The sequence below is a fragment of the Onychomys torridus genome, chromosome 16 (assembly GCF_903995425.1).
Source record: "Onychomys torridus chromosome 16, mOncTor1.1, whole genome shotgun sequence".
NCBI lineage: Eukaryota > Metazoa > Chordata > Mammalia > Rodentia > Cricetidae > Onychomys > Onychomys torridus.
The window spans coordinates 43104397-43160545 of NC_050458.1; the positions used below are offsets into that span (position 1 = coordinate 43104397).

Consider the following 56149-nt stretch of genomic DNA (forward strand, 5'->3'; position numbering starts at 1 on the left):
AGATTATTCTGTCAACAGCCTTGTGAGCTTGGAGGAAGATTCTCCTCCCTAGGTGAGCCCCAGTTGAGACTGCAGCCCAGTCAGTACGGCCAGCATTGTGCTTACTGCCTTGTGAGGTCCCGCGGTGCAGGAGGGCTCCTGGCTGAGCTGTCTGTGCTCACAAAACGTCCCGACCCTCAGAAACGGGGAGACAGCAAATGTCTGTTGTTTTAAGCTACTCAGGCTGTGATCAACTATTCTGCAGCAGCTGGCCACAGATCCATCATCCCATCCTCCTTAAAGATGTGGGTCCATCATCCCATCCTCCTTAAAGATATGGATCCATTATCCCATCCATGGCCACAGGTCCATTATCCCACCTGCCTTAAAGCCATAGATTCATCATCCCATCCTCTTTAAACAGCCTCTTCCCAATTTAACTACCTGGATGCCTCCTCTTCTTTGGTGGAGTAGGCATGCTGCCCTTGGCTTTCCCAGAATTCCTTTCTTTTTCTTCTTACATACCCCATTTCCAAGTGGGAAACCAGTCCCCCTGTTCCACTTTGGTACATTTCATCCCTGTGAAGCTGCCTTTGCTCTGGGAAATCCAGGGCTTGTCACGTGACCCTGGAGTCCATCAGTCAGCCCTCTCCATTCTTTTGGCTATGATAGAGCGGCTCAAGGCTGAGCAGGTGGCCCAAGCTGTGCTCTCAGAGTTAACTCTGGACTTTCTCCCACAGTTGCTATACAGATAGACTATAGTACCATATCTTCAGGTCATTTGTGCTACTGTGGAGTGGGGATGCACCTTAGCCTGGGCCCCATAGAAGGGAAAGTGAATGGAGACATGAATGGAGACAAAGGTCTCATGATATTGCTCACCGGAGCACCTGGATGCCATCATGCCTTGAAAGTAGAGATCTACCCCAGGATGTTGCCCTGATGTGAAGCAATGCATCCCATTGTTTCTTTGAGCTCATTGAGTCTAGTCGCTGTCAGGCAGACAAAAAGGGAAAGTCCACATTGGTGCACTTATCTCTCTAAATATAAAATCCTGTATTAGTCAGGTTTCTATTGCTGTGGTAAAAACCATAACCATAACCATAACCATAACCATAACCATAACCATAACCATAACCAACAGCTTACAACTCTCAGGTCACACTCCTGATTGAAGCCTCAGCACAAGAACTCAAGGCAGGAGTATGAAGCCAGGAACTAAAGCAGATGCATAGTGCTGCTTACTGCCTTCTGTGGCTGCCTCAGCCTGCTTTCTTATATAACCCAGGTCTACTAGCCAGAGCTGGCACCACCCACAGTGGGCTGGGTCCTCCTGTATCAATCACTGATGAACAAAATGCCCCACGAGTCTTGCCTACAGGTAATCTGAGGAAGGTAACCCTTTCAATTAAGATTTCTGCTTTTAGCCTTTAATCCCAGCACTCGGGAGGCAGAGCCAGGCAGATCTTTGTGAGTTCGAGGCCAGCCTGGGCTACAGAGTGAGATTCCTCTTTCCAGATGACTCTAGCTGTGTCTTACCAGCAGGCCCTCCTCAGGGTCACCTTCATTGGCCCACAGTGGCTCTTCCCTATGTCTGTCCCTTCCATTCAGCATCCGCTTCTCCCACCTCTCCTGGTCTTTAGCATTTCAAACCTGAGTTGTTCAACTCAAGCAAGGTTTGAAGCACTCTTTGAAAGCCAATTACAGGCATTTCATCATGGATGATCAAGCAGGATGATCAGCAGTTCAAGACCTGCCAGGGCTACCTACGTAAGACCTGTCTCAAAAAAAAAAAAAAAAAAGGGGGGGGGGGTCTGGAGAGATGGATCCTCAAAGGTTCAATGGTTAAGAGCACTGACTGCTCTTTTAGGGAGGATGTGATTCAATTCCCCACACACACATGATGGCTCACAATTGTAAATCCAGTTCCAAGGGATTCAATGCCTTCTTCTGAACTGCCCAGGCACCAGATGCTCACGTGGTACACACACATACATGCGTACATATATATGCATATACATACATGCAGGCAAAATACTCATACACATGAAATATTCATACACGTAAAGTAAAACAAATAAATCTTGAGGCAGGAGAGATGGCTTGACAGTTAAGAACACTCATTGCTCTTGTGGAGGACCCAAGGCCAATTCCCACCACCCACAACCATTCACAGCTCTGGTTTGAGGGTATTCAATGCCCTCTTCTGACCTCCACAGGCACCAAACACACACGTGGTATGCATATGCAGGCAAAGCAGTCATAAAGTAAGATAAATAAATCTAATTTAAATATTTTAAGAGAAATCCTAAACACACACACACACACACACACACACACACACACACACACCCCAGCATGATGGCTCAACAGATAATGGTGCTCACCGTTCACCATGCAGGCCTGACAGCTTGACTTTAGCTTCGAATCTTAATCTGACCCCATCATACCTGTGAGTGCTCATTTAAAATAAACAAACAAACAAACAAACAAATAAATAAATAAAAACCTTTATTTTTGTGTTTGGTATGTACCCAAACCGGACCAAACCAAAATGACCTTTTTAATCAAACTGCATAAAGAGATGGCTCAAAGCAAGGGAGTTCACCGGAGAACACTGAACACCAGCGTGTGTGGGACCTTATCAAACACTGCGCCATTCACCGGCAATCCCCACCCTGCCTCTGCAAAGGCTAGGAGGCAATTGAGGCCGCATTTTTCAGTTAGGGGACTCAGGTACAAAGGGAAGAGAGAGAGAGAGAGAGGAGAGAATATACTAGAACAATGTTTCTCAAAATCTAGGGACCACTCACTTCTCCTGGGTGGCTTGTTTTGTTTGGCGGCATCGAAGGCGGAACTCAGGGCCTTGTGCATGTGAGGCCGGTAGCCTAGCACTGAGCTGCACCCAGGCCTGTGCTTTATTGTTCAAACTGTTTAGATTGCTCTCCTCCCCTACCCTCTCCCTGGTTTTTGTTTGGTTAGTTTTGTTGTTTGTCTTGAGAACAAACCCCCTACATAACTGAGGATCTCCTTGAAGTGTTGAATCTCCTGCCTCCACATCTGGGTGCTGGGATTGCAGATGTGTACCACCACACCAGGTTTATGGGGTGCTGTTGACCGAACTCGAGGCTCTGTCCCCAGCCTCTGATTCGGCCAGTAGATACTCTGGTGTGAGAAGTTCCTGTGCTGCGGGCCTAGCACGTGTGAGGTTCTGGTTCAATCCCTAGCGTTGAAGGAGAGACCACAAAAGTTCTTGCGTTTAAACTTGAATTCAAGTGGCGGTGTTGAGGGGCGGAGCCTAGTTGGAGGTGTTAAGGGCGGAGCCTAGTTAGAGGTGTTGAGGGGCGGAGCCTAGTTGGAGGGGTTAGGGCCAAGGTCTATCAGAAAGGGTTGTTCTCTAGTAAGACGCCCCTCCTCCCGCCCTCTTCTCCCGCCCCACCCCCACCCATTGGTCTCACTCCCACATGCTGGCCTAGCTGCTTTCTAAGTGAGTTGAAGCAGTGTCACAGGCAGGCAGATGCCGGTGCCTGCTCCTGGACATCCTGGTCTGCAGAGTCATAGTCTGAAACAAACCTCTCTCCTCTATCGTTAATCCCAGGAACAGTGTCGCAGCAACAGGAGGTAGCCGGCCAGTTCATGGGGGCGGTGGGGAGGGAGACACACAAGTGTCCCCGGCTCTAATGTGTTCTTTGTATTGCTAACAGTATTCAAATTGCGGGTCTCTGGATCACACTTTCAGAACCGCTGGAGAAATGGTATTAAGGAAATTATAGAGTCAGCAAGGGACAACCCCGAGGCACACTCCCGCTAGCCCAGGGGAAGAGCCACCAAGCTGCTGCTGGGTGTATGGCCAGAGGAGCCCTAACACTAGACACAAGCTAACTCACCACTGTGGCTCCTGAAGGCTTCAGCCCCTGCACGGGTACCTAATTCTGCTGAATAGTCTCCTGAATGGCATAGCCTGCTCTGTCCCTGCGAAGGCGACGGGAATCAATGTGAGAGGTCCCTGCCCACCATAGGAAGGGCATCCAAATAGGTCAGGCAGCCACAGGCAGGGAGAAGAACATCGATTTAGTATGCCCATTTGACATGTGACAGGAAAGATGGTTTGTGGTGAGGAAACATGTTATTTACAGCCCTTCACTCCCGACTAAGATGGTAGATCCCAGGAGGGAGTTGACGACCTAGAGGATAGAGATGTAGACCCTTTTAACCTTCCTCCCAGCATTTCCTTCTGCTGGGCTGACCCAGCCCGGTGCCTCTGCCCTCCATTTTACTGTTACTCTCTCTTCTCTTAGGGTCTCCTTGTATCTCTTTCGAGCCCTCTGTCTGTGCCTCCCTCCCCTTACTCATCCTTCCTCCTCTCTCCACACCCTCTTTCTCCTCTCCTCTGCCCCTCTCTGTGGCCTCCTTCTTCAGGGGTCCCAGGCCCCTGGGAGCCGCAGCTCCTCAGGGTGCCTCACACCCGCCCATCCTCTGAATTACACAGGGCAGGGAAAAGTGTGCTTTCCCAGGAAGGGATGAGGGGAGGGCCGAGACAGGGGAGGAGAGCCCCATTTTCACAGAGCGCTGGGCTCTGAGGACACTTCTAAGACAGAAGGATAAATGGGGGCTAAGGACCAGGGTGGAGGCAGTAAGAAGTGGGCTTGGTGGGAAAGCTGAGATCACCACTGACAGACCAGTGAGCCTGAGAACCCGCCCCAGGCACACAGGACTCTTGGATATTTTTGTCGCTTAGAGGAGACACCATGGAGAAAAGTATTAGGAAGTACCTGCACACAGAGGTCTAGCCTGCCATCACATGACCTCTAGCCTGCCATCTCATGACCTCTAGTCAGTGTAGGATCAAGGACCTACCCAGGCTGTTTCTTCATATGTAGAACAGAAGCAAAGGGCTGGGGGTGGAGTTCAGTGTGGGAGCCTTTGCTTAGCCCTGGGTTCGAGTCCCAGCAACAAAACTTGGTGTCAATCACAAGGTAAAACCTGCACAACAGAGTGGATGGGGTTAAAAGAACCAGTGGTAAGGGAGGAACCAGCATGTATGGATCCATTACTGCTGTGACAAATGGCCATGATGTGGATGGCTGAAGACAACGCAGATGTATCTCTTGAAGCTCTGGAGGGCAGAAGCCCAGGGTGTTGGAAGGACTGGGCTCTTCTGGAAGTCCTAGAGAGAACCAGTTTCTTCACCCTCTTGAGATACCCGCCCCCATCTTCAAAGCCAGAGGCAGCCTTGCACCCATCTGACCCATCCTCTGTGATCACACCTCCCTGGCTTTCCTCTCCCTCCCTCTTAAAATTTTAAGGGTTCTTGTTGTCTGTTTTGAAGTAGGGTCTCACCATGTATCCTGGGCTGACTTTGGACTCACGATCCTCCTGCCTCAGCCTCCCCAGCATATGCCACCATGACCATCTTAAGAACTTCTATGGCCAGGCAGTGGTGGCACACGCCTTTAATCCCAGCACTTGGGAGGCAGAAGTAGGTGGGTCTCTGAGTTTGAGGCCAGGCTGGTCTACAGAGCGAGTTCCAGGACAACCAGGGCTACACAGAGAAATCTTGTCTCAAAAAAAAAAAAAAAAAAGAAAAGAAAGAAAAAAGAAAAGAAAAAAAAAAAAAAGAAAAAGAAAAGAAAAGAAAAGAAAAAGAAAAACTGTGATTACACTGGACCCGCCCAGAAAAAACAGGAAATTCCCCTATTTTAACGAAGTCATGTGATTAGCAGCCTCAATTCACCGGCAGCCTTGATGCCCTCTTTGCATGTTTATCTGACCTGCTTTTCCTTTGATGGCCCACAGGTCCCAGACACTAGGACATGGCCATCTTTGGGGGCCATATAGCCTCCTCAGAAAGCTTTCAAAGGCTGGGGCCCTGGGTCGTTTTGATCTTCCCAACATACGTGTCTGGGGAAGTGTGTGTAGTGGCACTTAGTGTTGTTAACCTATTTTACAGATGAGGAGATCAAGGTCACCTTCGGCAATCACCCTTACCTTAAGAAGCTGGTCTTCGAGTCCCCAGTCTGACCTCACTTTTTTCACAATCCTCCCGCAACTCCCAGGACATTGTATAAAAACAAAATGGTATTTAATTCCCTTTATGAGTTTGTGGAGCCCTCCCTATTCACAGCACAACATGCTGAGGGCTGTGGGAGGGTCCACAGGCATCAGAGTGAGTACTGTATGGCTAGGATTTGTGGGAGGACTGGGGTGAGGGAGACACTGAGAAAGGTCTCTGGGGTACTTTAGGCTCCTGGTGCGAGAACGCCAGTTTCCCTGGCGTGTGTTCTGAAATGAGACTCTCCGTTCTCATGTGTAGAAGGAGACTGACATCACCCGCTTCGGGGATAGACTTGCCACGTAGAGTCAGTCAGATAGCATGGGAAAGCTTGAAGCATGTACCACCGGGAGTAAGAGCTCCCAAGGCAGTTAGATCTTTCATAATTATTATTTTTATTTATTTATTTATTGGGCTTCCCAAGACAGGGTTTCTCTGTGTAGCCCTGGCTGTCCTGGAACTCACTCTGTAGACCAGGCTGGCCTCGAACTCACAGGAACTGCCTCTGCCTCCTGGGTGCTGGGACTAAAGGTGTGTGTCACCACTGCCTTGCTATAATTATTATAATTATCTTTTTAGAAGTGTTGGGGATTGAACCCAAGACCTTGCACATATGGGGAAAGCTACAGCCCCTTTCCCTTTTTTAAACCAGGGTTGTGCTGTTTGAATTCAGTATGTAGCCCAGGCTGGCCTCAAACTTGAGAACTTTGGGCTAAAGAGAGGACTCTACCAGAAGACCTGGGTTTGACTCCCAGTGCCCACATTATGGCTCACTATTGTCTGTAACTCTATCCTAGGGGATCGGGGATGCATCTGGAGCATCTAGGATCTAAACTCCAGATTCTAAAGCATCCTAGGGGATGTTCTCTTCTGGATTCTGTCGGCACCAGGCACATGCATACGGCATAGACATCCATGCAAGTGAAACACTCATGCACATAAAATAATAATGATAATGATAATCATAATAAAACACTTGAAGCTGGATGGTGGTGGTGCACGCCTTTAATCCCAGCACTCGGGAGGCAGAGGCAGGCAGATCTCTGTGAGTTCGAGGCCAGCCTGGGCTACCAAGTGAGTTCCAGGAAAGGCACAAAGCTACAGAGAAACCCTGTCTCGAAAAACCAACCAACCAACCAAACAAACAAACAAAAACCACTTGAGGTCTTCCTGATTTAGCCTCTCAAGTGCTGGGAATACAGGCTGTACCACTGTGTCTGTTTATAATTATTTTTATCTTTTTTTTTCTTGATTTTTCAAGATAGGGTTTCTCTGTGTAGCTTTGGAGCCTGTCCTGGACTAGCTCTGTAGACCAGGCTGGCCTCGAACTCATAGAGATCCACCTGCCTCTGCCTCCCGAGTATTGGGATTATAGGCATGCGCCACCACCGCCCGGCTATATCTTTTCTTGTTATTTGCGTTCCAACCAGAATTCTGGGCCACAGAGCAAGCTGAATGGTGCCGACTGACACTGGAAAACAGACCCTTGGTGTGAGAGGTAGAAGAGCCTGGCAGGGAGCCAAAAATTTGAACGTGGGAGCCTTGTTGCTCCCTGGTTGACTGGTGAATCCTGAGTAAGTGGCTTCTCCACTCTGAACCTCGGTTTCTTCATCTTTTCAAGTAGGCGACGAACCATGCGTGCCCTCCTGGCTTCTGGGTTTGTGTAAGGATCAAATAGCATTAGCTGTGTGATTGTGTTCTGCAGATGGTAAAGAGCCCCGGAACAGACCCAAAGGGCGTGGCTCTGAGTCACTGGGCTGAGTCGGCGATTGTGGGGTCAGGTTGATCTGCGTCTCGCTGTAGACCGGAGTGCCTGGTTAGGGGGCCATCCGGAAGCCTTATAGAAGGGCTTTAGAAGATGGCTGATCTTTTCAGTCAGCCTGTCGTTAGTAAACGGCCTCTCCGTAGTGTAGAAGCTCAGCAAACCAGACACGAGAAAGGGGTACTCGTTGCTGTGTCCTCTGGAGCCCACCTGGCCCGGCCCTGCACGCCTGCCTGGTCTTTCTGTGGCCTCCCCTCACCTCGGGCCTTAGGTCTCTCTTATGTATCTTGCTCCTGCTCTAACCCACCCACACTTACACTTTTCCTCCCCTCTCTCTTGAGGTGAAGAATGTCTTGCTTAAAGTGGGGGGAGGGGGGCGTTCTAGAGTCCACATACAGCTTCTGCACTTACCTGCTGTGTGCCCTTGAGTAAGTTACTTACCTTCTCTAGCTTCAGCCCTTTTACCTGTGCCATGTGCAGCCACGAGGCTGTGTGAAGAGTAAATGGGGTGTGGCTGGCCTAGGCAGTGCCCCCGCCCTGTGCTTGAATTCTAATCTCCCTCTGCTGAGGTCACAACATCGAGGTGACCCTCTATCCCATTCCCTGATGGGGCCCTCACTCAGCCCCTCTGTAAGGATGGAATGTCTCCTTAATGCTAGGCAAGGCTGGGCATCTGGGGGAGAAAAACAGGCCAGGCCCGCTTTTTGGATGACCCCTCCTCCTCAGCAATCCCGCAGCTCCCGACTCTCAGGGCTGGGTGGGGTCAGACCTCTTCTGACCTGCCCCAGGTTGCCCTGTGTGGTTCTGAGGGGCCTGTCTGACCAATGGTAGGGGTGGGAGTTGAGAGCCTGGGAGGGGTGTCAAGTTCCCACTTCATGTGGCTCCTCTGGGTCTTTCTGGTGCTGACCAAAAAGAAAAGCCCAGCCCTCTTCACCCGGAATGCTAAGAATGTCTTAACACCGCTAAGAAGGAAGGGGGCCAAAGCCTCCTCTCCCAGGCTCCAGAAGGAGCCAACTTGTTTACTGAAACCGCAGAGAGGTCCCATGGCACCGAGGGGGTCTGGGGAACTGGGCAGGTTTCCTGGGTCTCACTAGTGGTGGGGGAGGAATCAAGGAAGTTATGGGGTGGGGGTGGGGGCGGATGGATACTTTGAAGGGATAGGAGGGATGGCAGGACCTCCGGGCTATGGGCTGGTCTGGGTGCGTGCAGACTGCTGGGACTCTGCCTTTCCCAAGATGCTTCTCACTCTTCCAGCTTCTCTTGCCTCAGGCTTCACTAGTCACATGCCTCTTTTCACAGGCTCTGTTGGCAACTGAGGCCCCGGGACTCATCATCACTCCTTAAGTGTGTCAGGGGCTGTGCTTATCCTGGTGTGTGTGTGTGTGTGTGTGTGTGTGTGTGTGTGTGTGTGTGTAGGGGGGAAGGTGTGCTTCATGAGGGCAGGGTCCTCTGCAGGGTCCCTAGAGCCCAGCGGAGCCTCAGGGCTCATCAGGTGACTTGCTTTTCCAGCAACTTTGGACCCACTCTCTTCCCCAGAGACTACCCTGAGTCCCAAGGTCCAGGCTTTGTCCCTGCCTTTCTGTGTGTCTGGTCCATATGTCCCGTGCCTGTCACCCCCCCACCACCACCACCACCACCAAGTCCTGTGCCTGCCCACTCAGCTGCTGTTCCAGTATAGACTCCTGTGTTTGCTCAGCTGCCTGGGGCAAGGAGGAGGTGGGGAGCCTGCTCTCTACTGCCTCTGACCAACAGCCAAGGTCAGCAGGGCTAGCCTCCTCTCCCTGGAGGGATTCTTGCAACACAGGTCCTAACCCAAGGGCCCAGGCCTTCTGGATTATTCTCAGACTGCCTTCCCTTTACCCACCATGGCCATGTTCTACGTAGTCTCCCAAATACAGACCCCAGAGGTCAGTTTCCCGGGACTCATGCATCCATCAAGGGTCAAGCAGGGGCTAGAACCAGTAGGTAGGTCTGTCACACAAAGGCGGAGATGGGGGATCAGGGATTGGGGTAGAGGAACAGAGATAGAGAATGTGAAGAACTGAAGCATGTGATGTAAGACTGGACGGGGTGGGGACAGACAAGAGGAACTCCCAGAATTTCTTCCCATCCCAGGGGTCCTTCACTTACTCTCATCTGCAAAGCCTCTTTACCACACATAACATAACAACACAGCCATAGGTTTCAGGGATAGGACTCGTGCAGGATTGTATCCACTACAGTCCCCAGAACTCCCAGATTTCACCATTCATCTGTCCGGGTATGGTCTGTGCTGAGGGCTGGGAAACAGAGGGCACAATGGCGGCCCTATCCCTGACCAAGACTGGATTGGGGCAGGGGCAGCCACAGAAGCAGGCCATTGTGATAGGGACAGAATGGTGACCTAGTGGCAAGGCGGGGTAAGAGCTGAGATTGGCTGTGCGCAGGGAGGAGAGGCTGAGCAGCTCACACAGGTCTGGGATCCTGAACCTCTGTCCTCTGTTCCCTGCATTGGCAGTGAGGAGGGAACAGACACAGACCTAGGAGGGCACAGACTGAAAAGGCACAAAGTGTCTCATGAAGGCATCGTCCTCCAGGGGCCCCCAGTGCAGCTCCCAGACCGCTCATTCCCACCCACCACCTCTTCCCTTCCCAGGTGGGCTTGAGAAGACCTGGAGGGTCAGGAGACTGTCAGCTCTAGCACCTTTCTCCCAGTCCATGGGCACTCCTCAGGCTGGAGTGGGTTGGGGAAGGCCCATAAAAGGCTGATTCTTCACCTGTGGGTCAGTAGTCCTGCCCTCTGTAAGTCCCCCAACCCTGCTTTGTGAGACAAGGTCTCATTTGGTAGGTCAGACTGTCCTAGAACTTACTATGTATCCCAAGATGGCCTCCTGGGTGCTGGGATGCTGGCTCCTTTGCCTGCTTATCTATTTTACATACTAAGTACGGAACCTAAAGTCTCATCCATGCTAACCAACCATTCCCCCCACCCCCAATTTCCTCTTTTTTTGGGTGGAGGTGTTTTAAGACAAGGTTTCTCCCGGTAGCCCTGGCTGTCCTGGAACTCACTCTGTAGACCAGGCTGGCCTTGAACTCACAGAGAGCCACCTGCCTCTACCTTCTGGGATTAAAGGTATGTGCCACCAACTCTCAACCACGCCCCCTTTTTTGAGATAGGGTCTCAAGTAGCCCAGGTTGACCTTGAACTTGATATGTAGCCAGGGATGACCTTGAACTTTTGATCTTTCCACCTCTACTTCCTGAGTGTTGGGTTGGAGGCCTGTACCACCACAGTGCTGGGGATCTTAACCTAGGGCTTTGTGCATGCTAGACAAAGACTCTACCAACTGAGCTACAACCCCTGCTCCCCCACAGACACAACTTCTTTCTAATCCTGCTTTATTCTACACCCCAGTCTGTGTCTTTAATCTGTGACAGGCCAGGTTCTGTTAGCACCGGGGACCTGAAAATGCAAACCCTGGGTTCGAATCCTGATTCCACCTGGAACAGTGTAACCACCTGGAGCAGACTCCTTTCTAGTGTCAGATCTGGATAATCTCCTGCCTCACCGCTTTTCTGGCCCTCGTCTCCTGTCCGCAGCCACAGAGCTTTGGTTACCCAACCTTCAGTGCAGTTAGCCACCCACGTGTTCTGGAACTCTCTCTGTAGATCAGGCTGGCCTGCCTGCCTCTGTGTCCTGAGTGCTGGGATTGAAGTTGTGCGCCACCACGACCTGGCTCTATCCTAAATCTTAAATGAGACAGATTAATAAAACAAACAAACAAACAAACAAACAAACAAACAAAAACCAAAAAAAAACCAAATTACTTACCAGAAATTCATATAATTCAGATGCAACTGGGCATCCGGTATCCTCATTCATTTACCCCTTCATTTCTCAGTGCTGAGGAAGAAACCCAGGCCCTTGGCAACACTATGAAGCACTCTGCCACTGACCCAAGCCCCTGCCGCCATCCTGCATTCTGTCTGGCAGCCATGAATACAGTGAATGAAAGCATGCTCTCCCTGCTGCCATGACATGCTCTCTGCCCATCTGTTTAGGCTGCTGTAGTGAAATACTTTAGACCAGGTCATTCATAAAGCAGTCAGTCGCCATACTGCAAGTGGGGAGTCAGAGATGCAGGCAGCAGCAGGTTTTGTATCTGATAACGGCCCCTTCAGCGCTCACAGTGCCTCTCCCAGGTTCTACCACACTCAGCAGAAGGGGTCAGGGGCTCCCCCCCCCCCCCACTCAAGCTCTTATAGAAGGCATTAAACTCAATGGTCTCTTACTGGGGAGTAAGTTTCATATATCAATTTAGGGTCCAGGGACATTCAACACCAGCATTTGCAAATACGTTTTTGTTTGTTTGTTTGTGTCTCTGTGTAACAGCCTGGGCTATCTTGGAACTTGCTTTGTAGACCAGGCTGGCCTCAAACTCACAGAGATCTGTTGTAGAATATTATTTTAAGGTGTGTTGTTTTTGTTCATGTTGCATTTGTTTAACTCTGTGAAGCTGTGTTACTGCGCCTGTCTAAAACATCTGATGGTCTAATAAAGAGCTGAATGGTCACTTGAATGCATTGGCACAGGAGAACACTTCCTAAATATAACACCAGCAGCATAGACACTGAGAGCAACAATTAATAAATGGGACCTCTTGAAACTGAGAAGCTTTTGCAGGACAAAAAACACAGTCAATAAGACAAAAGGACAGCCTACAGAATAGGAAAAGACCTTTACCAACCCCACATCTGATAGAGGACTCATCTCCAAAGTATATAAAGAACTCAAGAAACTAGACATCAAAATACTGAACAATCCAATTAAAAAATGGGCTAAAGAGCTAAACAGAGAATTCTCAAAAGAAGAATCACAAATGGCTGAAAGACATTTAAAGAAATGCTCAACATCCTTAATCATCAGAGAACTGAAAATCAAAATGACTCTGAGCTACCACCTTACACCTGTCAGAATGTCTATGATCAAAAACACTAATGACAGTCTGTGTTGGAGAGGATGCGGAGCAAAGGGAACACTACTTCACTGTTGGTCAGAGTGCAAACTTGTACAACCACTGTGGAAATCAATATGACTGTTTCTCAGCAAATTGGGAATCAATCTACCTCAAGACCCAGCCATACCACTCTTAGACATATATCCAAGGAATGCTCAATTATACCACAAAGATACCTGCTCAACTAAGTTCATAGCAGCACTATTTGTAATAGCCAGAACCTGGAAACAACCTAGATGCCTGTCAACTGAAGAATGGATTAAGAAAAGGTGGTACATATACACAATGGAGTACTACTCAGCAGAGAAAAACAATGACAGCATGAAATTTGCAGGCAAATGGATGGAACTAGAAAATAACATCCTGAGTGAGGTACCCCAAACCCAGAAGGACAAACATGGTATGTACTCACTCATTCTAGATATAAAGCAAAGAACGATCAGATTACAATTCACAGAACCAAGGAGGCTATATAGCAGGGGGGACCCTAGGATGACTGTGGCTTATAATAAGTTTTGGGCCGGGCGGTGGTGGTGCACGCCTTTAATCCCAGCACTTGGGAGGCAGAGCCAGGGAGTTCGAGGCCAGCCTGGGCTACCAAGTGAGTTCCAGGAAAGGCACAAAGCTACACAGGGAAACCCTGTCTCGAAAAACCAAAAAAAAAAAAAAAAAAAAAAAACCAAACAAACAAACAAACAAAAAAAACCCCAAAAAAACAAAGGTATATTAAGGAGGGAAATACGTAAGTGAAAAATGGTGTGAACGACAGGCTTACCTATGTTGGAAAGGAGAGAAAAAGGCCCGGGCAGGTTGTGTCTGGAGAGGGAACCTAGGCTGAGAGGTACAGGGACAGATGGAGGATGCCCCACCCATGACCTCCCATTTGCACCTTCTGAATTGTGAATTCTATGAATGTGAATATTTCATCCAATCAAAAAATAAATAATACAACCGAGCAGTTTTGTCCTGACCCAGCTCCCCGCCCCCTAACCTCTGCATTCTAGAAATACCCCAGTGTTTGTGTCTTATCCTTATCAGAATTCCTGGAGGCCTCTGACTCCTGACTCAGCCATTCTGTAGCTGCCTGGTGGTCTGTAGGGGTGGGGTGAGTCACGGCCACCCCAACCTTCAGCTGTCTGTCATGTGCAGGCCTTCCCTTTCCTGCTGGCCTTGGATTGATTATCAGTCAAGAGGATCCCATGCCCATTTATTGGATGTGCCAGGCCCTGGACTGGGAGCAATGAAAACAGCACCCTGGTTATCTGAAAGGAAAGCTCCCTAAACCAAGGAGAGAAGCCCCCCCACCAACCCTGATTGGCAGGAGGAGGGTGGGGGAAGGGTTTCCTGTCGAGGGCAGTGTGTAGGCTGAGCCAGGAACAGAACTCCAGGCAGAGATCATCATGAGCAAAGGCCAAGCTAAGGAGAGATGAGAGGAAAAGGGCTGGAGGATGTGGAGTGTGGTCCTTCCTGGTCCTGGAGAGAGAGGGCTGAACACAAGTACATTCTCGCAAGCTCTTCTTGAAGCATCTCTTGCTGGCTCTGTAGCGGCTGGACCTTGAAGAATGGTGTCCACCTGCTGGAAAGTGGAGGAAAAAAAAATGCTCTCCTGAACTAAGCAGAATTCCCAGGCACTGTCTGTACAGTGATGTGTGGAGCTCAGGGTTGTAGACAGAACAGGGGGTACTTAACAATCATGTGGAGGTGAAAAATAGCCCCGCATTAGGGTGTGACTCCTGAGGCTATACCTCAGGGCTGTGTCTGAGAGACAGGCAAGGCTGTAGGGAACAAACTGGGACACAGCCTCACTTTTTATTTTTATTTTTTAATTTTTATTTATTTATTTATTTATTTTGGTTTTTTCGAGACAGGGTTTCTCTGTGTAGCTTCGTGCCCATTCTGGAACTCGCTTTGTAGACTAGGCTGGCCTCAAACTCACAGGGATCCGCCTGCCTCTGCCTCTTGAGTGCTGGGATTAAAGGCGTGCGCCACCACCGCCTGGCTATTTTTTTAATTTTTATTTTTATTTTGAGACTGTGTCTCTCTATATAGTCCAGGCTGTTCTGGAACTTGCTATGTAGACCAGGCTAGCCTTGAACTCACAGAGCTCCTGACTCTGCCTCCCAAGTGCTGGGACTAAAGGTCTGTGCTGCTGTGCCCAGCACACCTTCACATCTCACCCTGATTTTCTAGGTAAGGCTTCAGGCCCAGAGAGGAGCAGAGACCTGTGAAAGATTCGGTGGCAGCCAAGGAGAGGCAAAGCCAAGGCTAGCTCTGGGCTCTACACAGCCCCCACTGCCTCCTATAGGGCTGGTAGCTCAGACGCCGCATCACAAAGAGCTTCCAGAAGATGAGGCTAGCCATCTCTATGATCCCACTTTGCCAAACACTTGAGAAGTCCAAGGCATTCACATGTTTTCTCAGAACAGCCTTGACAAGATGCTGAAATCCTACCACCAGCCCCCTTCTTTCCTATTTCCCAGGAATATGTCCTAAAAAGGAACAGGAACCCCTCACAACACCCCCAGTTATTATCAGTCGTTTATATTTGAGTGTGAATTAGTTGCTAGACTCCGAAAGACTGACGGCTGCATTCAGGGTCCTGTCCAAGATGACACAGGATGGGTGAGGAGGGAGTGATCCCGGGGTTTGCAGCAGCTGGCCCTGGGCCCTGTGTCCAGGGAGCAGTGAAATGGGAGGGGCCCAGGTGGATACAGGGTGATGCTGGAAGAGCACAGGTTCTGCCTGGGTTGCTGCTCATGTCCCGGCTCCCTACTTGTGGAGCCTGGGGTCAGCCTCTCTTCTAGGTCTCACAAAATTCTAACAAGCTGATCCATGTCTCAGATACTGCTGGCCCCGAGTCAACTCCTGAGTGTAAGGAGGTACCTCGGAAAACCAGGAGGTGTGGGTGTCGCAGAGCCTGGGACACTGAGCACAAACCTCACCTTGTAAAGAAATTGCACACACACAGCACAACTCTTCTTATCACTACAGTCAGACAAGGGTACCCCCCCCCCAATCACCACAACCAGATAGAGGGTGCCCAAAGGAAGAGAAAAGTGACATGAAGGGCCCAGGGACTCCCAGGCTCTCTCTGGTATCCATGCCCACGAGCACCAAAGTCTCCCATGAAACTTAGCATCCAGGGACTTGGGATCTATAGCTCAGTTGGTAGGGTGCTGGCCTGGCACTGGCAGGAATCTGGGTCTGATTCACAGCACTGCATGGCACACACTTGGGAGGCAGAGGCAGGAGGATCAAGAATTCAAGGTCATCTTTGGTGATATAGCAAGTTTGAGGCCAGTCGGGGCTACAGGTGTTTATGTCTGTTCCTCACTCTGAGTCATACTTCTTGGGCAGGAGCTGAAAGCCTGAGTCTTCAATGTCTGTATTAGGACAGGGGTTCTGAAACTAAGTGTGGTAGCATATACCTTGATTCCAGCACTCAAGGGACAGGGAAGGTGGATTGTGGTTTTGAGGCCAGCATTGAAGGCCAACATTAAAAAAAAAAAGATCTGGAGGTGTCCTGGGTTCAGGACACCTTGCTGGCCTGCTGCTGGCCCCAGGGAATCTTGTCTAGCTTCTCTGTGCTCATAATTCTCAGAAATTGGAAGAGGAGTGAGGGACTGTATTGAATCCACCAGAATTGCTATGCCTGGCATGCAGCAGGTACTCAATGGCAGTGTTGCATGGATCTGTTAATTCAGTTTTGAACCGTGTGAAGTTCTTAGTCTGTGGTCTCTGAAGGTGCCTCTCGGGGACTTGTGAGGCCAATGTGCTCGCTGCCTGGTGCCTCCTACAGGACCCTGAGGCTCAGACACTGAAAGAACGCCCTGGGATTCTCAGATCCTTCCTGATGAGGTTTCACAGAGCTGAGCAGCTGTGAGTTGGCCTGCTCTTTCTTCTAGAAAGACTGTCATGTCAGCGTGGGCTCTTTTGACTGAGCACAGTGAGGTGGAGGTGGAAGCGTTGGTAGGGATTTATCTAGCTTGGCTGCTGGATGAGTGGAGGAAGGGCTGCTGTCTCCACTCAGCATCCTAGGGAAGCACCTTCCCAGGCTGAATGCTTTCTGTGCCTTGGGTAGTTGGTCCTGAGAGAGATGAGTAGTGATTCTCAACTTGTGGGTCTTGACTCCTCTGTGGACTGAACAACTTTTTCACAGGTGTCACCTAGACCACTGGAAAACACAGATATTTACATTACAATTCACAACAGTAGCAAAATTATAGTTATGAAGTAGCAGTGAAATAATTTTATGGTTGGGGGTTACCACAACACGAGGAACTGTATTAAAGGGTTGCAGCATTAGGAAGGCTGAGTACCACTGCTGTAGAGTTTTAGGGCTAGAAGAATTTTGTGAGTCTTTGCAGGATGTGACATGACACCATCGTACCCATGTGACATGACACCATTGTACCCACCGCCTTCTATCTTTGAGTCTCTTGAGGTTTTCCAGTCCCTGGGAAAAGAATCTGTTGCCATGGGTCACAGGCCTGAGCTGCAGAGGGGATCAGAGGGGAAGTCCCATCATAAATAAATAGAACAGGAAGGGAAAGGGAGGAGATGGCTTCTGCAACAGACTGAAGGTTTGTGTCCTCTCAAAAATCCTATGTTGAAATCCTGCGCCGCCCCCCCCCCCCCCACAACATCCACACATGGGACTTTCGGATTAAAAGGTCACAAAGGTGGTTGGTAGGATTAGTGATTTTATAAGTCATGTTTGAATGCCCCCTCCCTTCCACCAAGTGGACATAGTGAGAAGACCCGTGCCTAGGAGGAAGAGGCCCTCCTCAGATACTTAATCTCACACTTTCAATCCCTTAGGAAGAGGCTGCTCTGATCAGAAGAGGGATTGGCCAGATGGCTCAGGAGGTAGAAGCGCTTGCCACCAAGCCTGGCAACCCAAGTTCCAACCAGGGCACACACCGTGGAAGGCAGGCTGTCCTCTGACCTCCCCATGTGTGCGGTAGCTTGGGGAGCGTGCTCTCTGTGAAACAGACAAAACAAGAAAGTGCTTGGAGATGCCTACAACACAGAGCAGAAGAGCCTCCCATGGACTCAGCCAGGGCTCTAATCCAGATTCCAATTTGTTTCTCTTTCCCAGCTCCCCTTTTCCCTCTTCCCCCCCCTCAAACAGGAAGTGTGTATTAGGTCTGCTAGCCAGAATCAGAGCCCAGTGAGTCTAGGGCACTATTGCTCATCCAGAGCAGGCATTGCCAATCGATCATAGTATACTTCTCTCAGAGCCTGGGTTCAGCTTCATCTGGTCTCCACAGAGCTCCAGGCAGCCAGTTCTCACCAACTGGCCTTGCCCCAAATATGGAGACTGCTACTCCTGGCCAGCACTGGTCTTCCCATGATGATTCTTTCAGTGTTTTAAAAACAGCATAATTCCCCCTTCGTCTTCCCTGGGGAGAGTTCTCTGCATCAGTGGTTTTGGTGCCTGACCCTGGCAGGCTGTTGAGTCAACATCCTTGAGGAGCTGGAGCAACACAGAGGGCTTCATCTGAATCCCACCCCCTCTAACCCTGTCCACAAGACTGGGTCCTGGACAAGGTGTTTCTTGCAGCCACTCAGTGCACACTGAGTGGCTTTAAATCATCAGGGAAAGGCAGGGATGTAGCCTTTGCCTAGTATGCCCAAGGCCTGGGGTTTAGTACTCAGTACTACAAAGAAAAAAGGAAAAGAGGGGTGGGGGAGACAGAGAAAAGGAAGGAAGGAAGGAAGGGAGGGAGGGAGGGAGGGAGGGAGGGGAGGGAGGGAGGGAGGGAGGAAGGAAGGAAGAGGGGAAGGGAAAGAGGAAAAAAAGAAGAGCCTGGCCAGGTGTAGTGGCAAACACCTATAATTCCAGCCCTCAGTAAACTGAGACAGGAGGATTGCCATGAGTTCAAGGGGAGCCTAGGCTACATCCCCAGCCCTAGACACTCACATGGAAGACAGAGTATCTATCTTCCAAGGAACCAGGAAGACTAGCAGGTGTCTCTGCCCGGATTTCAGGCCCTACCTAGCGCCTACAGAAAGAAAAGCCTGGAAGCTACCCACCATCCTAACCCTGAAGCCCCAGGGAAGCAGCTGCTTCCTGAGAGAAAACAAGTTCCCACAGGTTTCATCTTCCTCCTGTTGTCTTCAGTCGGAAGGGACCACACCCTCACCCCCATCTCACCCTCACCCTACCCCCACCTCACCCCCCACCCCCCCACACACATGCGGGAGTGAGGGCTGGGGATGGCTTAGAACCAGAAGGACTCCAGGACACACAGCTGCACGTGGTTCTGCCGCCCATGTGGAGCATGAAAAGAGGGTATCTCTGGGTGCTGTCCTCCTAGGCAGGTGGGCACATGACCTAGCCTCTCCCAGATGGACTATTTCCCTGGCCACCCCCAGATCCTCTTATCCTCAGACTGAGAACGCAGGGCCACACATGTGAGGGTGACCTAGCAAAGCTACATCTGAGACGCCACTGCACTTGAGACCAACTCCATGAGAGCTGCGTGATTTCCTCCCCTCTGTGGAGATAAAAGGCGGCAGCTGGATTCCATTACTAAGGGATCTTCTGACCCCAAGACTCCAGACAGAAGGAAAAAAACGGACAGAGACTTGGACTCAGGTGAGGGTAGGGAGTTGGACTAGGGTGAAGGTAGGGAGTCTGACCCCTGTGTGCAGCCCCTGTGAACCAGATGTCAGCCTGCAGGCAAGGTGGCTGAAGTAGGTAAGGGTCTGGCCTGAGGACAGACTGAAATTACTTTCTTCCCTCCCACCCTACCTTATTCCAGGCCTGGTGGAAGACAAAGGTAGTCTGTTCCCGGAACTGATGGCCAGGTGGAAGCTTGGCTGAGCTGGGGGTGGAGGGCTCAGAAGGACAATGTCCTGATGGCATACCTTCCTTCTGTTTGGCCCTCAGGTCTACCTGGGGCCTTCTGATGATCGGGCCTTTGAAGGGAGTGGTAGGGGAGACTTTCCACCCCATCTCACCCTCACCCCCTGCCTCACCCTTTAGGCTACTTTACAAATTAATATAGGTGGAGGGTGAAGGGCCACCTCCTGAGACCCTAAAAGATTGGATGAACCAGGAAGTGCTTCATAGTCACTAAGAGATGGAGATCTCAGGCTTGAGATGAATTTTTTTGTTTTTGTTTTTTTGAGACAGGGTTTCTCCGTGTAGCTTTGGTGCCTGTCCTGGATCTCACTCTGTAGACCAGGCTGGCCTCGAACTCATAGAGAGCCACCTTGCTCTGTCTCCTGGAGTGCTGGGATTAAAGGTGTGCCCCACTGCCACCTGGCTCTGAATTTTTCTCTTTTTTTTATTTATTTAATTTAGATGTGAGTAGCTTGTGCTGTCACCTGAGTCCATGTTGAAGTCCATAATCCATGCTGCTTCTGGGTGCCATGTCTGGGTCCGTGGGCCAGGCTACAGCTCAGACAGTGTTGGTGTCTGTGGCCTGTGTTGCCCCAGAGGCAATGTTGATGTCTGTGGCTTGTGCTTTGGCTGAGGGCTAAGATGGTGTCCCTGGCCTGAGCTGTGGCAGAGGGCCATGTGATGTCCATGGTCTGTAGTGCCACTGGAGGCCATCTTGAGGGCCACGTTGATGTCCGTGGTCTGTGTTACCACCAAAAGCCATGCGGACGTCCATGGTCTGTGCTGCTGCCTGAAATCATGTTGATGCCTGTAGGCCAGGCTGCCATGGGGGACAGTGTCCATGGCCCAAACTGCCACTGGAGACCATGCTGAGGTCCACAGCATGTGGTGACACCAGAGGCTAGATGGGGCAGAAAATCCCAGCATGCATCCTGGGCAGTAGGAGTAAATTGATGAAACTTATTTCAGTGTTATGGTCCGTGCCAGGTTTGTGATGATGTAATGTGTTTCTTATGCCTGGTTATGGTCACAAGCCCTGAGCAGTCACTGCCTTAGATCCGCAGGACAAAGGGAGCCTGCTGAGAGGCCTTCCCACTTGACTGCAGCCCTCCTTCCTCACACACCTGACCACCTGTGCAGCCCACGTAGCTGAACATGCTTATGCCTGTCTATTTCAAAATCCTTCTCTTAACCTTCACCCAGGAAGGCCTACCAAAACATGGTGAGCGTCCCTGTCTCCAAACACAGCAATCTGTGTGCCACAGCACAGCAGTCCGGGACAGAGGCTGACAGGAGGTGGAGCTAGCTGGCTCTGATATGGAGATCCACGAAGTGAACAAACTGACTGACTGTTCATCAGGTAGCCCAGAACAACTTCAAACTCTTAGGAATCCTCCTGCCTCCACCTCTCAAGTGCTAGCACAGACTTTGTAACTTTTACCACTCATGTCAGTGTGTGTGTGTGTGTGTGTGTGTGTGTGTGTGTGTGTGTGTGTGTTGCTAGGGACTGAATGCAGGGATTTGTGCATGCCGAGTTAAGAGTCCTACAATTAAGCTTCACCAACTTAGCTGTCTTATGGCTCTGATTTGACTCACTATCCTATAATCTTCACAAAGGCCTGGACCATGCCTCCTGATCTTTTTCATCATTTTAAGTCCTAGTGTCTTAAAAATGTATCCTGTAGCCAGATGGTGGCGGTACACACCTTTAACCCCAGCACTTGGGTTGCAGAGGCAGGGGCATCTCTGTGAGTTCAGGGGCAGCCTGGTCTACAGAGCAAGTTCCAGGACAACCAGAGCTGTCACACAGAGAAACCCCATCTCAAAAAACCACCGCCAACAACAAAAACTTTATCCAGTGAATATTCAGGAAACTGTGAAGGGCCGGTCTGGGAGGAAAGTGTACAGGATGCAGCAGACAGGATGGAGAGATGACCCAGTGTGTTAAGGTGATGGCAATTGCTACAAAGCCTTTGATCTTCAGGACCTACACGAGAGAGAAGGATGGGAGGAGAGAACTGACTCCTGCAAGTTGTCACACACAAGAATAAATAAATAAATATACTTTTAAAATTGCAGCCGAGGGGCATAAGACCCAGGGTCTGGCATACCACAGAAGGCAGGTGTGCCCTGGGAAGAGCATGGTCTTTTTCCTACCGGTGCCGGAACCATGGGAAGACTTAAAAGGTGGAAGACTCAGGACAGTCAGATTTTCAGTTTTGAGAATTCCTCAGATTCTGGTGTTGGTGTGGATGCCGGGGGAGGGGGGTGTCGGCAGTGAGAACCAAGGCTGTAACGCTTGCTCTGGTGCCTCAGCATTTGTGTGCAGCAGGTGAGTGCCACTGAGGCAGATCCAGGCTCCAAGTGCTCTTTCCTCCCCACCACAGACGGGAAGGGGTGAGTGAGTGAGGTGCCAGGTTCTCTTAGCAGGTGTCATGGCTTGTAGCCACAGGGGTGCACACAGCAAGCTTCCTAGTCTGCCCTTGCATTCTCAGCCTTCTCTTGTGTCTCCTTCCTCCTCTTCCTCATTCTCTTGTGTGTGGGGGAGAGAAAAGGGTGGCGGGAGAGGAGAGGGGGAACCAGGGCCAAGTGCGGAGCTCCAACACTTAGGAGGTGGAAAAGGATCAGGAATTTAGGATCAGCTTCCCCTACATAGCAAGTTCAAGGCCAGCCTGGGGGATACTGAACCCCTCTCTCAAATAACAATAAAAAAAGAAACGGCCCGGGCGGTGGTGGCGCATGCCTGTAATCCCAGCACTTGGGAGGTAGAGGCAGGAGGATCTCTGTGAGTTCGAGGCCAGCCTGGTATACAGAGCTAGTCCAGGACAGTAGTCCAGGACAGGCTCCAAAGCTACAGAGAAACCCTATCTCGAAAAACAAAAAACAAAACAAAACAAAACAAACAAAAAGAAACGCTAAATCACAGACCTGGCTCCATTTCCTGTCCAAGGCTCCTAGTTTGAGACTTTTCTTTATCTAAAAGGAGAGATCACTAATAAAAGTTGTACTTGGCCAAATCTTAGTCTTTCTTCTCGACCTTAGGGTCTATTGAGATGTGAAAAATACGGAGTCCTGCTCTGGGGGGGGGGGTGGGGGGTGGGGGTTAGGGGAGGAGAGACACCGCTCAGCGAGACACTAGCTGCTCTTGCACAGGACCGGAGTTCAGTTCCCAGCATCCACACGATGGCTCACAACTATCAAAACACCCATTCATATGAAACAGAACTAAAACAAATACAAAATAAAGAGGCGAGTTCAATGCCACGGGGCAGAAGCTCCGCAGGTCCACCCACCGTGCAGAACGCTGTCTGCCCCGACCCTAGGCTCTCAGGCAGTCCAGCATCTATCTACCCTGCCCGCTCTTGCCCACTGCTAGTTATGGTTTTCAGGTCCGGTGCAGGTGCCGGTGCCGAGCCTGCGCCGAGTCTGCTAAGGGGGACCTCGCCACACTTTCCAGCAAGAAGGCGTGGTGGGGGCGCGGCCTTGCGGAGGGGCACTGCAGGGCCGCTCGCCTTATATGGGCAGGCGCGGTGCTGAAGGGCGGGGCACCCTATCCTGTTGGTCCCGCCCCGTGCCACGCCCACCCCGGGCTCAATCTGCAGAAAAACCTGGTGCCTGCCTTCTCCCAGCCAGGCTCTAAGGTGCTGACAAGCTTTTTAACTTAACTGTCACCCCCTCCCCCTCCCCAAGCCAGGGTCCTCACTAAGCAGCTGTGCAAGACTAAGGTCTCGGAGCTCCACAGTCAGAGTGAATGGCCCTACGGGGCGACTTTCTCTAAGGGCGCAAAGAAGTGTTTAAACTTAGATTGAGCCCAGGACCTTGCTCCATCAGAAGTGTGTAGTTAGTGATCCTTTTCCGGCGGGCCAAGCCTTTAATCACAGGGGAAGTCCATCGGAAGCTCCCTGCTGGTCCCCATATCTTAATCTTCTCCCTTCAAGTTTTCCTCAGCATCTTAAAAACCCAGGTCTGTCTGTTTGATTATCTGCAGCCTCCACTCCTCTCCTTAAATTCCTTCACATCCCTTAGCTCAGGGTACAGGCCTAAGAGTCTTTCTTCCTTCCTCTCCCTCCCCTCTCTCTCTCTCTCTCTCTCTCTCTTTTTTTTTTTTTTTTTTTGAGACAGGGTTTCTCTGTGTAGCCCTGGCTGTCCTGGAACTCACTCTGTAGCCCAGGCTGGCCTCAAACTCAAGAGATCCACCTTCCTCTGCCTCCCAAGTGCTGGGATTAAAGGCCTGGGTGATCATCACTGCCAGGCTGTTTTGTTTGTTTGTTTTTGAGACAGGATCTCACAATGTAGCTCTGGCTGTCCTGGAATTCATGAGAGACATAGAGAACTACATGTCTCTGCTTTCAGGGTGCTGGGATTAAAGGCATGTGCCAACAAACTTGCTGTTCCTATTTGTACCTGCTGTCCCCGCTCCCCACTCATTCATGCCTCAATGTCCTCTTTCCTACTTTTCTACCCATTACTTAACCTTTCTGATCAAGCACTTGAGTTTTAGACATTCTGCGTGTCTTCGCGGGGCCAGTTAACCCCTCTTTGGGCAAGCTGCTAGTCAATTGGAGTGTTCGAGAAGCCCTTCCTGACTCAGTCACTCATCAGCTGACCCAGCCCCCCACCCCTACCCCTCACCCCCAATCCCGGCTGAGCCTGGGCTTGCTCTGTGAGTAGGAGTTGGTCTCTGGGGGCCTTCTCCAGAAGGTCATGACCAATCATCTGGGGCAGCTGAGTTCTGGGAAATGCAGCCTCCAGAGAGGAGCTGGAAGGCTAAGCACCGCTGAGTGGGTGGGGGTGGTCAGTTCACTGCACAGAACCTCGCCTCCCCCAGCTGCTGCTGGCCTGCTACATCCTCTTGGGTCACTGTCCAGGAAGCTGGCCTCTATTTGTCCCTACAGCCCACAGAGGCCTAGGCAGGGAGGGCTGGGCCTAGCCCTCCAGAGTCCCTACTCCCTTTGCTGAGGAGGAGGCTCAGGGCCCTAAGATAGATCCCCTGCTGTCAGTGGTCAGGGCCAAATGCCAGGTCAACATGGTGGTCACTAGGATCACTAGGCACAGTTCTCCAACCATGGCCACTTTCAACTCATTCCTGGGCTGTGTGCAGTTCTGGATGCTTAGGCCATGTAGCAGGATGGCCATGGCTGAGTTCTTGCACTGCACATGGCAGGGAAAAGGACTTGTCCTTGTGCATTAGAAGCAATTTCTTTCCTTCAACCTCACTGGCAAGGTCAGTGAAGAATGATCCTGGAGCTTGAGGCAGGAGCTCGGGTCATGTCTGGAATCTCCCTCTTGTTGGATAAACCAGGCAACGTGTCCTGTCCTCTGCCCATCCCTCTCCCCCGCCCCTCCAAGCCACTTCCCCACCCCCTTCTCCTCTGGGTTTCCAATCCCTCTCCTGGTCCAAGCCTCATGGCTTTCTTTCCCAGCTCAGTGCCACAGTGAGATGAGAACTGATATGTCACCTGGATTGATCAATGAGTCCCTTCAGCGCCTGGCAGAAGGGACTTTAAAGGTGCTTAGGGCACAGGTGCAAGGGGCCTGCTAGATGGGGCTAGAACCTTAGGAACTGACCTTGCTCCAGTGAGTCCAAGGCTTCAGGATCTGCCTCACCAAGACCTTGGAAGTATACACCTTCTCAGCTCCCCGCCCACACCCCAAGCTGGGCCAGAGTGTATGAACTGGCACTTGGACTCTGGTTCCCAGGACCACTCGAATGGAAGCCTGGAGCTTTCTAAGGCAGAGGTAGAAAAAAACAAAACAAAACAAACAAACAAACAAAGAAAAGGTGACTGGCTGTGGGGCGAGCGGAGCCAAGGGAAGGACATTCCTTTTACTCAGCCTCCCCTCCCCCAAAGTAAACTGGCAGGTGGGAGGTGCAGGTGGAAGCCAGAGCCTCCAGTTTCAGGTTAGAGACATTCCTTCCATGCTCTGAGGACAATAGCAGGCTCCCTTTACCCTGGAAATCCTGGTCCATAGAAATCTAAAAGCTATGTCCGGACATGTTTGTCTCAACCTTGTTTATAGTGGAAAAGCAATTAACTGAAAAATACCTGAATATCCCACAAGAGAGCCGAGGTCAGCAATGTGACCCTGGCTGACCGGCTTCCCTCCATGAAGGGCAGACGCCCAGAAGGGGTGATGGCAGGGCAGCAGAAGCACTGGCTGGGCTGAGGTAAAGCCATGGGATGGGGAGATGGTTTTAGTGAAGTTACTGACAGGGAGACCCCAGGTGTCTGTGTCAGAAGCTGGAGGAAGTCCTGCTCTGGTCCTTCCGAGCTGTGTTCTCTGGGGCTACAACCTACAGGCCCGGCTATCTCCAGGTCTTTAGGATAAAGGTTAACAGGTCAGAGGGGCCACCTCCTGGCTTGTGTGAGCAATTCGCCTCACGGAGAACATCAGAATGGCTTGGGTCGAGTCCCTTTATTGTTAAACTTATGTAACATGAGGCAGGCATGAAATTGTGCCCCCTTCAAGTTCATCTGTGGAGGAAGCTCTGTGCTCCAGGTACTTCAGAATGTGACTGGACTCGTTCGTAGAGAGGCCCTTTGAAGATGCAATTATATTAAATTAGGCCATTAAGACGGCCCTCATCTGTTCTGACCTATGTCCTTATAAGAAATTTGGTCTGGTAGGCATGTGGCCCTCACCTATAATCCCAACACTGGGGGCACAGAGACAGGAGGGTCATGAATTCCAGGCCAGGCCTGAACTACAAAGTGAGACTCTGTGTCAAAGGATAAAACAAAATAAGAACCGGGTGTGGTGGCTCCATGCCTGCAAGCCCAGCACTCCTGAGTCAGAGGCAGGAGGATTACAAGGTTGAGTCTAGTTTAGGCTGTGGTGAGACCTTTCCTCAAAAAGCCAAGAGAGGGTGTTGGAGTTCCCTTAGCGGTTAAGAGTGGTTCACAGTCATGAGGACCAGAGTTCTGATCCCAGCTTTCACGTAATAAGCTGGGTGTCCATCACAGGCCTGGAACTCAGCTTGGGTGGGAGATCTGTTGTTGTCTGTTTTTTTTTCTTTTTTGGGGGGGACCCACCACCCAGCTCCCCAAAAAAATCCCACACAGAGGCTTATTCTTAATTATAAATGTCCAGCCTTAGCTTGACTTGTTGCTAGCCAGCTTCACTTAACTTTAAATTATCCCCACCTATCTTTTGCCTTTGGACTTTTCCCGTTCTCTTACTTCTGTAAATCTTACTCTTACTCCATGGCTTGCTGTGTAGCTGGGTGGCTGGCCCCTGGAGTCCTCCTCCTTCTCCAGCTACTTCTGTCCCAGATTTCTCCTTCTATCTATTTTCTTTGCCTGCCAGCCCCATCTATCCTTTCTCCTGGTGTTCTATCAGGTGTTCTAGACAGGCACAGTAACACAGCTTCACAGGGTTAAACAAATGCAACATAAACAAAAGTAACATACCTTCAAATAATATTCTACAAAAGAGATCAACCTCTAGGGCTTGCTGACTCCCAGCCTAGCCCAGAAAACGGAAGCCCCAGATTCAGAGAGACACTGCTTCAAAGGAGTAGGTGGGGAATGATAGAGGAAGAGAGCTGACGTCCTCTTCTGGCCTCCACATATGCATAGGTCCATGCACCCACATGCTTACACACACACAGAGTAAATAAATCTTGGAAGGAAGGAAGGAAGGAAGGAAGCCAAGCAAGGTTATGCATGCCTTTAACTCCAGCACTTGGGAGGTGGAGGCAGGAGGATCTCTGTGAGCTCAAGACCTGCTGACATGTTACAAAACAAGTTCCAGGATAGTCACAAAGTCAGACTCTGGTTCAAAAACAAAAATCAAATCAAATCAAAACAAAAATTCCCCAAACAAATAAAACACAAAAATAGGGGAAAAATGGATACACAAGGAAGTAGTAAAGATGTGTGTGTGTGTGTGTGTGTGTGTATGCACAGGAAAAAAAATCCACGTGAGGGCATAGCAAGAAGGCAGTCATACACAAGCCAAGGACAGACACCTCAGAAGCCATCGACCCTGCCTTCTTGGGTAGGATCCCATTCCTCCTGGGAGACTGTCTGTCTTCCTTTTTTCCCTTTTGCCCTGCCCCCTTTCTCTTTCTGATTTCTTTTTTCCAGTTTTTCTAGGCAGGGTTTCTCTGCGTAGCCCTGGCTATCCTGGAACTTGCTCAGTAGACCAACCAGGTTGGCCTTGAACTCACAGAGATTTGCCTGCCTCTGCCTCCCAAGTATAAGGATTAAAGGCGAGGACCACCACTGCCTGGAGGGAGTATGTTTTTCTCATTTGCAGCAGGAAACCCAGGGAGTTGCTCACACTCCACACCACCTCCCTGGGTTAAGGTCTCCTCATGTATGAAATAGGAACAGCAGTTTTGAGCTCAGGTGGGTGTGGTAAGACGAATAGGGGAGGTGTAGAGGTGGTGTGGGCACCAAGGGACCCACAGGAGGCCGAGGAAAGCAGCGGGTCAGTGTTTACCCGGAGCGCTGGCTGCAGGTAGGGCCCTGGCACACTCCCAGGCAGTAACCAGCAGCTGTGAAGCTAGGGTGTCCTGCCTCCTGAGAGAGGCTCCTACCAGGTGCCCAGAGAGGCAGTCAGAATTGGCAGGAGGCGTGGCAAGTTGAGGACTCAGGGTGAATTCCACTGAGCATTCTCCAGGGGTGAGGTCACCTCTAGCTCTCCAGGGCCTCAGAGTCCAGAGCAGGAGGGGGCAGTGTCAGAGGTCAGGGTGGACACAAGCCTGGATGGAAGCCCATCAACCTGCTCTAGGTGTGAAGCCGGTTAGAGCAGGGAAAACTGGGGAGGAGAAAGTTTACCTAACACTTCTGAAGCTCTCAGTGATGAGTGTTTAAACCTGCTATGGCCCCTAGTTCTACCTGGGACCTCAGTCAGCACTGCTGTGAGCCCCAATGTACAGGGGTACATTTGGGGCACAGCATGGTGAAAACCTGCCCCAGGGGGAAAGCAATTTGACAGGCAGGTAAGACACAGACTTTGGAATCTGACACCTGTGAGTTCTAATCCCAGCTCTGACACTTATTGGTGTCATGCTACACTATGGGATCCTCAGTTTACCTTATATATAAAATGGCAATAACAATAGTCCTTATCATTGAAAGTTATTGTGAGGACTGGGTAGGATGATACTGGCCATATCACTCAGGGAGTGTAGGCCATCATCATCACCCCCATTTTTTCCTGGTGTAGTACTGATCAGCTAATGGTAAACTAACCGGCCCAAGGCCACGCTACTAGTAGGTACAGTGGAAGGCTTTGAACCCAGACCTGATTCTTCCTGCACTGTGGAGCGAGTGACCTGCCAGAAGGTGACCCTCCTTGGGACAACTATCAGCCCAGACTTCCTGTGCAACCGTAGACTCTAGCCTTCAGCTCCTGGCTCAGGACTAGGCTTGCAGAGGGTGCTCCGGGCATTGGCGAGGAACTACAGCAGAATGCCTGGAAGTCTTACTTGCTGCCTGGCATCCTGTCCAATGAGGACATGGCCCTGACATTGTTCTCTGGACTCTGCCTGTCAAGGGCCCACAGGTCAGGAATTTCCGAAGCCTGGCCAGAACTGTTTTCACTTTCTGGGAAAGCTGGGTTGCCATTATATGGGGTGAGCAGGCCTTTTCCCCTGGCTAGGCAGACTTTGGGTAAGTGTGACTGTGGTCACATTGTCAACATCTTATTAACTTTCTAGGTTCTGGGCCTGGAGGGCTACCTCCATGGAGACAGTGACCTCCATACTCACCTCTCCTCCAGTCAAGTGAAAAAGCACTGTTTTAGGGGTGGCAGGAGTCAGTCCTAGCCTACTCTTTCCTAAGCACTTAGGAGGGAGGTTGGATGATACCTGAGCCCCCCCATGTGCCCCAACACCAGCTCGGAGATGACACACAGCCTTTTCTGGGGTATTTGGAATGCAAGCTTCTAGTTCCCTTTCTGTGCTGACCATTAGAAGGACCTCATGTACTGGGAATGTGACTCAGTGGTAGAACAAACACATGCCTAGCATGTGTGAGGCCATGGATCTCATTTACAGCAACGCAGTAAAAGCAAATCTGTTTGTGACCTCCCCACAGTCATCCCAGATGTCTAAATGCCAAGGCTCCTGGTGGCTGGTCTTCCCTGTGGAACGTGGTCTCAGTGTCCTCCACTGTCCCTCTGTGTTCAGTGTCCTCTGACTAGGGAGGGCCTTGCTGCCTGCAGGGTCTAGCTGAAGGCTGTAGGAGCTAAGGTGCTTCCGCTCTGCTTCCGGCCTCCAGGCCAGCCTCAGCAGGCAGGCCCACAATAAAATGGCTTAGAGTGCAGGGGAGCCTGTGGCCCTTTGTCTCTCTCAGGCTACCCACCTGGTGATAAAAGGCCTTTAGTAACATCCAGCATGGTGGTGCACGCTTATAATTCCAGTACTCAGGAGGCTGAGGCAGAAGGATGGTCTTGAGCTCCAGGCCAGTTTGGGCTAGAGAATAAGACCCTATCTCAAGTCAGTAAGTGAAGGGAAAGGTGTTTCATCTTTCTCTACGTTGCAACTGGGCTGCCTACCCAACCTCCATAGCCCTGAGGCCCCATGGGGGGTACCAAGGCCACTGTGGGACTGCCACATCCCTGGTGAGATCAGCATCCAGAATTAGGCAGATCACCTGGAGCATTCTGTGCTCACAGCCCATGAGTCATGGACACATCCTCACTGACAGAGGCTGCCAACCTGGGACAGCTGCGTCCCTAACCCTGGGCTCACCTTGCCTGGGGAAGCACCTTTTAAGGAGGGGGAACTTGGTTTCCTTCTCTCTGCCAGCCCTCCACATCTATCTGAGACAGGTCAGACTCCTACCTGGGTTCATATCTGGTAACACTGTTTTTTTTTTTTTTTTTTCTTCTTTAGATGTGACGTGGGGCAGGTCAATTTCTCTGAACTGGTTCCTTCACTTATAATATGGAAATAATCCTTGCCTCATCAGAGTGGAATTAAATGAGGTAATGAGTGTAAAAAGTGCTTGGTGAATGGTACCTTTTAAGGGGTGGCAGTGGGGTACAGTAGGGCAGCCTCTAAATTCTGGCCACACCTCTTCCTCGCCTTTAGTCACTCAACTCTGCTAGGCTCCTCTTCTGTAAAACAAGCCCCTTGGCTTGTGAGGTAAAGATCACACATGTCACAAGATGATGGAGGGCTGGGGATGTAGAGACCTCGCCTATCACGTATGAAGACCCGGGTTCAATCCTCAGCACCGAGTAAAACTAGGACTGGTGCATGCCTGTAACCCCAGAACTCCAGCGAGGGCAGGAAGGAGGCTCAGGAGCTCAAGTTCATCCTTAACAAGCTCAAGACTAGCTGGGTGTACACGAGTGTCCCCAAGCAACACGAAGACACAGAAGAGAAATGCCTGGCCACTGGTGGACTTCATGACCTTGGCCATGCTCTCTAACCTCTGACCTTAACGTACTACTTAGAGGCTTCTACAAATGAAGACACTGACCACGCCTGGTACCCAGGAGGTGTTCTGACCAATGGCTGTTGTCCGTTTACCTAGCTGAACAGTCACTAGGTCAGGTACCTTTCTCCTGGACCTGAGGTCTTTGGGACACCCTCCTGCCTCTCCATTCTGCTTCAGCCATGGCGACCTTGTCAGTCCGCAGGTCTCTGAGTTCCGAGGGAACAACGTGTGACACTATGAACAAGGCACACACCAAAGGACACTGCAAACCGGGTCCCGAGGGTACCAGGACTTTCTGTCGTCAAGTACTGACTTGCAGAAAGCGGGCATCAAGTGACAGTGGCTGCTTAGCCCAGGAAGGTGTTGTTAGGCTGGGTTTTCTTGGCTGGGCGGCCTGGCACTCTTCATAGCCAAGGGAGCTGGAGAAGGAACAGGATGGGTGGAGAGTCCGGTCCCAAGGACTAGAACTTCCTGCGGGCATACATGGGAAGAGGTGCCATGCAGCTAGGGGCCAGAAGCCACTCTAGGAAGAAGGTCCCAGGAGGGCTAATGGGGGTGTCAATGGTTAGAGTACAGGTCTTTTTTTGTTTGGTTTTTCGAGATAGGGTTTCTCTGTGTAGCCCTGGTTGTCCTGGAACTCGCTCTGTAGACCAGGCTGGCCTTGAACTCACAGAGATCCGCCTGCCCCTGCCTCCCGAGTGCTGGGGTTGAAGGTGTGCACCACCACCCGGCTCAGAGTCCAGGATTCTGAGACAACCACTTTTGGTAGAAACCCCAGCCCGAAGTCCTTGGGCCCGCATCCGCATTTGGGAAACAGCACAATGCCCCCTGGGCCCTAGAGGGCATGGGGATGTGACTGAGGGCATGACGGGCAGGAAGAGGTGCCCACACAGCAGACAATGGTGGCAGTGCAAACCTGGTTTTATTGGTCTGACTCGTTCACAGCTCCTCTTCTTGCTCAGGGAACCAGAAGCAAGGCCTGGCTAACCCAGGGAGGGGACAAAGGAGAGAAGGGACAGCTACAGGGTGGGGGGCAGGCTCTGTTCTTCACAGTAAAGGTAGAGGGGTCACATAAAGTTCTTTATTACAGACCTACGAAAAATGAGAGAATCATACATCACTCTTGCTTGTTCAGCTGCTGGGTTCCTTTTCTTTTCAAACAGGAGCAGGAGAGGGCAGTGAGAGGCAAGAGAGGGGCTGGTGGTTCAGATTGGAGGACCGGTTAATGGGGACCGAGCCTGCATGGTCAGGCTCCAGGCTCTCCCAGCATCTCGGGGAAGAGTGACGGGCCCTAGAAGGAGCGAGCATTCAGTAGGAGGTGCACAGGATGCCCCACACCGGTGGCGGCAATGCGTGTCTGCTGGCCACCCTGGCTGAGGGCTGGCTCTGGAGCCCGGGTGGCTTCTAGGTTTGGAGGTCTATTGCCAAAGGCTGGACCCACAGGGACAAAACAGACGGGCGGGGCAGGAAGGATGATGGCTCAGGGTTGGGAGTTCCACTAGGCTCCTCCCCAAACAGGCTCCAGGAAGCAAGGGCAGCCAGGATTCTTTCCTGCTTGTCAGCCAATCAGCTTCTTCAGGAAGGCTTCCAGCTGGTCCTCGTCCTTGATGCCCACAAACTTGTCCACCACATCTCCATTCTTGATGGCCAGCACTGTAGGCACAGCTGATACCTGGGTGAGGGAACCACAGACCAAATCACTTGGAGGGGCATGTGTCCCACGCACATTTCCCACGACTCTGTAGAGAAGGCCAACATCTGGGCCTCACAGCCTTTCTCTGTACACTGGGCACGGCATGGTTTACTTTGAATGTTTGGGAGAGACAAACTCACTGTGGTGGTCAGGGAAGCAAGCTCCAGGGCTGGCTGAGCCAACCTCATTCCTATCCTGGGTGACCCTGGTGACCCCTTTATGACCTCGTGCCAGCTTTCCTCAGCAAGCGGAGACACTATCGGTACTTTCGGTGGACTACAGGAATGCCAAGTGACGACTCTAGGACTCAGCACAGGGCACGTGGCACACAGTGGGTGTGATGAAGCTTGACCCCACGAGGACCGCTGTGGTGGGCTGCAGTTAACGGTATAGGGACTGGATAATTCAGAGCCTCTTCCTGGCATAGCATGGCAGGAAGGCAGCCACATGTGATCTGATGCTTATTAGAGCTGGCAGCAGATGGGGAAGGGGCATTTCTGGTCCGTGAGGCACTACTTCCACAGCTCTGGGGACCTATATAGATAGATTACATGACAGATAGATGAGGCTGGCATGCATGGCATGGTGTGTTGCCCAGTGCTTGTTATTTGCTGGCATTTGAGAACCTATATAAACAGGGTAAGATCAACCAGGCTTAATTTCCATACAAGTTAACTACAAAGTAATAAGAGCAATGTCCAGAAACCTACTAGGTCTTCCACAGCCTGAGGGCTGTGGGGTGAGCCATCTCAGAGGCCAGACCGAGTTAATGTCCAGAGTGGTTAAGAGAAGTGAAGGCCGCTCTGACCCTGTCATACAGTCCTCACTTGTTATGTGACAGGCTCTGCAGCCATTCCTAATGGGAAAAACACAGCATGGAGGACACAGTCCCTGTTCTTTTTTTTAGTGCCTCTGGCCCCTTTAAGGATGGTCCTGGAGATGTGGGTGGCCCAAGGTATTTGCCAGCACGATGAACTGGGCTGACCATGAGTGTCCCTGTCACAGCCTCCCTGCTGGCTCTTGTCCTTGTTACACTCTGGCATGGGTGGTGGCATTAACAGCCCAGCACCAGGCTTGCATGGTCTCCAGGAAAAGGCAGGGACCAGCCAAACAGGCTCCAGGAAGCCCCACTGGGTGTGTTCCTGCACCATCTAGTGGCTGATGAATGAACTGCGGCACCCTAAGGCTGGCTAGGAAATTAAAGGACAACCAACCAACCACTAACTTTCAACTTGGCTGAAACATTCTGTTGGTGGACATTCCATCCCCTTAAAACAAATACTCCGTTTCTATGATGTGGTCTAGGGTTGAGGGTGTGGCTTGGTGGCAGAGTACTTGCCTAGCAGGCATGAGGCCTGGGCTCCATCCCAGCACCAAAAATCCAAACAAGCAGCTTCCCTTTGTCCTGGCGCTCTAAGCAGGCCTCTCCTGTCCCTCCCTGAGACAGCTCACAGTGGATGGAGTTTCCTCCTGTGAGGTTCTGCTGTGTGTGCAAGCCTCTGTGCATGCTGGGACACACAAAGATCAGGCTGGTGTCCATGGTTATTGAGGTCTGGTCACTTCTGATCAAGCGCTTCCTCAGAAGTCTGGGCAACACACATGTAAACACGCACGCACGCACAGGCTCCCGGCTCCCAGAACACTGTTTCTAGTGGGGTTATCTGGATTGTGACAGGAGGCCAAGGTGTTGGCTGCTCCTTAATCAGGAGGCTTGGTGTTTAGAACATGGCCAGCCGTGTTAATGCTCAGGCCCTTGTATGTGGTCCAGGAAGACGATGGGGGCTGGGTTGTCTCAAACCACCACCCCATACCCCACCCCGCCGCCAAAGAGGCAAAAAAAAAAGAAAAGAAAGGTGATGGGAACACAGAGGCAACCTTGGTTTCCTCCTCAGTTTTGACAGGACAACAGGAATCAGCGGCTAGGGAAAGGGCATGCTCAGACACGCTGCCTGCCCTGCTCCAAGAAGCCACCCGAGGCCTCCTAGCCTGGAGGAGTCCGCCAGGAGTGTGAATGTTCTTGAGGCCTCTCCCCACCGACCTGCAACGTCTTGTCTCACCCACCAGCAACATGGCTAAGAAACCATCAAAGGACAGCACAGCTGACATACCACAGGAAGCTGGTGACCTCTGTGGCTAGCTGAAGACCACAGGGAGTAGGTGGAGGATGTTTTTTGGTGTCCCCAGGTCGGTCCATTTTGTTTTCCTGCACACAAGTGCTGTCACTGGGCGACACCCTACCCCTCCAACCCCACCATCTTAGAGATGGGAAGACTGAGGCTCAAAGCGCCTACCCCAAGAGGACTCAGAGAGTCAAGCGGGGATCAAAAAAAGAAACAAAGTCTGTTTGGCTTTGCTTCTGCCGGAGAGTGAAGGATCAGAGCCAGAGAGCACACAGACCCTAGCAGGAAGAAACCCAGGGCTTTGGGCATATGTGCTCTAGACACACACTTTACCACTGAGATCTACCCTCACCCCAGAGTCTGCTCTTTGAGAAGTCCAGAAATGCTAGGTAGGTGTGGGATAACTCAGCCTCAGGAGGCAGAGACAGGGGATCCCTATAGCAGCCTGGCTGGCAAGCTCCAGGTCTGAGACCTTGCTTCAGTGGATAAGGTGTAAGACTGACAAGGATGGCCGGGCGGTGGTGGCGCACGCCTTTAATCCCAGCACTCGGGAGGCAGAGGCAGGCGGCTCTCTGTGAGTTCGAGGCCAGCCTGGTCTACAGAGTGAGATCCAGGACAGGCTCTAAAGCTACACAGAGAAACCCTGTCTTGAAAAACAAAATAAACAAACAAACGATGAAACAAACAAAGAGACTGACAAGGATGATTCCCAGCATCTACCACGGGCCTCCAATGGATGCACAGGTATATGCACACAGACCCTGTCCCCCCACAAGCAAAACCATGTATTACCCACCAAAGAAAAATAGAAACAACAACAATAACAACAAAAAAGAATATTCCAGGAGGACTGGTGAGGTTACTTGGTGAGTAAAGCCTTCCATGAAGCCTGGCACCCTGAGTTCAATCACTGAAATCCACAAAATGGAGAGAACCAATTCCCACAGGTTGTCCTGACCTCTATACTGTCATGGCATGTGGACCCATACACACACACAGTGATCATCAAAAATGAACAACAACCCAATCATGTTCAAGTTTGAGAGGCACTTATTTCAAACAAGGCAATTAAAAATGACTAAAATGCCATATATTTTAAGCCAGTTAATGATTTGCCTATTGGGGTATACATGCTACGAAGGAAAAACAAAAAACAAAACCAAGAAGCCAACCCAAGCTGCAGACATGGACTGGTTATTAGAGTGCTTCCCTGGTGTGCAGAAAGCCTCAGGCTCCACCCCAGTGCTAACTGGGAATGGTGGTGCATGCCTCTAACCCCAGCACTCAGCAAGTGGAGGCAGGAAGATGAGTTCAAGGCCAGACTCTGCTATGTACTGAGATTGGGACCAGTCTGGAACACCTTCCCCTACACTGTCTCAAAAAAAATTAAAGGCTTCAGACAAAGTCACTCAAGTCGTGATGGTGGCTGTGTCAGATAGTCAGGTTACAGGAGATGCCGGCTTGTCAGGATCAAACCTTCAAGGGTAAGGATGAGAGAGAAACCTGGGGTGGGGGGGGGCAGTGGATGGCCCATTCCTTCCCTACTGCCCTGCCCCCCAGGGACTAGCAAGGTCTCAATGGTCAGGAGATGGGCAAGTGAAAGCCTTGCACCCCCTAAGCTGAGACCATGCAGAATCGGAGTGGGGGTTGTCAGTGAAACCCCCAAAACCTCGAGGACTTTTCCTCCCCCTCCTCCAGGGGCAGCGGAAGTCAGAGTGGGCCTGGAGGCAGCATGAGAGAGTCATGAGGGCTTGAGGACCTAGAGGCTTCCCAGGGGACTGGGGGGCACTTGGTAGCAGCTTCCTTCTTGGACTCTCTTTAGAAAGAACAAGTGTGAGAGAAGGGATGTCAAGGAGAGGGCAGGACGATCCTGTTGGGATTCCTGGGCCCTCAGTGACCCCAGCCCAGGGTCAAACAAGGAGGCCAGGAGGGGGATATGTAGGCTGCTGCTGGATGCCCTTCCGTGTGACCAGGGCACTGTGTGATGGTGTGTGTGTGTGTGTGTGTGTGTGTGTGCGCGCTAGCACAGGGGAATGCCAAAGGGCCCAGGGACTCCCTCATCTTCCTGCCTAGCCATGGGCTGTCCACACTCATGCCAACCCAGGTTCGCTGGAGTGTAGAGTCGTGGTGGTGGGAACTCGGCCCCCGTGGGAGCCCTGGTGGTGGAGGTGTGCTTTGCATCTTACTAGTTCCCAGGCCTTGGCACATGACTGGTCATGGCTGGTCTGTAGCTCTCTGCCAAAGACATGATGCTGAGGCTGACACGGTAGCATCTGGAGGTCTCGGGAGGTAGCCCGGAAGTCTAAGGTTGACCTTTGCCCTGTGTGGCTCCAGCCTGGAGTTCCTACCAGAAGGCCGCACATTCACACTTGAACCTGCTGAGGCCTGGGGTATTCAGTGAGGAAGCTAGGGAAAGTCAGGGGTGTCTCAAAGGTGGAGGGCCCCCTCTGACGGAGCAATTGGTGGGAGGGCTCACAAAACAGCAACTGCCTCCACCCCATGCCCTTGAGCGACCCGGGTTATGATGTCTCAAGGATGGCCTTATATCAGCAGCAGTCACCAGTGGCCCTGTCTCCCACAATTCATTTCCTCTCCTCTGCCCCAGGCAGCTTGATGTCCTTTGACTAACCACCCCGCTCTCTGTCCAGCTCAAGGGATGGGTGACTCACACTGCCCACCCCTCTGTTTCCCACCATGGGCTCTGGTCAGAGGATGGGTAAGTGTACTTCAGCTGGTCTGGGGGAGGTAAGCATGGTTAATTGAGCCTGGGTGTCTGAATTCTGAGGAAGAACGCCCCCTGCCCCCAAACACACACTTCCTCCAGTCTCTGCATCCAGAGGGAGGGAAAGGTTCCCTGGCCTTGGGGTTTCAAGAACTCAAGAGATGTGGGTTTTCAGAAGAACTTTTCTCTGTGTATCTTTGGCTGTCCTGGAACTCACTCTGTAGACCAGGCTGGCCTCAAACTGTCTCCTCAGTGCTGGGATTAAAGGCATGTGCCACCACGCCTGGCCAAGAACTTTATTTGGAGACAAGGTCTTGCTGTCTGTCTATTCCAGGCTGCCCTGATGCTGGGCTTACAGACATGTGCCACCATGCCTGGCTTGCATAAATCCTTCTGAGTTTTAAATATCAACACCTGGTTTCCCCTTTCTTAAAACACTCTTGAGAGCCAGACCAAACATGCCTGTGGAGCAGAGCTGGCCCCCGGGCAGCCAGGTGTGGCCCCAGCTCTGGGACAGTGTCGCAGTCAGCACCGCTTCCCTAGGACCCCTGCCTGTCCCAGCCTGGTCTGCTTTCCCGGCCGCCGGGCCTCCACACCTTGCTCTTCCTTTCACGCCGACACCCAGCCACAGAGGGCCTCTCTCCTTCCTCAACCGTGGTGGGCCAAGGCCCACCACAGCCCACCTCCCTGGGTATGGTCTGTGGCCAGCCGGGTGGCTCTTTGCTGAGACATGCACACTTCACTCACTACTCCTTTCAGGAGCTCTCATGGCCCCTCCTCAGAAAAGACAGTCCTCTGACAGATGTGACGATGCACCCCTGGAAGTGCTGTACTTGGAAGATGGCAGAGGACCAGAAATGCAAGGTCGCTCTCACGTGGTGACACCAAGGCCAACCTGAGCTTCGGAGGACTCTCCCTCAAAGGGCCAAACCAAAGAACAAAACCAAAAGGAAAACAAAGGAAGTCCCAGGCCCTGTCCTGTTTCTGTCTTTCTACAGAACCCACCAGCGTTTGGAGATTTATACAGACACCATTGGCCGAGTGTCCCCAAGCTAAAACTTTCAACTCTGAAACCCTCCAAAAGCCATACTGTTTATCTGTGACTGCCAAGGCCTCTGTTCTGGGAACCCACACCTGAAAGCGGTAAGTGGAACATGACCCTCAGGTCACACTCGGCTTGCTATTCATGTCTGTAAACAGAGCTACTGGAACATGCCACAGTTTGTCCCGTGGCTGTGGATTTAAGAGAGAGTTGAACTGCCACAGAGGTCACTGCCCTGCAAAGCCTCATGTGTTTAATCACCCGCTCCTTCAGATTCAAAGTTCTTTTTTTTTTTTTTTAAAAAAAAAAGATGTATTTTGCCGGGTGGTGGTAGTGGCACACACCTTTGATCCCAGAGGCAGGTGGATCTCCGTGAGTATGAGGCTAGCCTGGTGTACAGAGTGAGTTCCAGGACAGCCAGAGCTGTTACACAGAGAGACCTTGTCTTGGAAAAACAAAACAAAACAAAAAAAAGCATTCGCAAACTTGCTTTTGAACTTGGATATTATTTATATGTTTTTATTTATTTATTTAAAAAAAAAATGGGTATGGGAATTTTGTCAACAAAGGCCAGAAGAGGGTGTGTGATCCTCTGAGACTGCAGTTGTGAGCTGCCATGTGGGTGCTGGGAATTGAACCCACATTCTCTGGAAGAGCAGCCAGGGCATTTACCGCTAAGCCATCTCTCCAGTCCCTTAACACTCTTGAATGCTGTTTGGTGAGGTCAGAGTGTCTTTGGTTTTGAATTTTTTCCTTTATTTTTATTTGATGTGAATGGGTACTTTGCATGCATGTATGTCAAATGCACCTTGTGCACGCAGGGCCAAAGGAGGCCAGAAGAGAGGGTCATAGCCTCTGGGGCTGTTAGGACTGGTTGTGAGCAGCCCTGTGGGTGCGGGGGATTGAACCTGCTCCTCTAGAAGAACCTGTGCTCTTAACTGATGAGTCTTCTCTCCAGCCCAGGGTCAGTGTTGTCTGCTGCCACAGCTAGCCCTGGCCCCAGGACTCGTGCTGGAGCTGAATGCCCACACAGACAGGCTGATTCCTTCCTGTCCTTTTGTTGTTGTTTTTTTTTTTCCATTTTTCTGGTGGGGGTGGAGGGGGTTGAGACAGGGTTTCTCTGTGTAGCTTTGCGCCTTTCCTGGAACTCGCTTTGGAGACCAGGCTAGCCTGGAACTCACAGAGATCCGCCTGGCTCTGCCTCCCGAGTGCTGGGATTAAAGGCGTGTGCCACCGCTGCCCGGCTCCTTTGTTCTTTTGTATTGAGACTAAGGCTCACTCTGAGCGCAGGCTGGCCTTGAACTTGTACCATTCTTCCTGCCTCTGTCTCTGGGTGGCAGGGGTGAACCCCCACTTCCGGCTCCTTCAGGTCCCTGTGCTCAGGGCTCTCAGCCCTTTCCTTCCCTCTGTGCATCCTTCGCTCACACTTCAGGTCAGAGGCTCTGGAACGCGAAGCCTCCCGTCCTGGCCACCACGGTCCCCCCTCTCACCTGCAGTGCCTCTTCTCACACAGCTTCTCATTTCAGCTCGCAATGAGCACTCCAGCATGCCCCTTACCCATGCCAGAATCACCCACGCCTGGCACGTCAGCCAGGGCTCAGAAGCAATGGCCGGCTGCACGTGAGGTGGGTAGCTGGACACGGCAAGGACATGCAGGCAGAGTCCTATAATCCCAGCAGCTGAGTGGCAGAAGCAAGAGCATCAGGAGTTCAAAGACAGCTTGGGCTATGTGAAACCCTATCTTAAAAAACCAACAACAGAGAATAACCAGTGCTTGGGGCCGGGTCAGAGGATCAACAGAGCCATGTGTGCAAAGCCCCGAGACTTCCTCCTAAGAGTGCTAGAAGAATACCAGGCATGCCATATACTCGATATTGGGTGATCCCCACCTTGGCTTCCCCGAGGCAACTCCCTGCCAAAACATACCTCATACTCGATGGCAAGGTCCGTGTGGTCATCAATGTCTACCTTGGCCATCACCACCTTCCCATGCTGCTTGGCCACCATCTTTTCCAACCGTGGTCCTAGGATCTTACAGGGGCCACACCACCTCAGAAGGTGAGAAGCGACAGTCAGTCCTGAGAGTGCTCCCTGGCCCACCTGTCTCCCCAGAGCCTCCCTGGGGCCCACGTGGACTCTGACGCCAGAGCTAAAGGGAGCGAAACCCAGGAGCACAGGCGACGGCCAGTCTGTGTTGGAACCTGCTCAGCGATAGCAGAACCTTCAGAGAAGGCATCAGCGATATGCAGAACCTTCAGAGAAGGCACCCCCTAAAGAAACTGAGGCCTGTGGAGTTTCTTCTGGCTGACACAATGGTAAGACGCACAGCCTGGCATGGAGGTACAGCCCAGTAATTCCTGAACTAGGGAGAGGGATCTCTGGGCATGCCTGTGGGGGATTATCTCGATGACGTAAACAGAGGTGGGAGGGCCCTCCAGTTGTGGGTGGGCGGCCCCACTCTCTGAGCTAGGATTCTGAAGTGTATAAAAAGGAGAAAGTGAGTGTGCAAGTCGGCTCAGCAGATGAGGGCGCTTGCTGCTGAGCCTGACTACCCAGTTTGTCTTGGGAGCTTACATGGCAGTAAAGAATCAACTCCAGAAGCCTGTCCTCTGACCTCCACGTGTACACCATGGCATGGGCATGCGTGTATGCACACACATAATAAATAAATGTTAAAAGGGGCGGGGGCTAGGGAGTTGAGCACACATATTCATCCTTCTCTGCTTCTTCATGATGGACACAATGCGACCAGCTGCCGCGGTGACTTCTCTGCCATGACGGACTGCATTTGGTGCTCTGAGCCAAAAACCTTTTCTCCCTTAAAAGTCAGGGTATTTATCACAGTATCAAAAAAGTAACCAAGACAGGAAGAAAGAGGAACTTGAGGCTAGCCTGGACTTCATAGTGAAGTCCGGCCTTGACAGAGTGAGCAGAGCCGAGCCAGGATCACCTCGAGGTTGCTAAGAGCATCTTTCTTTCCTTCTTTTGGGGAGGGTGGTGGTTTGAGGTGGGGGGGGCCTCACTCTGTAGCCTTGTTGGTTTGGAACTCACTTTGTAGACAAGGCTAGCCTCAAACTCAGAAACCCATTTATCTCTCGAGTGCTGGGATTTTTTTTTTTTTTTTAAAGACAAGGTTTCTCTGTAACCCTTTCACTCCCGGACTCCCGGATTTCTTATTTTGTGTCACGGGCTGAGGCTCACACTGGAATGGACGTGAGTGATCCCTCCCTGGCTGGGGAGTGGGAGCTCCCCTAGGACAGATGCTCTGCTATCAGCTATCATCTCTGTTATGTGGTGTCAGAGGTGTGCCGGGCACTGGGTGAACGATCCTAAATCATGCAATCGACTACCTTGCAGAGGGAAAAAAAAAAAAAAAAGGGTTAGCTCACTGCCCATTCCTTTCAGAAGCCCTCCACCATAGCAGGAAGATGGAGTAATTGCCTTCCACAGATGCCTGGCTGCCAACCCCTGTTTTAACCTTTTCTATGAGCTGGCATATACCAGTCAACTCTTTTTTTTTTTTTTTTTTCTTTTTACCAGAGCTGAGGACCGAACCCAGAGCCTTGCGCTTGCTAGGCAAGCGCTCTACCACTGAGCTAAACCCCCAACCCTCAGTCAACTCTTATATGTAGTAGGTGGAGGCAGGAGAGGCTCAAGTCTGACCTGGGCTACCCCAAAAACTTCCATTCAGAAATTTCAATCAACGAATAATACCTAAATACCTAAAAAGCCAGCCTGCAAGGTCTTCTCTCAGATGACAAGGACACCCACTGGCCTGTCCGAGGCAACTTGGTGAGTTGGAGAAAGGCCCAGGAAGAAAACAAAGAACCAGTGAGACATGTCTAGAAAAATGTTAATCAGAAGCACTGGTTTCTTCTGGGATGTTTTGTTCTATGGGGTCTGCTGGCTTTTGGATTGAACCAGGTCTAAAGGTCTGGAAATGAAGACCAGGCTAAAATTATATATATATATATATATATATATATATATATATATAAAACTGAGGAGACACACCTCTTGCCTGCCCCAATCACACTTGGGTATTACTATGGCAGCACCGATAATGTTTTGCCCAGCTCCTCCCATGGTTTTGGTGGGCAAGATGTTAAAATAAAAGGATGTTATTCCACACTAGAGAAGACTCTGAGCTCTTCAGGCTGAGACACAAGGCACAGGCACAATGCTGCACTCACCCTGGTCTGCTCTGAAGACTGTCAGTCTGTCTCCTACTACACTGTATGCTTCGTAAGGGCAGGTAATGGGTCTCAGAAGTCTGTATAATGAGTGTATGTATGAGAAGCACTGAACATGACTGGGAGTAATAGTGGCCATCCGATAAATATTTGTTCAAGGAAGACCCCCATCTCTCCCTGCCCCCAGTACTCACTGTGCATGAAAATCCACAACAACCGGCGTCTCACTGTTGACAACTCTGTCTTGGAAGTCAGGTCCATCCTGGACGTTAAAGGTTGTTGAACAGACTCTGGTGGTGTGTAATGTCCGGGCTGGGCTGGGCATTCCTGTTAGACCACCAGGACTATACTTTGGGGTCTGCAGGGTTCTAGAGGTGAGGGAAGCCCATCCGCCCTGAGGTGGCTTCCTGGGGACGACTGAGGTCAGGAACCTCCTCAGGAGAAGCCGCTGAGCCATCTGTGAGGGAAAGAGGCGGGAAGAGTTGGGGTACACAACAGGAAGTCAACACATTAGGATAACAAAGTATTTAGAAGTGCTAAGGTGTTGGGAACATGCAGAGCTGGAAGTAAAATGCATGGGAATACTGTAATATATGATTTTTTGAGAGCCAGGACTTGTCATTCCATATAAATCAAGGTCCATTTGGGCTATATAATAAAACCCTGTCTCTAAAACCTTCACCCAACAACAAGAAGATAGCTAGAGGTGAGAGAGGAGCGAGAATCACAGAAAAGACGTAAGTTAGAAAGACAGAAAACTAGGTTGACAACCAAAAAGAAATCAAGGCTCAGGTGGAATTTATAAAAGGTTGACGGAAGGAGAACCAAAGCTCAAGCGTGTTACATCACTGGTTCTCCCAGATCAACTCTGAAGAAACTGTTTTAACACCGTCCAAAATCAGGGCAACCCAGGCCTCAGGTAGGTTGAATGACATGCCCAGAGCAACCCAGTTTTTAAAAGACAGTTAATTGGAACCCAAGGCCGTCTGTAAAATCTTTACTCTGTCGTCGTCGTCGTCGATCGCTCTTTTAAAATGCGTCTCCATGGAAAACTAAGGAGGGAAAAGGGAACTGTCGAAGGAAGAGAGCAGAGAAGAATCCCAACTACGGAAGGAGGAACTAAGTAGCCTAGGAACCAGACATGGGGTACCAAAGAGAAGGGGGACGTGTGTACGGAGGGAAACGAGGAGACCGGGAGCACAGGGCGTGAGGCTGCCAAGACCAGGTCCCCCTTCTCGGGTCCTCCCTCCGCCGGTGGCCAGCTTGTACAGCAGCGCGCCACCTCTGCCGCCCAGCCCTCCCCGCGGGGCTCCTACCTCCCGGCACTTGGAGCGGAGGGACGCACAGCCCAGCCGGCCTGCCCGTCAAGGGCACTCCTGTTGTCACTTCCTCAGGGGCGGGTCTAGCGTCATTTCCTGGAAAGACTACCCGAACGGCGTATCTCCGCAACTTGGGGGCGGCTTGGTATTTTCCACCAATGAGGATGACGAAAACAGATACGAGCGAGGGGGCGTGACCGGAAGGAATGGTATCCTGGAGGAGGGACCGGAAGATGAGTGGGACCAATGAGCATGAGAGGGCGGGGACGAAGGCGTGGCTTTGGATCAAATCCCTGTGGTGTTGCTCCCTCTTGGCACCGCTCTGCCGTGTATCTTGGATCGGGTTAGTGCTGGCAGGTTGTGTTCACCTTAATACCGCAGAAGGAAGCTCTGTTCCCGCAGAAGTTTAGTGTTTAAAGGGAGAGATTCCCGGGCTCGGGTTGTGGCTCGGTTGGTAGAGTGCTTGCCTAGCACACATGAAGCCTGGGTTCGATCCTCATTACCACGTAAACCGGGTGTGATGGCACACACGTGTAAACCCAGAATCCCGAGGCCAAGGATGGAGGACTCAGGACTTCAAGGTCATCCTTGACTACATAGGGAATACTTGAGACCCTGACACGCACACACACGCACCCCTATGTGTGATGCAAGGGGTTATTCTGTGGTCCTTGGCCTTGTCTGCCGGAGGTAACGTCTTATGGTCATGAGCAAGTCACTGCCCCTAGTGGCTGGTGATGCGATTAAACCCTCAAGCTTCTCCCTTTAGAATTGTTGGGGAAGCTGGCTTGCCTTTGAGACCCAAGGCGAAGTGTTACCTGTGAAGCGTGGGCCTGGGCTTTCCCTCCATTCTCACTGGCACGAGTAACTGAGGTCTAAGTACCTTATGTCTGCATATTATATTGACCCGTATTCCAGCCCCTTACGGTTCTGGGAACACACTGCTGCTCATATCCTCCTCCACACCATTGCTTACTTTGAACTTTGTCTCCCGGTACTCAGAACACCCTCCCATCATGTCTTCTGTCTAGAACTTGCTTTTTAACTCTTTGTAACACATTACAGTGTCTCTTCCACTAGGTCTGTGCTGTCTACTTTGTCTCCCGGTACTCAGAACACCCTCTCATCATGTCTTCTGTCTAGAACTTGCTTTTTAACTCTTTGTAACACATTACAGTGTCTCTTCCACTAGGTCTGTGCTGTCTGGGAGTAGGAACTTGTGTCTGTCACTCACCTGTATATACTTAGCACCAACCTGGTACAGCACCCGGCCCGGAGAGGCCAGTAGATGCTTACTGTTCAGTAGATTCTCACTAAATTGAGGATCTTTGCACATCTCAGCAAGTGGTTTCTGTCAAGGGGTTATGTGATGTGTCCAAGCAGAAGCAGGCAGATGGGCAGGACTCCACCTGCCACACCGCTTCAACCCACTCTCTCATTAGTTAGTGGTTTGCTGAGGTGTCTCTGGTGTTCTGCATTTGCATTGTTGCGGGAAGGCTTTCCCAGAACTCCCCATTTGAGAGAAATACTTTGAGGCACTAGGTTCCGCATTGTCTCTGGATCCCTTTTCTGTCTCTTCCAGTGGGAGGAGGACCGCCTCTCTGCAGCTGTCAATCACCATTCTCCATGCTTTCTTTTCTTTTCTTTTTTTGTTTTGTTTTCGAGACAGGGTTTCTCAGTGTATCCTTGGCTATAGCCCAGGCTGGCCTTGAACTCACAGAGATCTTCCTGCCTCTGCCTCCGGAGTGCTGGGGTTAAAGGTGTGCGCCATCAGTGCCCGGCTCCATGCTTTGTTTTCTTGTCTGTTCCCTTCTTTTCTGTTTTCCCTCCCTCCACATCCCTGCTTCTTGTCCACTCCTTCCCTCCCTCTCTTTCTACCTCCATTTTCTCTCCATCTCTCCTCCTTCTCTTGCCTCCCCCTCTCTTTTCTTTCTTAGAGTCTCATTTATCTCAGATTAGGTTTTATGCTGGGGATTGAACTAAGCAAGCACTCCACCAACTGAGCTGCATTTCCAGCCCCAGGGGCTATTTCTCACTTTTCTGTTAACACTGATGTGTGTGTGTGTGTGTGTGTGTGTGTGTGTGTGTGTGTGTGTGTGGTGTCTCTGCAAATACCACAGTCAACAGAGTAATGACCTGTGATCTGTGTGAGGCAAGAAGGGAGCCCAGTTCAACATGACTCAGTAGCTAGTGTTGGTTCAAACTCTGAGAGTCTGACACTGGGTCATTTATTTTAGGCATGTTTAAGCACAACACAATTTGGAAAAAAGTTCCCTGGTGACAATTAACTTAATCCCATGTGCACAATAATGCTTAAGACATGAGCACATGGAAACTCTTTGTGAAGTATGTGTGATATCTCCCATAAAGATGGGTTCTTAGATTGACTACATGTGACATCTTAAGGGTCTAGGGAAGGATCTGGTGTGGTATCAGTCATATAGATAGCACAGAGGTCACCAGGCTGTTAGCCACCTCCACTCGCAGCCTTCTGGGTAGAAAACGGGTTATGCATCTCTCCCTTTGAAGAGACAACCGTGAGTTAACATTCCTGGTTTCCATAGTGCTTATCTGTGAATGCAGGAACCTCTGTGCCCCTTACACTGCAGGGTCTGTCTACATTATTTGCCTCAGGATCTGACATCATAAGAGGTGCCCAGTGACTCTAGGAGGTGCAGCAGCGACCCAAATTGAGTCTTCTAACTTCAAATCCATTCTCCTCACCACATTTCACGGCTCCAATGTACCCTCCCAAATCCAGCGTCATGCTCTCATCCAGCTCATTTTGGCCACATCCTGTTTATATTTGTCCTATGTCCAATTGGCAGGTCCCAGTGCGGTGCAGGACTTTCCCTCCAGGATAGACTGAGGGAAGCAAGTCTACTTGCCCTAGCTAGCCACTGCCATGCCAGCCTTCCACTTAGTCGAGTCTTTTCCCCTTTGAAGGCTGAAGACTAGGTCAGGTATGGGCAGAGTGGTTACTCTACCTCGTCGGCTCTCTTGTCTTAGCATCTGTCCTCATCCTGGATGACAACCCATGGGGGGATACCCAGATCCTCCCTCCCCGCCCCGGTCTCCTGAGGTCAGCCTCCCTTGCTGCAGCTGTTGCTGATAATGCCAGGCACCATCTGGCAGGGATGCTCTTGCCCCACGTACTTCCATATCTGCTTTTCTGTGTCTCCAGCACTTTCTCTTCCCCAGCCACCTACCCGTCCTATTCAGCATTTTCAGAGCACTTTCTTGAGAGCCAATTCCCTTGCTTGAGGCGCATTCTGAATTCTAAAGCAGGTCCAGTCCTGTTTGTGTCTATTCTATAATCACCCAGGCTTCTCATCTGAGAAATGAGAACAATATGCCTTCCTCAAAGAGGGGCTGTGAGCCGGGCGGTGGTGGTGGCGGCGGCGCACGCCTTCAATCCCAGCACTCGGGAGTCAAAGGCAGGTGGACCTCCAAGTTTGAGGCCAGCCTGGTCTACAGAGTGAGTTCCAGGACAGCCAGGGATACACTGAGAAACCCTGTCTCGAAAAACCTGTGGGAAGGACATGATATGGGAGTCAGTTCCCTTTCCTCCAGTAGGTGGACTGTCCGTGACACAGGCTAAGCTCCCAGCAGGTTGCCAACAAGCCCCTGGAGGTACCTGTGTCTTGGGACTAGCACATTCATCAGTCAGATTCAGGTCGAAAGCTTGAAGCAGAGGGAAGGGACTCAGGACACTGTCCAGATTATGAATGGGTGCAATCAACATTGTGATCAGTTAAAAAATTTTTTTTTAGATTTACTGTTTATATGTATGGGTGTTTAGCCTGTATGTATGTACTTGTATCACATTGCTGCCTGGTGCCTGCAGAGGTCAGAAGAAAGCATTGGCTCCCCTGGGAACAGAACCTGGGTCCTTTGCAAGAGCAACAAGTGCTCTTAACCACCAAGCTGTTTCCCAGCCCTCTGTGATCAGTTTTTGTTTTTGTTTTTGCTTTTTTTTTTTTTTTTTTTGAGCTGAGGACCGAACCCAGGGCCTTGCGCTTGCTAGGCAAGTGCTCTACCACTGAGCTAAATCCTCAACCCCATGATCAGTTTTTTAAAAAAAAAAAATCAAAATTAGCTCAGCATGGTGGCACGTGTCTTTGATCCAAGCACTTGGGAGGCTGAGGCAAGTGTATCCGTGGGTTCAAGGACAGTCTGGTTTATGTAGTCTGGTTTATTCAGCCGGGGCTACATAGAGAAACCCTGTCAGAAAAAGAGGAGGAGGAGGAGGAGGAGGAGGAGGAGGAGGAGGAGGAGGAGATGGAGGAGGAGGAGGAGGAAGAGGAGGAGGAGGAGGAGAAGGAGGAGGAGGGAGAGAAAGACAGATCAGAATACAGAATAGAGGCCTGGGGTGTATTGTATGTAGCTCAGTTGGTAGAGTGCCTGCCTAGCTAGCATGCACAAGATCCATGGGTTTGATCCCCAGCACTGAGACAGGAGAATCAGAAATTCAAGATCATTCTCGGCTACATATCAAGTTCATGGCCAATCTGGGCTACAGGAGACCTTGTCTCATACAAAATAAAACAACAAAACAGAACGGAGTTGAAAATGCCAGAACTTGCCAGGTGTTCCCCAGTAGTGCTCTGTGCAGCGTCTGTTACTGTTTCTGTGCATGGCTGCGTGACCAAAAAGAATCTTTCTCAGAGATGGTCTTGAGTCCTTAGCCTCCCGAATGCCGAGGTGACAGCCTTTAAATGCTTCTTCTACTGCAGGCCGTGGGCGTAGGGTTCGGAATGCGCTGGTGCGCTGAAGCGTTACCGCAGAGCTGGCTAGCCCGATTGTTGGCCCCTTGCTTGTTTAACTCATCACATCCCGCCACCCGCTGAAGCAGGAACGTTTGAAGCCTCAGCCTTCATCCTTAGAGGAAGACACCGAGGCACGTGGAAATCGAGAGGCTCCTCGGGACACGCAGAGAACAGGGGGTGGCATCTCAATGGGGCTATTCCGCCCCCAGAAGGAGTGCCTAGGCTCTAGAGTGCTACCCCCTCTCCCAGCCCCGCCCCCCGCAACTGCCAGCCAGCCTGCACAGGCCATCCCAGGCCAAGCCAGGAGGGTGCTTGGCAGCATGCCCTAAGCAAAGCTTCCGCACGATGGCGCTGTGGTACTCACAGATTCCTCTTAAGAGAAGCTGGCCGTCCGGGGCGCAGGCTCCCTAAACCCTGCAGGGCTGGACTGCGGAGGAAAGGCCTGCAGGACAGTCGCAGCACAGTCGCAGTTCAGCGATTGGGACACTGGAGATATCTGAGTATGAAGGAGGCACCCTGAGAAAAGGAAACAAGCAAACAAAAGTATGGGGTGGCAGGCCACACCCACAGGGGTGTCCCTAGAGGACATTTTTTTGTTTGAGGTTTGTTTTTACTTTTTTTTTTTTTTTTTTAGAGACAGGGGTCTCACTATGTAGTTTTTGCTGGCTTGGAACGCTCTACGTAGACAAGGCTGGTCTTGAACTCACAGAGAGCCATTTGCCTCTGCCTCTATAAAGACCAGTGACTCTCCTGGCCCAGTTTCCAACTTGTTGGTAACCTCTGATGTTTCTAGCTCCACGGCAGAACAGTCTAAGTCAGTTTCATGCCAGCTGTGACTTGCATACTGTCCTGTTTCCAGCGATCACGCACAACGTCCCCTCCAGTACCATGCACGATGGAGGTCGTTGGGGCAGCAGGCTAATTCGGGGGCCAGGCTGCTTGCCTGTTACTGGAGGTCGGGGCTGGTGGCTTCAGGGATTCTGCAGGGCAAGGCAAACCTGCAGCTGTGAGGAGAAGAGGACGCAGGCTCCTTCCTCTTTGCCAAATCTTGCCCAGCTTGCTCCTCCTCACTGGTCCTTCAGGAGGAGGCAGCTGTGGGCAGAGGAGGACTGTGCTGGAGAGTGGGAGCCATTTTTACCCAGGGCTCTTCTCTTCCTCTGCCTTAGGGAGTGACTCAGGTCCACCTCAGCACGCTTGGTAGGTCCTCCCCTATAGCAATGCTGGTATCACAGAAAGGCTGGCGCTTTGGGGTGATAACAAGGGGCAGCCCTCTGCGGTCCTCACCTCAGGCCCCCTGTCCAGGGACATTACCTGTTCTAATTCTTTTTGTTTTGTCTGAGACAGGGCTTTCAGGGGTTTGCGACATAGTCCTGGCTGACCTTGAGCCCTGGCAATCCCTCAGGAGGCCGAGGCAGAAGAATTGAAATAAGTAAAGACCAGCCTGTGGCACATAGGAAAACCCTGTCTCAAAGAAGAGTTTTTATTCTCAAGGGACCTGCTTCCTTTCTATAGAGATGACTGGCATTCTGTTCATAGGAACCACTGGCCAGCAAGGTCACTTGGCTTCTATTTTGGAGTCTAAGGTTTGGTGCAGCGGTGGCCATCCCACTGGGAATAAGGCTGAGAACCCATCAAGAGTAAAATGAGGCTTTTTATCTTTATTTGGGTATTAATCTTGAGGCAGAGTGTCGTGGAGCCCAGGCTGGATTCAAATAGACTGTACAGTGGAGGGTGGCTTTAAACTCCTGGCACCAACAAGCCTGTCTAATGTGGGGCTGGGATCTCGTGCATGTCAGGCTGGCACTCTTACTAACCAAGCCACGTCCCTAGCCCTTATTTTTAATGATTATTTTTTTTAATTTTAGAAATATTTTTGAGAAAGGGTTTTGCTGTGTAGCCCAGGATGGCCTCAAACTTGTGATCTTTATGCTCAGTCTCTCAGATGCTGAGAGTATGGGGGGGGGGAGAGACATGGGGAGGGGGAGGCTGAGAGACCCAGAGAGCCTGAAATTTGGGCAGTACTTGGTAATTGCAGAGACTCTCTGTTCCACATGGTACCCTCTAACTCAGTGGCTGTCAACCTTCCTAATGCTGGGACCCTTGAATATAGTTCCTCATGTTGTGGTGACCCCTGATCACAAAATTAATTTCCTTGCTACTTCATGACTGTAATTGTGCTACTGTTACGAATTGTAATGGAAATATTTCTGGAGATAGAGGTTTGCCAAATGCTGCACTAGGGATAACCAAGTAAGCCAGGGGACCTGTTTCCATGGGGCTGCTGTGGAGTTGACTGGCAGCTCAGCCAGGTGCCTTACTCCTCTGCTTGTGGGCCTCTCTCTCCATGAGGCTTCCTCACAGGGAGGCACTGGGTGCCTACATAGTGGGAGCTGTCAATCTCCCAAGGCTGTGCTGGGTAACTGGGACATCACTGTTTCTACCTCGCTCCTTTGGCCCACCATGATTCAACAGGAGGGCAGGGACACACCCCCATGGTGGCCAGCTTTTGGACCATCTTTAATCAATGACAGTGTCTTAGATCAAGGCTTCTGGGCACATCTCCCAACATACTTGTTTAAATCTCAGTACAGCTGGTGGTAGGGATCACCTCATGCATTTTGGTGGTTGTTTTGTTTCAAAACTGCAAGGCCAGATGATAACGCCATACTCTGGACACTCTGAGATAGTTCACCATCGTCTTTTCCTGACGGTTTTTTGTTTTCATTGTTTTTGCATCCAATTATTTCCTGATGATTTGAAACAACTTGAGAGACTAGGTTAGCAGTGATAGCATCTCAGAGAGGCATGAAGAAGCAGGTGACAGACGTTTGGAAGGTTTTGCAACATAATCTGGAAGAGCCAGTAAAGCAGACTTATTTATGCAGACCAGGGGAAGGAGCGAGACAGGCTCGCCTGTTGTTCCTTTCTTCCTTGCCGAAGTACATCTGTTGCATGCTATTTTTTATTTCGGGTTGATGGACTGGTCGTGTGATGCACTTGGACTAGATACTTGGACTGCAGCATCTCCTACTTACCCATCAGCTTGGCTCTGCAGCAGATTTACATTCCGTCTGGGGTGCCAGCTTGAAGGAAATGCCTTTTTAAAGCCTGCAGTCTGACAGAGATCTTTATCCAGTCAGCGTTTCCCCCGGATTTTAAAAATAAGCATCTGCAGCAGAAAGATGCCGTCGATGGCTTATTTTTTGAGAGAAGAATCCAGTTTGGCTTTGGTGGCTGATGTTCTGATTGGCTGTGGAGCAGAGGGCACTGAGACTGGGACCTGCCAAGGGCTGATGTCCCGAGTCTAGGCGTCCCCTTCCCACTGAGAGTCACCTGCCATGCCTTTGTGGAGGAGGGGGTTCAGTCGGTACCTGGTGTGTAATCACTATCACTCAGCTGTCCCTTCACCTCCCCCAACCCCACGGTGGGAACCATATGTCCTTCTAGGTTTGAGAATTCTTGAGCTAGCAAGATGGCTCTGTGGATAAAGGTGCCTGCTGAGAAGTTTGGTGATCTGAGTTCAGTGTCTGGGACTTGGATGGTAGGAGGGAGAACTGACTCCCTCAAGTTGTCCTGATCTCTACATGTCTGCTGTGGTGTGCATGCACACACACACACACACACACACACACACACACACTCACACCACACTAAGTAAAATGTAAAAAAAACAAACAAAAACAAATCCAAATAAACAAAACCCATGGAAGTTGGTGAGAAAAGAAAACATTAATAAAAAAAAAAATTGGGGGTGGGGATTTAGCTCAGTGGTAGAGTGCTTACCTAGCAAGCGCAAGGCCCTGGGTTCAGTCCTCAGCTCCAGCAAAAAACAAACAAACAAACAAACAAAAAAACAAACAAAAAAACCAAAAAAAAAAAAACCCAAAAAACAAAAACAAATAAAAAAATTAATTGAAAGGAAACAGACATGCATAACCACAGCACTCCAACAAAAGAAAAAAGAATTGTCACCCATTGTTCTGTTGAAGGAAGCCCATGTGGAGGATGGTAAGGACTAGGCGACCATGGTAGTTAATTCTCATTGCCAATTTAATTGTATTTAGATTCATCATTGAAACGTAACATGTCTATGAAGGAGGTTCCAGAAAGGTTTAAGGAAGAGGGAAGAGCTATCCAGAATGTGGGTAGAAACATACCATGAGCCGGGCTCCTCAACTGAATGAAAAAGGAGGAAGTGGGCAGAGAACCAGTTCTCTCTGCTTCCTAACGGGGCATGCATGTGACCCGAAGCCTCACACTCCAGAGGCCATGTCTTCTCCACCATGGCTGACTGTACCCCCAAACTGTGAGCCAAAACCAAACACCTTTGAGGCTAGAAAGATGGCAGGTAAGAGCACTGCTCTTCCAGAGCACCCCAGTTCAATTCTGAGCCTGACGCAGCAGCTCACAATGTCTATCTCTAGAGTGAGGACAGTCATCTCTACTCAGGTGGCGGTGGTGAGAATGGAATCCATGTAAAGCGTGTATAGTCATCAGATGCTGTGTAACAACGTATCCATTTAACAGCCTAAGCTGCAAACACTGCCCTTAAATTGCTGTAATCGGGAATCTGTAGTATCTTGCCTGGGTGGTTTTGGCTCAGGGTCTCTCAGGCTCTGTTAGGGTGGAGCTGTGCTGTGGCAATGCATTATATTCTAAGAAACTGGAACTTGTGCTGTATCTCACACCTCGACGACACTTAAGACCTAAGAGCACTGTCTCTCTATGTACTCAGCCTGTTTGTTTAACCTCGAGAGAACAATGTAACAATCAACGTTACTTGCCTTGGATTTCCTGTGGAACCAGCCTTTACAACCTAAACCCATGCTTGGCTATAATCTTAAACTAAGTACTTTTCCATGCCCCTGATCCAATAGTGTATGTGTGTTACCATAATCATTTGTGGGAAACAACAAATACACGGTGGAAGCAGTCTTATAAAAATATCCATCAATGCATCACACGGATATTGCTTGATAAACAGTGATGTTTGTAGTAGTGTTTGTGGTCTGGGTCAGTTGGTGTCAGTGGGAGCCAGTGACTTAATCCCTTGGAAAACTCTGTTCAAGATTTCTGTAAAGTGTCTCGTTCCTTCCCCATAAAACAGCTTTCTGCACTATCCAATAAAGGAGAGAGCAAAGCCCTTCCTTAAAGACACACACTCAGACATACTCAGTGAGAGAGAGACAGCCTTCAGGCAGGCAGAGATCCAGACTCATACAACAGACAGACAGAGGACAGAAGACATAGGGAGCATGAAATGGAGAGTTCAAATGGATCTCATTCTTGATGAAATGACACTGAGGGGGTGTGCTTTGGTTCCTTTCCTTAAAGTGACACCAATGCATTATTGGTGACTGGGACTTAATTACTAACACAGGTCTTACACTTACCTGGTTTGCTTAGGTCCATGTTTAAGGTCGCCTATGGTTGCAGGCAGGTCTCAGTCTCTGCCACAAGGTTTCTTGTGTGTGTGGTTTGAGGGAGGTCTATGTAGTCAGGGTGGCTTCAAATTCAAATGTGGCTGAGGCTGGCTTTGAACTACTGATTCTCCTCCCTTCAACTCCTAAGTGTGGATTATATTATATTATATATAATATAATATATCTAGTTTAACATTATATCTAGTTTATGTGGGCTTTAAAAAAAAATCTAATGTAGGCTAGGTTAGCCTCAAACTCACTGTGTAGCTGAGTAAGACCTTGACTTTCTGATTCTCCTGCTTCTGCCTCCTGAAAGCATTGAGATTCCAGCTGTGTGCCACCACACTGGATAATCATAAACCCAGGGCTTTTTTAGGCAAATGATTTTGCATTTTAGGTAACTGACCCACATCCCCATGCCACAAATTCACTTTTTAGCCCACTGGTTTCCAGGCAGACTTCAGGGACACCCCCACTTTTTTTTTTTCTTTTAGAGCTAAGGATCGAACCCAGGGCTTTGTGCTTGCTAGGTAAGCGCTCTACCACTGAGCTAAATCCCCAACCCCGACACCCCCACTTTTATCAGACAGAAGGAATTTGGGGCTATCCAAGGCATTGTAGATCAGCCTTGGGGAGCCTCTCCCAGAGGAGGAATTTTGCCTGATTTCCTATCATTTGGGAGATGTTTCTGAGGATGGCCATGCTGTGCTCAGTTGTCAGTTTAGGCTCCATGTGAGAAGCACGGCTTAACTTCTCACTTCCTTTAGCTTGGGCAGCTCCCTGTTTTCTTTTTTGAGACAAGATCTCACTATGTAGCTGGTTGGTCTGGAACTCCCTATGTAGACCAGGTTGGCCTTGAACTCACAGATACCTGTCTGCTTCTGCCTATGCCTGGGCTGGGATGTGGTGTTTCTTCTTTTCTTAAAGACAGGGTCTTGTGTATCCCAGGGTGACCTTAAACTTCTGGTCCTCCTGCCTCTGCCTCCCACTTCCCAGGTGCTAGGTTTACAGGTGCATCTACCAGTCTACCACACTCAGCCTCCGAGCATGCCTACAACCTGATGCGTGGTGCTCCTTCCTTCCAGTGATTCCATCTAGGATCACCCACCCGGGGCACCACCCAGACCATCACAGCAGAGCACAGCCTCTTGTAAGGGCTTTCATATCCACTCTTTCCCAGCAATCCCAAAATTCAAGAGCAGAAATGGTTTAAAAATAAATGTATTTTTACTTCAAGAGCATATAATCACATTTGAAAAATAAACACAAACTTGATCAAAGGAGGGAAAAAGAACCTTGTCCCACAGCCCCAGCAGGGCCACTGCTAAGGCCCAGTGGTTTCCTATCTTCACAGCTACAAGCAGCTCCAGCTGCTGCTCCATCCCACCTGTGCCACGTCTCATGTAAGGTCACATGTGTAGGCACACTCATCAGCCCTTCCCTGCACCATTTAAGAGATGATCATGAAAAGTTACTTAGTATTTCTCTTATTTTTTTTTTTTTTTTTTACTTTTTTCTCTGTATAGCTTTGCGCCTTTCCTGGATCTCTCTCTGTAGACCAGGCTGGCCTTGAACTCACAAAGATCCACTTGCCTCTGCCTCCTGAGTGCTGGGATTACAGGCGTGCGCCACCACCACCCAGCAGAGTATTTCTCTTATTTATATCAGTCCCTTCACCATAATTATTCTTGCTCATGCTTTTTAAATAATTTGTTCATTTATTTTTGGGACAGGGTCTCATTATGTGCTCTAGCTGGCCTGGAACTTGCCAGGTCAACCAGGCTGGCCTTGAACTCACTCCCAAGTGATTCTCCAGCCTATGCCTT

At 50.5% G+C, this 56149-nt stretch overlaps 1 protein-coding gene across 2 annotated transcripts; it reads right to left on the bottom strand.

Annotated features, from left to right (window-relative positions):
- Nucleotides 1-31945: 31945 nt before the first annotated feature.
- Nucleotides 31946-44233, bottom strand: Txn2 (thioredoxin 2). 2 transcript variants are annotated; one of them, XM_036208872.1, is made up of 4 exons: nucleotides 44129-44233; nucleotides 43007-43269; nucleotides 40546-40669; nucleotides 31946-32714 (listed from the first exon to the last, which is right to left on the bottom strand). In XM_036208872.1, the coding sequence occupies exons 2-4, from the start codon at nucleotides 43267-43269 to the stop codon at nucleotides 32601-32603; spliced, it is 501 nt and encodes a 166-aa protein (XP_036064765.1). In that variant the 5' UTR covers nucleotides 44129-44233; the 3' UTR covers nucleotides 31946-32600. The 2 variants fall into 2 exon arrangements, with proteins under 2 accessions (XP_036064765.1, XP_036064764.1); XM_036208871.1 differs by lacking the exon at nucleotides 44129-44233 and adding an exon at nucleotides 43814-43957.
- Nucleotides 44234-56149: the final 11916 nt, after the last annotated feature.

Excerpts from the sequence above, each read along its gene's own strand:
- Txn2 (XM_036208871.1), bottom strand. The coding sequence starts at position 43,858 with ATGGAGACGCATTTTAAAAGAGCGATCGACGACGACGACGACAGA. Across the intron at positions 43,270-43,813 it reads TCGACGACGACGACGACAGA|ATGGCTCAGCGGCTTCTCCT; the intron begins GTAAAGATTTTA and ends TTTCCCTCACAG. Across the intron at positions 40,670-43,006 it reads GTTGTGGATTTTCATGCACA|GTGGTGTGGCCCCTGTAAGA; the intron begins GTGAGTACTGGG and ends TCACCTTCTGAG.